Below are 72,089 nucleotides of genomic sequence, written 5' to 3' on the forward strand. Positions count from 1 at the left end.
TGCAGATCCTAATACAATATTTGAGAAGAGTGAGTGGCGAAAGTTTGGTGATGAACTATTTGACTCAGTGCTTAATGATGATAAAACGGCAAAGAAATTCGGTAAACCACGGAGGGAAGTAATGAACTGTAAAAAAGATACAAGGCAGAAAAGAAAACTGCCGCGGTAGCAACGGAGAAACTAGGAACAGACGTCCTCGGTCGGTTGAAACCGGGGGAAGATTACAACTCGTTCCCCCCCCCAACTCGCGGGACCACCGGGTTTCCCACCCCCCCCTTCCTTTTCTCCCCCTCCATCAGAAGGTGCCGCGGAGGAGGTGTAACCCCCTGCTCCCCCACCACCCCAGTTCCGAAAGTAGGGACTTTGAAAAGGACAGAGAAAGTATATTAGAAAGGATACGCATGATAAATGTCGAGAAATCCGAAAGAAAAAAGGCGGTGCCTCGGCGCCGGATCGATTGCGGCGCCACTGTGAAGCACGCAGTAGAAAATAGGGATCATGCGCGAGCGGGAGATTTAAAGGAACCGCGAGCCTCTCCAACCCACTACGCCGTAGAGTGAAAAAATTTTTAACTCAGTCACGGAGGAGCCAGGTCTGCAGATGGCTACATACCGAACGAGATACACCTGATAAGAAAGACACAGCTGCGAGCAACGGAGACCCCGAGTTCGGCGCAGGATCAGCCCCCGAATCCCCTGAATCCGAGCCAGATTTATATCCTCTGCTTCCAGACCCTGACTCTTCGTCTCCCGGGTGGGTCTGCTCAGACTTACTGGCCCTGGAGACGCTCAGTTGTAACAATGGGTAACCAAAGAGGTGAACGTTACTGGTGAATTTTCTGCAATGGGCATCTTTGCATATCCTGTGTTTACTACACAGCAGGGGGCTAAAGAGTGGGAAGCTCTTGATCTCAAAATAGTTAAGGAGGCCTGACAAACAGTGACCACGTATGCGTTAAAATCCTCTTATACTCAAGCTGTATATGTTATGAGTTTTTCTTGCAATTGACAGGGGGAGCCCATACAGTTTCTCTGTGATACTCATGTATTAGAAGTTGGTAAAAATAAGTATGTCCAGGTTTCTATCAACCCTTGGAGACCTCTGTAGATACTGCTGGCCACTTCTTCCAGCACAGGCTGGCCACCTGTGTTGGAATGAGTGTGCATTTTGGTCAGTATAAAAGCCCAAGCCTCATACGATGTGGGTGAGGCAGAGCCTCTGCGGGGATGCCCGCTAAGGTTGAGCCTGCCACCTCGCACTGCAATGATGCTTCTCGGAGCTGGTTTGCTGTTAGTCTCCACAGGGTCCTTGTGCCACGTTCTGTACGTGGAACTGTAGTGGGAATAATGATAGGTTTTGCAGGGACAAAAAAAAAAAAAAAAAGAGGGGGGGGAGAGAGAGAGTAATGATGTTACCTTTAACTTTAACCTGTCTACTTCTGAAGAACTGATAACCTGGGGGAGGGGGTATATTTGTGCCCTCCTGCCTACAGGTCCATGGTGACTGTCTGCAAAGTTTGTGAAGCCTTGCCATGAGCTGGACAGACAGACGAATGGATAAACCTGATGCCTCAGCTACAGGAGCTGACCATGAATACCCCAAGCAGAATAAGATGGAGGAAGAGAAGGAAGGATTAACTGCAAAACATCACTTGGGGGCAACTGAAAAGTATCACCCTGAATATGTGTGCTTGTAAAGTAGCTATTATTAGAAGTTGTAATTTTGTGTATAAAACCACCTGTATTTACTAGCTAGTTGCTAATAAGAAACTGCACCTTGTATTGTATAGATTTGTCACTTGTAAAAGAGATGTTAGAGTATGGAAATTTGCAGTAGCTGCTAGAAAATGCTAAGGCAAAAGCTAGAAAAATTTTAAAACAATGGTAGTGTTATAAAGCAGGTGATGGAACAAATTAAGAGGGGGGGAGAATTCCACTGGTAAGAAATTTCTTTGGCTAGTTGTTTACTGCCATCAGCATCTTCAACATGCTGCTGCTGCACCCTGTAATAGTTACTCTGCTAATGTAAATGTGTGTGTGCCTTGCTGTAGTAGCGACTTGTCACTGGATAAAACAAAAGGGGGTACATGTGGAGACAGTGTTCTCACAGGAGAATGCATAATTGGTACATAAACTTTGAATAGTCCTGAAAGATACAGCAAGGCCATGAGAGGCCTGAAGAAGCTTAAGCAAGCAAGATAAGAGGCTGGAATTCACCAAGTTAATGAGGCCTGTGGACTGTTGGCAAGCTTTCAAGGTTGAGTTCTCACACCTGTGTTTAACCAATTATATGTTAGTCACTAAGGGTCTTCAAAACATGTATCCAATCATAATATGCCAAATCACTGTAAGTGCTTCAGCTGGGGCCTTGGCTCAACTAAGCAGACTGGGTTGCTGAGTTGCTAAGCAGACAATTCTACATTGAAGGCAATTTCTGGTTTGTTTTAATGTTGACTCTGTAAGACATGCAACACTGCAGAACCTTTTGTTGTTGGAACAGGGACATGGATGTGAAGAGTTTGATGGAATGTGTTGTATGAGTCTCTCTGATTATGCTAATTCGATGCACGCACAGCTGAGAACCCTGGCTCAGCTTACCCAGCAGTAGTAAATGAGCAATATCCTAAGAATAACTAGATGGTTGTCTTCACGGGGCATTACAGGTTGAGTCAAACACTGCTGTTTGAAGTATTGCACTTATGTATCATTGTTAGGTTAATCATCGTAGCTATTAGACTTGTTTATAGTTGTGTGATAAAACAGGTGAACAGAATAACCCATAATGCCTTGCTTGCACAAAGAAAAAGGGGGGAATTGCTGCAGAATGACTCTAAGAGCAGGACCATAGAGTTCTGGAGGACTGTGCAAGCAAGGCAGGGGGTGGCCCCCACAGGTGGCCGGAGACCGGACCTGGGAGGAGAATGTGAAGGAAGCTGTGGGGGCTAACCAATACTGTTGTGCCAAGAAGGAGTGGCTGAATACCACTCCTATATATGTGTGAACTGCGTCACAAATAAACTTGAAGTTGCTTATCACCCATATTGGGTTGGCCTGTCTGCTTCTCCTCGCCGCTTACACGATCTCGTCTGATCTCGGAAGCTAAGCAGGGTCAGGCTCGGTTAGTACTTGGATGGGAGACCGCCTGGGAATCCCGGGTGCTGTACGCTTTTTTTTTTTCTCCCACTGAGTGGTGCCGAGCTGACAACAATCAGTACCCGCGGGTGCATCCCATCTGGATCCATGGATTTATGGATGCCCAGATTGCTCAACTGGTCTCTAACCCATTCCTCATCGACTAAGGCAAACCGCTCCGTTGACCTGACTTCATCTAAGGTCTCAGGGGTACAGGGCTCTTCAGGACTGCCTGCAGCAGAGTAGACAGAGACAAAGAAGGCATTCAGTAACTCTGCCATCACTGCTGAGCAACTCTGATTTCATCAAAGTTCATTCTTTGTCGGAATGATGGTTGGAGGGAAGTCAGGGCCATTCACTGGTGACCTGAAGACATCTAGTTGGTGGGCTATAAAAGTGCTACATAGCAGGCAACAGCATACAATTGAGTTCATTGGCTGTTTTCCCCTAACATCAAATCCCCTTGAGGTACACATCGGACTTCCCCATCTTCCCGCATTACCCACCAAGTATATCCAGGTCCCTGAGCAAAAGCAATCCCACGAGTGGGTTTGCCTTTACCTGAAGCAGGAATAACCCAGACTGTCTTCCCCAGCAAATTCTTTATGTGCACCACACCAACTTTATCCCCTTCTACAGTATGTAAAAGTTCTGACTGGGTTGGGCCAGCCCTGTTGGCATATCCTCTGGTGTTGACCAACCAGGTGGCTTTTGGTAAATGTGTATCCCAATGTTTGAAAGTTCCACAACCCATTGCTCTCAGTGTAGTTTTTAGCAGCCCACTGTACTGTTCAGTTTTCCCAGAGGCTGGTGCATGGTAGGAGATGTGATATACCCACTCAATGCCATTCTCTTTGGCCCGAGTGTCTATAATGTTATTCCGGAAATGAGTCCCATTGTCTGACTCAGTTCTCTCTGAGCTGCTGTGGTGCCACAAGATTTGTTTCTCAAGGCCCAGGATAGTGTTCTTGGCACTGGCGATGGGCACAGTTTATGTTTCCATCCATCTGGTGGTTGCTTCCACCATGGTTGTTGGGAGTGTGATATAGTCAAACTGCCAGGCCTACCCATATGAGTACCTCAGCCTTTGTCCTCCATACCAGAGTGGCTTTAACCGCTTTGCTTGCTTAATTGCAGCACATGTTTCACACTCATGAATAACCTGGGCAATAGTGTCCATTGTTAAGTCCATCCCTCAATCACGAACCCGTTTCTATGTTACGTGTCTGCCTTGAGGCCCTAAGGTGTCATGGGCCCACCGGGCTAACAATAATTCACCCTTTGTTGCATTAAAAGGCAGAAAATAAGCCCCTTGTGTTCCAGCTAGTCCTCAGATATTAGATGTGCTGGGTGTGGCTGGGCTTAGATTCTGAGTGATGCCCAGTTTACCACGATCAGTCCAGTCACGTTTGATATATTGAACAATCACAATTCCAGATGCACTAATAGCCTTCAGCCTAAGCATGCTCGTGAACTAACACGGCCACAATGAAAGCATTTGGTCACGTTCAATGAGAAAACTATTACGATTAGCTACTTAAACAATGCAGCTTATTGAAGCAACGGATACAGGTTCTTATGGATTGCCAGTGATAAATACACTGTCTGAAAATGCACATGCAAATAATAGGTTATGCAAATGTGTGATAAAGTTATGAATAACACAGACTGGCTGTAAAATATAAAAGTAAAGGTGAAAAGTAACACTATATAGAAATTCCTAATTTTCCCGGGGAAGCACTTAATACAGTGCCAGTCTTACCCAAAGGCATTCCTATGGGGAGGAAGAAAGGTCCAGCCCGTCCACTGATCCCACGAGTCAAAGATAATCTGCTGATGGAATCTTCCTCGACTCATCCATGATGATTTCTTCCTTAATATTCCCCCTTTGTTGGGCCATTTTATACAATTTTTCACATCCAAGGTGGAACTTGAGTGACTCTAGTTATACATACCTTTATTATTACTGGTGTAAAATTCTCTCACTTCTCTTTTAAGGTTATATGCAACAAAGAATTCAAAGCTCGAAGAGGGGTGGTCTCACTTTGGTGGCTGGTAGCATTGGTGATGGAGGTGTGTTTTTGTATTAAAATGCATTATAATAAAGCAAAGTTCACACAAAGGACAATATTTTGTCAAAAGATGAGACTGTTTACTCAGGGTAGCAAGTATGCAACTTATCAGTTTTTAATACCACCTAGTTCCCATCTCTGCTTGTCTTATGACAGAGCTTGGCCGCAGAATCTCCACTCTGCTCCCTCCCCCGTCAATGTTGCCACAGGAACCGTTGTGGAGTGCACATTCCTGGCATACCAGGTGTAGTCACATCTTCACAGTATGCTAGAGATTGGAAGGGACCTCGAAAGATCATCTAGTCCAATCCCCCTGCCGGAGCAGGAACACCTAGATAATGTTACACAGGAATGTGTCCAGGCGGGTTTTGAATGTCTCCAGGGAAGGAGACTCCACAACCTCCCTGGGCAGCCTGTTCCAGTGTTCCGTCACCCTCACTGAGAAGAAGTTTCTTCTCAAGTTTAAGTGGAACCTCTTGTGTTCCAGTTTGTACCCATTACCCCTTGTCCTATCATTGTTTGCCACTGAGTAGAGCCTGGCTCCATCCTCGTGACACTCCTCCTTTATATATTTATAGACACTTATAAGGTCACCCCTCAGTCTCCTCTTCTCCAAACTATAGAGACCCAGCTGCCTCAGTCTTTCCTCATAAGGGAGATGCTCCGCTCCCTTAATCATCTTCGTTGCCCTGCGCTGGACTCTCTCCAGCAGCTCCCTGTCCTTCTTGAACTGAGGGGCCCAGAACTGGACACAATATTCCAGATGCGGTCTCACCAGGGCAGAGTAGAGGGGAAGGAGGACCTCTCTCGACCTACTAACCATCCCCCTTCTAATACACCCCAGGATGCCATTGGCCTTCTTAGCCACAAGGGCACAGTGTTGGCTCATGGTCATCCTTTCGTCCACTATGACCCCCAGGTCCCTCTCCCCTACACTGCTCTCTAACAGGTCATTTCCCAACCTATACTGGAAGCTGGGGTTGTTCCTGCCCAGATGCAGGACTCTACACTTTCCCTTGTTATATTTCATCAAGTTATTCCCTGCCCAACTCTCCAGCCTGTCCAGGTCTCGCTGGATGGCAGAACAGCCTTCTGGCGTGTCAGCCACTCCTCCCAGCTTAGTGTCATCAGCAAACCTGCTGATAGTACACTCAATTCCCTCATCTAAATCGTTGATGAATATATTAAATAATACCGGTCCCAGTACTGACCCTTGAGGCACTCCACTAGTTACAGGCCTCCAACTAGACTCCGCCCCATAGACTACAACTCTCTGGCTTCTCTCTTTCAGCCAGTTCGCAGTCCACCTCACTACCTGATCATCCAGTCCACACTTCCTCAATTTAGCTGTGAGGATGCTGTGGGAGACTGTGTCAAATGCTTTGCTGAAGTCAAGGTAGACCACATCCACCGCTCTGCCATCATCCGTCCACTGTGTTATTTCCTCATAAAAGGCTAAGAGATTGGTCAAACATGATTTCCCCCTCGTGAAGCCATGTTGACTGCTCCTCATAACCCTCTTATCCTTGATATGCCTTAAGATGGCACCAAGGATAAGGTGTTCCATCACTTTCTCAGGGATGGAGGTGAGGCTGACCGGTCTATAGTTACCCGGGTCCTCCTTCTTGCCCTTTTTGAAGACCGGAGTGACATTTGCTTTCCTCCAGTCCTCAGGCACCTCTCCCGTTTCCCAAGACTTGGTAAAGATGATGGAGAGTGGTCTAGCAATGACTTCCGCCAGTTCCCTCAGCACCCGCGGGTGCATCCCATCTGGACCCATGGATTTATGGATGTCCAGATTGCTCATCTGGTCTCTAACCCATTCCTCATCGACTAAGGCAAACTGCTCCGTCGACCTGACTTCATCTAAGGTCTCAGGGGTACAGGGCTCTTCAGGACTGCCTGCAGCAGAGTAGACAGAGACAAAGAAGGCATTCAGTAACTCTGCCATCTCTGTATCTTCTGTCACCAGGGCACCCATCCCGTTCATCAGTGGGCCTACATTGCCTCTGGTGTTAGTTTTATCTGCCATGTATTTGAAAAAGCTCTTTTTGCTGTCCTTGACCCTTCTCGCCAGGTTTAATTCTAAGGAGGCCTTAGTCCTCCTAGCTGCCTTCCTACATCCTCTAGCAGCAGCCTTATATTCCTCCCAAGTGGCCAGCCCCTCCTTCCATGACCTGTAAACTCTCCTCTTCCACTTGAGCATACCCAGCAATTCCCTATTTAGCCACGCAGGTCTCCTGGCCCTCTTCCTTGACTTCCTACGTGTCAGGATGCTCCGAACTTGAGCTCGGAAATAGCAATCCTTGAATGTCAACCAACTATCTTGGGCCCCTTTACCTTCAAGCAGCCTTGCCCATGGGATTTCCCCGAGCAATTGCTTGAAAAGGCCAAAGTTTGCCCTGCTAAAGTCCAGGGTTGCAATTCTACTTGGTATTCTACTAGTCCTACCACACAAGATCCTGAATTCCACCATCTCGTGGTCGCTGCAACCAAGGCAGTCCTCAACCCTTACTGCTTCGACCAGATCCTCCTTGTTAGTGAGGATGAGATCCAGCAGCGCTCCTCTCCTGGTTGGCTCATCCACCATTTGCAGGAGGAAGTTATCATCCATACACTGGAGGAACCTCCTGGACTGTGTCTGGGTTGTCCAGTGGTCCTTCCAGCAAACATCAGGGAAGTTAAAATCCCCCACGACCACCACGGCCTGTGACTGTGAGGCCACTCTCAGCTGCCTGTAGAAGGCCTCGTCAACTTCCTCACCCTGATCTGGTGGTCTGTAACAGACACCTACAAGAGTATCCCCCCTGCCAGCCTGCCCCTTAATTCTCACCCACAGACTCTCAGCTCGCTCGTCATCTGTTGCAGAATGACTCTAAGAGCAGAACCATAGAGTTATGGAGGACTGTGCAAGCAAGGCAGGGGGTGGCCCCCACAGGTAGCCAGAGACCGGACCTGGGAGGAGAATGTGGAGGAAGCTGGGGGCGGGGCTAACCAATACTGTTGTGCCAAGAAGGAGTGGCTGAATACCACTCCTATATATGTGTGAACTGCATCACAAATAAAGTAGAAGTTGCTTATCACCCATATTGGGTTGGCCTGTCTGCTTCTCCTTGCCGCTTACAAATGGCGCCCGAACAGGGACGCAGACTACAGGGCCCTGGTCACTGGGGACCCCGATTACAGGGCTCCGACTAGCGGGGACCCGGATTACAGGGCCCCGACTAGCGGGGACCCGGATTACAGGGCTCCGACTAGCGGGGACCCAGATACAGGGCTCCGGTCGACGGGGACCCGGATACAGGGCCCCGACTAGTGGGGACCCGGGATACGGGGACCCGGGATACAGGGCCCCGACTAGCGGGGACCCGGGATACAGGGCCCCGACTAGCGGGGACCCGGATACAGGGCCCCGGTCGACGGGGACCCGGATACAGGGCCCCGGTTTAACGGGGACCCGGATACAGGGCCCCGACTAGCGGGGATCCAGATATAGGGCCCCGACTAGCAGGGACCCGGGATACAGGGCCCCGGTTTAACAGGGACCCGGATACAGGGCCCTGGTCGACGGGGACCCGGAACGGCAAGTGAGCGGCGCCGGTGGCAGCGGCCAGGAAGCGCGGGCAATGCTGCTGCGGTGGCGTGACGGACCCGGGTGCTTGGACTAACCGAAAGGAGTCTGCCGCTGGGGCGAACCAGACACTGCTGCGTCGGGAGGCCGATCCGGAGGCCGATCCGGAGACCGAGGTTACAGGACGACCCAGAAGAAGACGATCCGGAAAAGGCTGGCCATGAAAATGGACCGAGAGGTAGCCCTGGACTTATTACAATGCTTTTTATAAAAGCGGGGAACTGAGCCCTGAACTTTTACAGTGCTTTTTATAAAAGTGGGGAATTGAGCCTGAGACTCTAAAGCAGCTAGCAGGTCTAGTGGCTAGGAAAGGCTAAGAGATTTTTTTTGCAGATCCTAATACAATATTTGAGGAGAGTGAGTGGCGAAAGTTTGGTGATGAACTATTTGACTCAGTGCTTAATGATTATAAAAAGGCAAAGAAACTCGGTAAACCACGGAGGGAAGTAATGAACTGTAAAAAAGATACAAGGCAGAAAAGAAAACTGCCGCGGTAGCAACGGAGAAACTAGGAACAGACGTCCCCGGTCGGTTGAAACCGGGGGAAGATTACAACTCGTTCCCCCAACTCGCGGGAGCCCAGGGTTTCCCACTCCCCCCCCACCCCCCCCCGTCCTTTTCTCCCCCTCCATCAGAAGGTGACGCGGAGGAGGTGTAACCCCCTGCTCCCCCACCACCTCAGTTCCGAAAGTAGGGACTTCAAAAAGGACAGAGAAAGTATATTAGAAGGTATACGCATGATAAATGTCGAGGAATCTGAAAGAAAGAGGGCGGTGCCTCGGCGCCGGATCGATTGCGGCGCCACTTTGAAGCACGCAGTAGAAAATAGGGATCATGCGCTAGTGGGAGATTTAAAGGAACCGCGAGCCTCTCCAACCCACTATGCCCTAGAGTGAAAAAATTTTTAACTCAGTCACGGAGGAGCCAGGTCTGCAGATGGCTACATACCGAACGAGATACATCTGATAAGAAAGACACAGCTGCAAGCAACGGAGACCCCGAGTTCGGCGCAGGATCAGCCCCCGAATCCCCTGAATCCGAGCCAGATTTATATCCTCTGCTTCCAGACCCTGACTCTTCGTCTCCCGGGTGGGTCTGCTCAGACTTACTGGCCCTGGAGACGCTCAGTTGTAACAATGGGTAACTAAAGATGTGATCATTACTGGGGAATTTTCTGCAATGGGCATCTCTGCATATCCTGTGTTTACTACACAGCAGGGGGCTAAAGAGTGGGAAGCTCTTGATCTCAAAATAGTTAAGGAGGCCTGACAAACAGTGACCACGTATGCGTTAAAATCCTCTTATACTCAAGCTGTATATGTTATGATTTTTTCTTGCAGTTGACAGCGGGAGCCCATACAGTTTCTCTGTGATACTCATGTACTAGAAGTTGGTAAATATAAGTATGTCCAGGTTTCTATCAACCCTTGGAGACCTCTGTAGATACTTCTGGCCACTTCTTCCAGCACAGACTGGCCACCTGTGTTGGAATGAGTGTGCATTTTGGTCAGTATAAAAGCCCAAGCCTCATACGATATGGGGGAGGCAGAGCCTCTGCGGAGACGCCCGCTAAGGTTGAGCCTGCCACCTCGCACTGCAGTGATGCTTCTCGGAGCTGGTTTGCTGTTAGTCTCCACAGGGTCCTTGTGCCACGTTCTGTACGTGGGACTGTAGTGGGAGTAATGATGGCTTTTGCAGGGCCTAAAAAAAAAAAAAAAAAAAAGAGGGGGGGGGAGTGAGAGAGTAATGATGTTACATTTAACTTTAACCTGTCTAACCTGTCTACTTCTGAAGAACTGATAACCTGGGGGAGGGGGTATATTTGTGTCCTCCTGCCTACAGGTCCATGGTTTACAGGTCTGCAAAGTTTGTCAAGCCTTGCCATGAGCTGGACAGACGAATGGATAAACCTGATGCCTCAGCTACAGGAGCTGAGCGTGATTACCCCAAGCAGAATGAGATAGAGGATGAGAAAGAACAAATAACTGCAAAACATCACTTGGGGGCAACTGAAAATTAACATCCTGAATATGTGTGCTTGTAAAATAGCTATTATCAGAGGTTGTGATTTTGTGTATAAAACCACCTGTATTTACTAGCTAGTTGCTAATAAGAAACTGCACCTTGTATTGTATAGATTTGTCACTTGTAAAAGAGATGTTAGAGTATGGAAATTTGCAGTAGCTGCTAGAAAATGCTAAGGCAAAAGCTAGAAAAATTTTAATACAATGGTAGTGTTATAAAGCAGGTGATGGAACAAATTTAAGAGGGGGGGAGAATTCCACTGGTAAGAAATTTTTTTGGCTAGTCCTTCACTGCCATCAGCATCCTCAACATGCTGCTGCACCCTGTAATAGTTACTCTGCTAATGTAAATGTGTGTGTGCCTTGCTGTAGTAGCGACTTGTTACTGGATGAAGCAGGTGAAACTGTGCATTTGATACAGAGGGTTGACCATTGTACAGGGGGCTAGTACAGGGGGGTTGTACAAGGGGATTGTACAGGGGGGTTGTACAAGGGGGTTAGAGGAATTTGTTTAAACAAAAGGACTATCTGTTGTAAATGCCTGCTAAGCAGAACAGAGACCTCCGGTCCTGTTAATAAGCAGACGCCTGAATCTACTGATAAAGGGGAGAAGCAGAGGATTTACGGCTGGGACACTGATCAAACTCTACTGATAAAGGGGAGAAGTAGAGGATTTACGGCTGGGACACTGACCAAACTCTAAGGCCACACATAAAGACTAAAAAGGTGAAAAGTGCAAGAAGAGGAAGACTCATTTACTTCATCTTGAAGACCCCTGCCCAGAGGAGGAAGACTCATTTACTTCATCTTGAGACCCCTGCCCATGACCAGAGAGGGCACTGCGCAGGCGCAGAGGACCTTCTGGCTCATTATAATACGAAGCGGGGATAGGACATGAATATGTATAGGCGTATTGTGCAACCTTATGAATATATATAACTTTAGAGAATAAATGTACAGGGAAACAACAGTGAGGCACGCATGACTTTGAGGAATTATCCCCGTGCGTCTCAGTGCTGAATAAAAAGCATACCTACTTTACAACTTTTAACGAGTTGTGGAGTCAATCCGCGCATCACATTGACAACAAGGTGCAAGGACTGAGGCTGACCAAATGCCTGCTACCACAATCAAGGGCAAGACTAGGTTGGCTTCTGTGTTTGCCACCAAGAAGAACCTTTAGCTCCACTGTTGGCTGCAACCCAGCAGGCGTGGAGCGGTGGGGACACATGCCATGCCAGACCTTGATGTGAAGGAACAGAGAGCTATACAGCCTGTTACCAGAGAGACATACAGCAGAAAAAAGGGGCAGGCCCAGCAGCCTGTAGTTGGCATATGTTGGAGATATAATCTAGCCCGGACCCCCTGCTCAAGTAGAGCCACCCAAACCATATATAAAACATAAAGGGGGAAGATGTGGAGACAGTGTTCTCACGGGAGAATGCATAATTGGTACATAAACTTTTAATAGTCCTGAAAGATACAGCAAGGCCATGAGAGGCCTGAAGAAGCTTAAGTAAGCAAGATAAGAGGCTGGAATTCACCAAGTTAATGAGAACTGTGGACTGTTGGCAAGCTTTCAAGGTTGAGTTCTCACACCTGTGTTTAACCAATTATATGTTAGTCACTAAGGGTCTTCAAAACATGTATCCAATCATAATATGCCAAATCACTGTAAGTGCTTCAGCTCAACTAAGCAGACTGGGTTGCTGAGTTGCTAAGCAGACAATTCTACATCGAAGGCAATTCCTGATTTTTTTTAATGTTGACTCTGTAAGACATGCAACACTGCAGAACCTTTTGTTGTTGGAACAGGGACATGGATGTGAAGAGTTTGATGGAATGTGTTGTATGAGTCTCTCTGATTATGCTAATTCGATGCACGCACAGCTGAGAACCCTGGCTCAGCTTACCCAGCAGTAGTAAATGAGCAATATCCTAAGAATAACTAGATGGTTGTCTTCACGGGGCATTACAGGTTGAGTCAAACACTGCTGTTTGAAGTATTGCACTTATGTATCATTGTTAGGTTAATCATTGTAGCTATTAGACTTGCTTATAGTTGTGTGATAAAACAGGTGAACAGAATAACCCATAATGCCTTGCTTGCACAAAGAAAAAGGGGGGAATTGCTGCAGAATGACTCTAAGAGCAGAACCATAGAGTTCTGGAGGACTGTGCAAGCAAGGCAGGGGGTGGCCCCCACAGGTAGCCGGAGACCGGACATGGGAGGAGAATGTGGAGGAAGCTGTGTGGGGCTAACCAATACTGTTGTGCCAAGAAGGAGTGGCTGAATACCACTCCTATATATGTGTGAACTGCGTCACAAATAAACTTGAAGTTGCTTATCACCCATATTAGGTTGGCCTGTCTGCTTCTCCTCGCCGCTTACAGTCATCTGTCCCTGGACAGAACTCGGTGCATTGTAGTTGCTCCCGCACATAAAGAGCAACCCCACCACCCCTCCTGGCTGGCCTGTCTTTCCTGAAAAGGACATAGGCCTCCATGACTATATTCCAGTCATGTGAGCTGTCCCACCACGTCTCTGTAATTGCCACCAGATCATAATCTCCTGACTTAACACAGGTTTCCAACTCCTCCTGCTTATTTCCCATGCTGCGCGCATTGGTGTACAGACATTCCAGGGAGCGAGCTGAGCACACCGATTTCACCCTAGGATTATTGGAGGCCTCCCAGTCTTCATTAATTCTGGAGTGCTGCCCCACTGGGGCAAGCCCAGCTACAACCCCATCCCCCTTCGAATCTAGTTTAAAGCTCTCCAAATGAGCCCTGCTAATTCATGCCCCAGCATCCTTTTGCATCTGTGAGACAAACCTTTCTCACTTGTCATTGTCCAGATTGGTGCCCTATAAAACCAGCTGTTATCAAAGAATCCAAAGCCCTGCCTGTAGCACCAGTCTCGAAGCCAATTGTTTATGAACTGAATCTTCCCATTCCTTCCCACATCATCAGTGGAAGATGGAAGGAGTGAGGAGAAGATCACTTGAGCCCCAGACTCTTTCACCATCTGCCCCAAGGCCCTGTAGTCTTTCTTCATCCCCCTCAGACTGCGGGAAGCAGCTTCCTCCCCACCTGTCTGGAAGACCAGCAGCGGGTAGTAGTCTGTCGGGTGCACCAGGTTGGGGAGCGCCCTAGTGATATCCCTGATCCGGGCTCCAGGCAGACTACACACTTCCCTATGATGAGGGTCAACTCTGCATATCGGGCCCTCTGTTCCTCTCAGAAGGGACTTCCCCTGAAAGTCCATATTTCCTTTATGTATGATCAATGCTACATTTTAAATATCAGTTTAATTTCTAATTATTCCACACCCTTATGTTGCCAATCTAAGCCCATCTGAGCCACTTCAATCTTAACAGCTTTATCCATGTGTTGGTTGTTCTGGTTTTCCTCAGTGGCCCAACTCTGGGGTACATGAGCATCTACACTTGCTTCGTCCTTAATTGGACGTCACACAGGCACACTCCGGGATACCCAACCCCAACCTAACGGGTAACCGGCCTATACTTACGCACCCCTGCGTCTTCGTTCAGAGCTTCGTGCACAAAGATTACGGGGTTACCGGCTTTCTTTTGCTTGCTGTCGAATTTAGGATTTGTTGGTAGAGGGTATGGTGAGATAGCACCCAAGCAAGGGCCAATATACAGCGGGGTGCCTCCCCTGTGTGGGGCTTCGCACCAGATTGCCTCTATCCGAGTCATGGCACCAAAATTGTTATAAATGTGGCTCAGATAAATTGACAAGTGCCAGACCAATGAATCAAATCGGTTTATCGAGCAAGTGACAGCAAGCAAAACAGCGCTGGGCGGCCGGGGAGTCTCTGCTCCGCCAACGGCACGCAACGCACTTCCCCAAAGTCACTGGTTTTATACTCTTCTTTATCCGATATACGTGTCACTTCCTGGAGTACTCTGCGTCTATGTGACCTGTTGATAAGGGGTCTCATTCTGTCTCCCGGTGGGTGTGGGGAGGAAGGCTCTAGCCTGTTGATAAGGAGTCTCATTCTGCCTCCCGGTGGGTGTGGGGAGGAAGGCTCCTTATCTCCTTCCCCCATACATCGTTTACTTTACTGGACGCCTGCGGTCTATAAGCAAAATGTTGAAGTGTCGTAATTTTCCAGTAACTCTTAAGCAAGCAAGATTTGATTAACAAACAGGAATTTACTCATTACATCAACATAAAAAGGACATGGAACTGTTGGAACAAGTCTAGAGAAGGGCCACAAGGATGATCAGGGGACTGGAGCACCTCCTGTATGAAAATAGGCTGAGACAGTTGGGGCTGTTCAGCCTGGAGAAGGCTGTATGGAGACCTCATAGCAGCCTTCCAGTATCTGAAGGGGGCCTATAAGGGTGCTGGGGAGGGACTCTTCATTAGGGATTGTAGTGACAGGACAAGGGGTAACGGGTTAAAACGTAAACAGGGGAAGTTTAGATTGGATATAAGGAGGAAATTCTTTTCTGTTAGGGTGGTGAGGCACTGGAATGAGCTGCCCAAGGAAGTTGTGAATTCTCCATCCCTGGCAGTGTTCAAGACCAGGTTGGACGAAGCCTTGGGTGAGATAGTTTAGTGTGAGGTGTCCCTGCCCATGGCAGGGGGGTTGGAACTAGATGGTCTTAAGGTCCTTTCCAGCCCTAACTATTCTATGATTCTAAGAGGACAATTAAAAGCAAGGGGCTTCCTCCTAAATCTGTTGTCCCCACCCAGTACCACTTTGCAGTTCTGCAGGGGGCTAATGAGGAAACACACTCACACCATGAACAACCAGCTGATGCACTGGTAAAGAAGATCACTACTGGTGCTGCCAGGAAAATTCGATGGGTCATAGTTGTAGGGGACTCTACTTAGAAAGACATACAGGCACCCATCTGTCTGCCTGACCCAGTCTCAAGGGATGTGTGTTGCCTACCAGGGGCTTGGATCAGGGATGTTGCAGAGAGGCTGCCTGGTCTAGTAAGTCCCACTGACTTACTTCATGTCCATGTGGGTGGTAGTGATATTGACAGCAGTAGCTCATAGAACATAAGGAAGGACTACAGTGTGGGTGACATATAGAAAAAGTTAACAAAATGGATCCAGGCGTTATCGCCCTGGTCAGGCTTAAGCCTTGGGAACAGTAAAGAAAATACCAGGTGCTGTTGCCCTGGACATACTCAAGCCTTGGGAACCAGGAAGAAAACACCAGGTGTTAGTGCCTTGCTGGGGCCTAAGCCTTGGGAACTGTAAAGAGAACAGTGAAGGGTAAAGATCGGTTGGCAAAACAAAACAGGCAGTTTGCAAGATAAAGCAGTATGTGCATCTCAAAGACAGACCAAACAGTGTGAATATTGTAACCCTTAATAGTTTCACTAAATCAGGATGATAAGGGAGTAAAAGAGTGGAAAGTTACTGCTTAGCACCTAGTAGACTATAAAAGGGATGCGAGATGAGAATTAAAGGATTTAAGATTTCACCAGAACTGGAGTCCATGCCTGATATACCACAAATGGCGCCCGAATAGGAGGAACTCGGGCTAATCTGTCGGAGTCGGCGGCTGGTGGCATAGCTCGGCTGAACTCAGAGGAGTCCAGTGGGGAAGCAGCGAAGTCGTCCAGACATGAACCTATCACCTGGGAGAGGTGAGGAGGCCGTTGGGGGAGCAGCGAAGTCTTCCAGACATGAACCTATCACCTGGGAGAGGTGAGGAGGCCGGTGGGGGAGCACCGAAGAGGTCCGGACATACAGTCACCTGGAAAAGGTGAGCAGCCTGGAACGGGACTATGGGGGGGAATATTACTAAGGAAGAAGCCTCCGTTTTATGGATGTTTTCAGTCCTTCTTAAGGTGAATGGAACAACCTTTAAAGAGACAGACTTAAATTTAATTTTGAAATGGTTGAAGACGCATTATCCAGAGATTGATGAGTCTACCGTATTTGAGGTCTCTTTGTGAAATGGGGCAGGAATTAAATTGTGGGACGCAGCCACAAAAGGCAATGACACTGTGAAAAAATTGTTAGTCATTTGGAGATCTATTTTAGAGACCTTAAAGTAAAAAAATGAGATCGTGGAGCCCAGTGCCGCCCCTGCCCCCCCGAACTTCCGCCGGTTGCCGCCGCAGCTGCAAAGACTGAGGATAGAGATGAAGATGATCCTTTTGACCCAGGCCTTATTGACCCCGAGAAGGAGCCTGTGCACATTCATCTGACTGCTGTTGTTGCTGCTCCTGAGGTTCTGATGCCTGATAATTCTGAGGCTGACCTGGATGGTCCTTTTGACCTGGAGCCTATTGACCCAGAAAAGGAGCCTGATTTATGTCCCCCAGATCCTCATGATAAATGGTCAGCTGTAGAGGGAGAACCGAGATGGGTGGGGGATGCAGAGGTATTGTGTGCTTTCCTGGTAGTGTATGTGCTGGATCAAGACCCGCGGTGGGAAGGTCTCTCGTATGCTCTTATTTGGGATATTGGACAGACTGGCGGACCATGGACTTGGGACCCCATATACAACTCATTTGATACAGTCTCTCTGTGATACTCATGTACTAGAAGTTGGCAAATATATGTCCATGTTTCTATCGACCCTTGGAGACCTTTATAGATATTGCTGGCTACGTCTTTCGAAGTAGGCTGGCACCTGTGTCGGAATGAGTGTGCATTTTGGTCAGTATAAAAGCCCAAGCCTCATGCAATGTGGGGGAGGCAGAGCCTCCGCGGGAACACCTGCTAAGGTTGGGCCTGCCACCTTGCACTGGGATGATGATTCTTGGAGCTGGTTTCCTGATAGTCTTCACAGGGTCCTTGTGCCACATTCTGTACGTGGGACTGTGTAGTGGGAGTAATGATTGTCTGGATTTTGTGTTTCAAATATTGTAGTTGTGTGGAGCGTGCTTGTGGGATCGCATGTGTGTGTGTGTGTGTGATGAGGGCAGACGGTGTTCTGTGTATTTTTTGTTGTCGGGCTCATGTAAAAGTTTTTAACGGGTAGCAGTTTAACATTTTGGTCAAGAAAGGGTTAATGCAGAAGTGCGGTTGCTGGCAGGTATTTATGGCTGCTGCTGAGCAGGCAGGCAGCTGTAGCTGCTGCTGAGCAGGCAGGCATTTATAGTGGATGCTGAGAAGGCCAGCGTTTGAAGCTGCGCAAAGCAGGGTGAGTTATTTGATAGAGTTCGATCCCCATGTTCAACAGAAGCTGCCCTCCGATTCGGCTCCCAGTGCTCCACCGGTGTAACGGCCAGGAGGGACACTGGAGCCGAGGAGTGAAGAAGAAAGAAAAAAAAACCACAAAAAAATCAAACCTCTCGATCTATTGAATTATTGGGGCAGTCTGTAAAGATACCGCAAGCAAAGCTGGGCGCATGGTAGGAGCCTTGCTTAGTGTGTTTAAAGTAACCTGGGGTAAATCCAAGACTTGGAGGAACAGATCGGTTGAAACAAGAACTGCTAATGAAAAAGCAAGAGGGGTAGTGCAACCACAAGCTTTATGAACTGTCACCCCAGCAGCATCAGGGTGACAGAGAAAGAAAAAAAAAGAAAAAAAGGGTAATGACACACCAAACTCGACTGTTAACACTTTGCAGTTTACTTCTGCAGCTGCTTCACATTCCTTTTTCATCAGAATGCTTCTGCTTTAAGGAATCACTTTAATCTGTCTATTTCTTAAGAACTGATAACCTGGGGAGGGGGTATATTTGTGTCCTACCTACAGGTCCATGGCGGCTGCCTGCAAAGTTTGTCAAGCCTTGCCATGAGCTGGACAGACGAGTGGAAGAACCCGATGCCTCAGCTACAGGAGCTGACTGTGAATACCCCAAGCAAAATGAGATAGAGGAAGAGAAAAATTAATGATTGCAAAATATCACCTGGGGGCAACTGAGAAGTAACAACTTGAATATGTGTGCTTGTAAAGTAGCTATTATTAGAGGCTGTGATTTTGTGTATAAAAGCACCTGTATTCACTAGCCAATTGCTAATAAGAAACTACACCTTGTATCGTAGTATAACCCCAACCCCTATAGGTATGGATTTGTCACTTGTCAAAAATATGTTAGAGCATGCAAATTTGCAGCAGCTGCTAGAAAATGCTACAGCAAAAGCTAGAAAGATTCTAAATTGATACGCAGATAGACACCACAACTTGTTAAAAGTTGTAAAGTAGGTATGCTTTTATTCAGCACTGAGACGCATGGGGGATAGCTCCTCAAAAGGCATGCGTACCTCAGTGTTGTTTCCCTCTTCATTTATTCTCTAAAGTTATATATATATTCATAAGGTTGCACAATATGCCTATACATATTCATGTCCTATCCCCTATAATGAGCTAGAAAGTCCTTTGTGCCTGGGCATGGATGAGAGTCTCAAGATGAAGTAAATGAGTCTTCCTCTTGTGAGTAGGGGTCTTCAAGATGAAGTAAATGAGTCTTCCTCGAGCCTGAACTTTTCACCTCTAGCCATCACGCATGTCCTTTAGGAGTCTAGTCAAAGTCCAAACCACAAAGCTGGTCTTCACTGGAACTAAGTAACTGTTCCTCCCCCTTATCAGACTGTTTCTCCCCCTTATCAATAGCCTATTGTCCTGGTACTGAATGGCAAGCTTGACAGGTATTTGCAAATAATGCTTTCTGTTAAACAGGCAAAATTCCTTTATCCCCTCTTGCACAACCCCCTTGTACGACCCCCTTGTACAACCCCCCTGTACATTGGTCAACCCTCTGCATCAGTTCCCCTTTTCTACAAAGTAAGTAAATTCTTTTCAGACAAATTCCTCTTTTGACCAACTCCTGCGGAAGGTATCTCTCAGAGCCTTACCATGCGCATTTGAGAGAGAGGTCAAAATCATTATGTGTTGTAACATTCGCCAGTTCCAAACAAAAAATCCAATAGACAATGTGAAACTAGTGCTAACATTAGAAGGACAAGAATGGGGTGACACAATGTATTCAGTATGCCAGTTGCAGTTGTTGACCGTCTGAAAAGTACATCCCAGCAGTGGCAGCTTGTATCTTGTCCTACCCTTAATAGAACTCTGCTTATTTCTTCTGCATCATGATGGACGGTAATTAAAGTTTTCTTTCCGTTTTCCTGGACCCCTCTTATTATATTTATCAGGTCTGGATGTTCTATTAATTGTCTTACCAACGTACGGTCCATTCCAAAGGGGGTAGGTAATAGCTCGTGGTAATTGTATGTTATCAGTTGGTGGTATACAACTGGTGCTGAATATGTAAAGTCACACCCAGTAATCTTAGTAAAATTACAAATACAAAAATTAGAATGATTCTTAATAGTCACAATTTCATTATCATTATCTATCCTTACAAAAGCACAAGCAGTTCTTAAGCACACACATATATACAATATATACAAGCACAATATATATACAAGCACAGTCCTTTGAGTAATGTCTAGATGGATTTCAAAATGACAAATGCCTTGTTCTGTCGTTTTTTTTAACTGAAGGCACAAGTGGCTTCCTTTGTCCACTGAAGATTCTTGTTGTAGTGCATATAGAGGGTTAACAATTAGTCCATGATGGTAGATCCACAATCTACACCATCCTGTCATACCGTCCAGGCCACACAGGCCTCTTCTGTCTGTGTAGCTATTAGAATGTCATCTATGCACTTCAATAACTTCCCTTCTTCTGGTGGGGCTTCCCAGAACTCTAAGTATTTTGAAGGTTGTTCTCCAAACAGGGTGGGACTGTTCTTAAATCCCTGAGGCAGCACCTTCCACGTGAGCTGGGTTTTGCACCCACTCTTAGGGCTTTCCCATTCAAATGCAAAGATTTTCTGTCTGGCTTCATGGAGAGGGAAGCAAAAGAAAGCATCTTTCAAATCTAGAATGGTAAACCAAGTTAGCTCTGATGTTAAGCATGTTAGCAAAGTGTATGAATTTGCTACTACAGAGTAAGGATCCTCAGTTATTTTATTAACAGCCCATAAGTCCTGTACCACCTGGTATGGCCCATCAGGTTCAGGAACAGGTAAAATAGGGATGTTAAAATCAGATTGGCACTCTTAGCAGTCCTAGCTGTAGGAAATTCTTAATCATTGGGCAAATTCCTTCCCTATCTTCCCTTTTCAAGGGGTACTGTTTAATCCTGGCTGTTTTCCCTCCTTGAGCTTAATCTGTATTGGAGTGCATTTTTGGCCAATCCAGGTATGTTTGTAGCCCATACCCCTGGGAATACCTGATCCAGTATATCTTCCTTGACTTCTCCCTCGATGTGATTAGTGATCAAAAATAAGCTTTAACATCTCTATATACTGTTGGTTGTTTACTTTTAAAGTGATCTCGCCTCCTTTGAAAGTAATGATCGCTCCCAAGTGTTCTAACAAATCTCTCCCCAAAAGCTCTTTTGGGGAGTTAGGCATATATAAAAACTTATAGATTATCCACTCTTTTCCCAATTGAGATTTTAATGGTTTACAAAAATAAGCCTTTTCACTTTGGCCAGTAGCCCCTTTTACCATTATATAATTGTCCACAAAGGCATTAAAGTTTGTTTAATACTGAATACGTTACGCCCGTATCAACCAAAAATTGCACAACACTCTTATACATATTCATGTCCTATCCCCGCTTTATATTATAATCAGCTAAGAAGTCCTTTGCACCTGCGCAGTGCCACCTAGTGGTCGTGGGCAAGGGTCTCATGATGAAGTAAACGAGTCTTCCTCGAGCCTGAACTTTTCACCTCTAGTCTTTACGCATGCTCCCTGGAGGCTTGGTCATTGTCCAAACCGCATAGTCAATTTCAGCCAGCCTTGGCGTCAAAAGGACAGGAATCAAGTCACGGCCCCTACCTCTTAACAATAGCCATGTCCTTATATCTTGTTCTAGCATATATGGCGAGTACTATAAGCAAGCAAGCAGTAACATTTAAGCAAGCAGCTTGACCTACCCCCGTACATCGGTTAACCCTTTACATCAGTCCCCACTTTTCTACTGACACACGGATTGACTCCACAACTTGTTAAAATTGTAAAGTAGGTATGCTTTTTATTCAGCGCTGAGGTGCATGGGGATAGTTCCTCCAAAGTATGCACACCCAGGGTCGTTTTACCCTCTACATTTATTCTCTTAAGGTATTCATATGCATTAGATTACTCGATACGCCTATGCATATTTAGTATCTATCCCCGCTTCGTATTATGATGAACTAGAAGGTCCTTTGTACCTGCGCAGTGCCCCCTCTGGTCATGGGCAGGGGTCTCAAGATGAAGTAAATGAGTCTTCCTCCTGTGAGTAGGGGTTTTCAAGATTGTCGTGGTTTAAACCCAGTCAGGTAACTTGTTCACTCACTCCCAGTGAGTGGTGCCGAGCTGACAACAATCAAGGTCCGTGTCCGTCTCCCCCCCCCCTGCACCGGGGCTCTCCCCTTCCCCGCTCCCGGAGGAACGGGGAGGAGGATCGAGAGAGTGCAACTCCTACGGGTTGAGACAAGAACAGTCCAGCAACAAATCACCACCGCTACTATCAGCTAAAACAATGATAAGGGAAAATAACAAGGGAAGAGAATACGATACCACCGGCCAAGAAAACGAGTTCCACCCGGAAGCTCCTGTCCTTCCGGGTAACTCCCAGTTACCCCCCACCCCGGGCATGACGTGCTGTGGTATGGAATACCTCCCCGGCTAGCCCGGGTCAGGCGCCCCGTCTCTGCTTCCTCACAGCTTCCCCTCCTCCCTGGCAGAGCATGAGCCTCACAGAGTCCTTGGTCAGGGTAAACATCACTTAGCAACAACCGAAAACATCGGCTTCACCAACACTGTTCTCAAACTAGAAGTCAAAACACAGCACTGCACCAGTTAACACAAAGGAAAAAACATGACTGCTACTGCTGAACCCAGGACATTATCCACCCCTTATTCCATACCATTCACGTTGTGCTCAGATCCCACATTTTCAATACAGCATCGCTCTCCCACATATATACATCCATATACATACAGACCAAGAGGAAAAAATCATTTTCTTAGTGCATGGACCAATCCCTATAATGCTGCCGAGTCCATTCGGTCCATGATGTTCCAAGTTCATTCTCTGTTGGGATGATGGCTGGAGGGAAGTCAGGGCCAGTCGCTGGTGACCTGGAGACATCTAGTTGATGGGCTATAAAAGCATTACACAGCAGGCAACAGCATACAATTGAGTTCACTGGCTGTTTTCCCCTAAAATCAAATCCCCTTGAGGTATACATCGGACTTCCCCATCTTCCCGCATTACCCACCAAGTATATCCAGGTCCCTGAGCAAAAGCAATCCCACGAGTGGGTTTGCCTTTACCTGAAGCAGGAATAACCCAGACTGTCTTCCCCAGCAAATTCTTCATATGCACCACGGGAACTTTGTCCCCCTCTACAATATGTAAAAGTTCTGGCTGGGCTGGGCCAGCCCTGTTGGCAGATCCTCTGGTGTTGACCAACCAGGTGGCCTTTGGTAAATGTGTATCCCAATGCTTGAAAGTTCCCCCACCCATCGCTCTCAGTGTAGTTTTTAACAGCCCATTGTACCGTTCGATTTTCCCAGAGGCTGGTGCATGGTAGGGGATGTGATATACCCACTCAATGCCATGCTCTTTGGCCCAAATATCTATAAGGTTATTCCAGAAATGAGTCCCATTGTCTGACTCAATTCTCTCTGGGGTGCCGTGTCGCCACAAAATCTGTTTCTCAAGGCCCAGGATAGTGTTCCGGGCAGTGGCATGGGGCACAGCGTATGTTTCCAGCCACCCGGTGGTTGCTTCCACCATGGTAAGCACATGGCGCTTGCCTTGGCGGGTTGGTGGCAGTGTGATATAGTCAATCTGCCAGGCCTCCCCATATTTATACTTCAACCATCGTCCTCCATACCAAAGAGGCTTTAACCGCTTGGCTTGTTTAATTGCAGCACATGTTTCACACTCATGAATAACCTGGGCAATAGTGTCCATTGTTAAGTCCACCCCTCGATCACGGGCCCATCTATATGTTGCATCTCTGCCCTGATGGCCTGAAGTGTCATGGGCCCACCGGGCCAAAAATAATTCACCTTTATGTTGCCAATCTAAGTCCATCTGAGCCACTTCAATCTTAGCCGCTTTATCCACTTGTTGGTTGTTCTGGTGTTCCTCAGTGGCCCGACTCTTGGGTACATGGGCATCTACATGACGTACCTTCACCACCAGGTTCTGCACCCGGGCAGCAATATCTTTCCACAGTGCAGCAGCCCAGATGGGTTTACCTCTGCGTTGCCAGTTGCTCTGCTTCCATTGCTTCAACCACCCCCACAGGGCATTTGCCACCATCCATGAGTCAGTATAGAGATAAAGTACTGGCCACTTTTCTCGTTCAGCAATGTCCAGGGCCAGCTGGATGGCTTTCACCTCGGCAAATTGACTCGATTCACCCTCTCCTTCAGCAGTTTCTGCAACTTGTCGTCCAGGACTCCATACAGCTGCCTTCCATCTCCGATGCTTTCCCACAATACGGCAAGAGCCATCAGTAAACAAGGCATACTGCTTTTCACTTTCTGACAGTTTATTATATGGTGGGGCCTCTTCAGCACGCACCACCTCCTCCTCTGGTGACATTCCGAAATCTTTGCCCTCTGGCCAGTCCATGATGACTTCTAGAATGCCTGGACGACTGGGATTTCCTATTCGAGTTCGTTGTGTAATTAGTGCAGCCCATTTACTCCATGTAGCATCAGTTGCATGATGTGTAGAGGAGACCCTGCCTTTGAACATCCAGCCCAGCACGGGCAGCTGGGGTGCCAGGAGGAGCTGTGCTTCAGTGCCAATCACTTCTGAAGCAGCTCGAACCCCTTCATATGCTGCCAGTATCTCTTTCTCAGTTGGGGTATAGCTGGCCTCAGATCCTTTGTATCTCCGACTCCAAAAGCCAAGGGGTCGACCTCGAGTCTCCCCTGGAGCTTTCTGCCAGAGGCTCCAGGTAGGACCGTTCTCCCCAGCTGCAGTGTACAGCACATTTTTTACATCTGGCCCGGTCCGGACTGGTCCAAGGGCTACTGCATGAACTATCTCACGTTTAATTTGCTCAAAGGCTTGTTGCTGCTCAGGACCCCAGTTAAAATCATTCTTCTTCGGGGTCACATGATAGAGAGGGCTTACAATCGAACTGTAATTTGGGATGTGCATTCTCCAGAACCCCACAGCACCCAAGAAAGCTTGCGTTTCTTTCTTATTAGTTGGTGGAGACATTGCTGTTATCTTGTTGATCACATCTGTGGGGATCTGTCTACGTCCATCTTGCCATTTTATTCCCAAAAATTGAATCTCCTGTGCAGGTCCCTTGACCTTACTCCGTTTTATGGCAAAACCGGCTTTCAGCAGGATTTGGATTATTTTCCTCCCTTTCTCAAAGACTTCTTCCGCTGTATCGCCCCACACAATAATGTCATCAATGTATTGCAGGTGTTCTGGAGCTTGCCCCTGTTCCAGTGCAGTCTGGATCAGTCCATGGCAAATGGTAGGGCTGTGTTTCCAGCCCTGGGGCAGTCGGTTCCAAGTGAACTGGACACCCCTCCAAGTAAAAGCAAACTGTGGCCTGCACTCTGCTGCCAAAGGAATGGAGAAAAATGCATTGGCAATATCAATCGTGGCATACCACTTGGCTGCCTTTGACTCTAGTTCATACTGAAGTTCTAGCATGTCCGGTACGGCAGCACTCAATGGTGGTGTGACTTCATTCAGGCCACGATAGTCTACTGTTAGTCTCCATTCTCCATTAGACTTTCGCACTGGCCATATGGGGCTATTGGAGGGTGAGCGGGTCCTGCTGATCACCCCCTGACTCTCCAGTCTACGGATCAGCTGATGGATGGGAATCAGGGAGTCTCGGTTGGTGCGATATTGCCGCCGGTGCACTGTTGTGGTCGCAATTGGCACTTGTTGTTCTTCAACTTTCAGCAACCCCACAGCAGAGGGATCTTCTGAGAGACCAGGCAAGGTGGACAGCTGCTCAATTTCCTCAGTCTCCAAAGCAGCAATACCAAAAGCCCACCGGTACCCTTTTGGGTCTTTGAAGTACCCTCTCTTGAGGTAGTCTATGCCGAGGATGCATGGAGCCTCTGGACCAGTCACAATAGGGTGCTTTTGCCACTCCCTCCCAGTCAGGCTGATTTCAGCCTCCAGCACAGTCAACTCTTGGGATCCTCCTGTTACTCCAGAAATATAGATGGGTTCCACCCCTTGACAGCTTGATGGCATCAGGGTACACTGTGCACCGGTATCTACTAGAGCCTTATACTTCTGTGGGACTGATGTGCCAGGCCATCTGATCCACACAGTCCAGTAAATCCGATTGTCCCCTACCTCCACCTGGCTGGAGGCAGGGCCCCTCTAATGGTCGTCACAGCATTGGACACTTAAGTCGTGTTGAAAGGGATTATTCTTCGTTATCACAGGAGCTGGAGTAAATCAGCTCTTCCAGTCCATCTGGGAAACTGCTCACCAGAGACTGAAGCCGTAGCTCTCATGGGACGATCAGTCTTGGCCCTTGCTCCCCTCTTCAGTCCACTCACCCGTTCCTCCAAAGCTGAAGTAGGTTTTCCATCCCACTTTGTCATGTCTTCTCCGTGATCCAGCAGGTAAAACCATAGGGTACCCCGTGGCGTATACCTTCTGTATCTCCTCTCTTGAACAATAGGACGTCTTTTGTTAATAGCTGAGACGTGTGTTGGTACACGTGAGGAGCTGGATAAATCAGATACATCGTCCCTCAATTTGTCGAGGTCCTGGGACAGTTTTTTCACAGCTGAGATGATGGAAGGAGTGAGATTGTCTTCGAACTCTCGGAGTTTATGAACCATTTCATCCACTGTTAGTGGTACTATGTCATTCCAGGTCACTGTTGCCAATGAATGGGCATATGATGACGGTGCATTCCGTGTAAGTTTTCGCCACATGGGTCGTGTACATTCAACTTCATCTGGATCTATAGGTGTATCCCCGTTATTCGGCTTGATGTGATAGATCATCTCTACGATGGCCGATTCCCTCAGAGACTGGATGCCTTTGTCTATAGTAGTCCACTTGGCCGAACGACTCGTAACATCGTCCTTGTACGGAAACCTTTCTTTCACAGCTGCCAAGAGCCGCCTCCAAAGGCTGAGGGACTTTTTCTCTCTTGCAATTGCTTTGTCAATTCCCCTTTCTCTAGCAAGTGATCCCAGCTGCTTGGCTTCTGTACCTTCTAGTTCGTGACCATCGGCCCCATTGTCCCAGCATCGGAGTAACCAGGTGATGACGTGCTCCCCTGGTTGACGGGTAAAATCTTTTCGCATATTCCGCAGCTCGGTTGAGGTCCGAGGTCGAGAAGTTACCTCTTCTTCTTCTTCTTCGTCATGTGATGATGACTCCTGATCAGATTCTGGACCGGGTGGTGAATTCATTGGTTCTTCATCTCGCTTCACCCTTTTTGCCTCCTTTTTGCTTGTTCTCTTGCGTACAGGGGCAACTGATATTGGTACGAATTGGTCCTCTGGTTTGGCTGCAGTGATTATCACTGTGGTTTGAGTAGCGACTGTACTTGTTGCTGGGGGTGGTGTAGCTACCGTGCTTGGAGCTGGGGTAACCGCGCTGTCTGTTGCAGTTGAAGTTTGAGCAGCTGCTGTACTTGCCACTGGGGTAGCTGCGCAGTTCACTGCAGCCAAAGTTTGAGTAGCGACTGTCGCTTTGCCCTCAAATCCGCCGATATTCTTTTCCTTTTGAAGGTGCTGGATAGTGTTGAACAAGGCCCTGTAAGCATAGGCCAAGCCCCAGCACGTTGCCGTGATTTGTCCATCTCTGGTATGGCCAGAATGACCACACACCTCATTTAAGTGTTTTACTAATTCTTCTGGATTTTGCAGTTGTTCGGTAGTGAAATTCCAAAATACTGGAGGGGCCCACTGACCTAGATACTTGCCCATACTATCCCACACACCCTGCCACTCATGGCTGTCCAGCCTCTGGGAAAATCTCTCGGTCCTCCTACATCGTCTTTTGACCCCAGACAAGACCCAAACCTGACTCTGCTTAACTCTTGAAATCAGTAGTGGGCAAAACACACTCTGTATGCGTGTTAGCATGGTGATTCCCATCACCATCAGCAAACAAGTCTCAACAGCATTAAAAGGCCATTCAAAAAATTCAAAACTCTCAAATGTAAATGGTCTGGGGGGACGACTAGGAGGGTAAAAGGATGTCTCCTTCACAGGTTGAGCACCTGAGAAGGAGAAAAAAGATGTGTAATTGCTAAGCACCTCCATCATATACCTCCCAAAGTATAAAGGTGGTGACCACACTGGGAACATAAACCAGATCAATTTCATGATCAATGATTCTATTGTATTACAAGTCATTACCATAAAGTACAATGGGATAAAAACCTTAGCCCAAGCCCCACACTTGAAAAACACTAATACAGCCAATACCGGATGGACGTAAGATATGGTATACTGAAACTGTGAGATCAAGAGGAAAAACCTTGAGAGCCAATAAATCAGCATTGTGACGAGTGACTATCAATCCAGTCAGATCTGTTCTTATCTCAACCCCTCGTGCCCCACGTTGGGCGCCAAAAATAATTGTCGTGGTTTAAACCCAGTCAGGTAACTTGTTCACTCACTCCCAGTGAGTGGTGCCGAGCTGACAACAATCAAGGTCCGTGTCCGTCTCCCCCCCCCCTGCACCGGGGCTCTCCCCTTCCCCGCTCCCGGAGGAACGGGGAGGAGGATCGAGAGAGTGCAACTCCTACGGGTTGAGACAAGAACAGTCCAGCAACAAATCACCACCTCTACTATCAGCTAAAACAATGATAAGGGAAAATAACAAGGGAAGAGAATACGATACCACCGGCCAAGAAAACGAGTTCCACCCGGAAGCTCCTGTCCTTCCGGGTAACTCCCAGTTACCCCCCACCCCGGGCATGACGTGCTGTGGTATGGAATACCTCCCCGGCTAGCCCGGGTCAGGCGCCCCGTCTCTGCTTCCTCACAGCTTCCCCTCCTCCCTGGCAGAGCATGAGCCTCACAGAGTCCTTGGTCAGGGTAAACATCACTTAGCAACAACCGACAACATCGGCTTCACCAACACTGTTCTCAAACTAGAAGTCAAAACACAGCACTGCACCAGTTAACACAAAGGAAAAAACATGACTGCTACTGCTGAACCCAGGACAAAGATGAAGTAAAATGAGTCTTCCTCTTCTTAAACCTTTCACCTTTTAGTCTTCACGTATGGCCTTAGGGTTTGGTTGGTGTCCCAGCTATAAACCATCTGCTTCTCCCCCTTATCAGGCATCTGCTTTTCCTTATCAATAGCTGCTTATCAGTAGAGTCAGGTGTCTACTTTTCCTTATCAATAGAACCAGGTGTCTGCTTTTCCTCATCAATAGTTAGTGCCTTTGTTCTGCTTAGTACGCATGATAGGTACAGACAATACTGTTGTTTAAGCAAGGGAATTCCTCTAAACCCCCGTGTACATTGGTTAACCCTGTATCACTACAAAGTTAGTAAATTCTTTTACTAATACATAGGTTCTTTTCCTAGTGAGCTTCTACAAAAGGTATTTCTTAGCGCTTTATCATGTGTCTTTGACAAAGAAGTTAGAGCTGCTATTCGTTGCAGCCTTCTTCAACTCAAAACTAATAGCACAATAGAGAATATAAAATTTATTCCTACTAATATTAAAAGAACAACTATAGGTTGAAGAAGTATATTTAGAATACCAGTTGTAGTAGGTGACCACCCAAAAAGTATATCCCACTAGTGATGACTTGTATATTGTCTTACTTTTTGTAAGACCCTGTTTATTTATAGTTTTTAAGTATTGTCTGGATGGACTTCAAACTGACAGATGCCTTGTTCTGTATTGAGGCATATGTCTTTAGCATCGATTGTGTTTTTTTTCTTGAGTTTTTACAGTTCTAGTTGGAAAGGTTTTTGGCCAACCTGAAAAGGTATCCGTTAATATCAACAAATATCTATACCCCCCTTTTCCTGGCAGTTTCGTGAAGTCAATTTGTCATTGTTGTCCTGCCCTGTTACCCCTCCCGATTTGGCCTATCTTTGGCCTAGGGTTGTTTTTGGAATTCGTTTGGAGGCAGAGATTGCATTATTGAGTTATACAGGTTTCTAGCCATAATTTTGCTTATTAAATATCTATGCAAGCCATTCACTCTCCAGTGCGTTTTTGATGTTCTCTCCTTACTAGGGACCACAACAGGGAAGAGGGGACTATTATTTTTTCCTGTGCTGTGCTAGCCCACCCTTTCTCACTGAATGTTCTGCCTTGGTCTGTGATTAATTTTAGATCTTTCTTATTATAATTTGGCTTATCTTTCAGGGAAATTTGCCTGTCCGGAATTAGGGCTCCTTCAGTTGTTATCTCACCTTTTGCCACTTCTTTTACCTCTCTGTCTGCCATTTATTTTTCTCCTCCAATTCTGAGTTCACCTTTTGGTGTGCTGTGATGTGCATAATTGCTACCTTCTCAGGCAGTTGGACCGCTTCCAACAGTCTCACTATTTTTTGTGCATGTTTCATATTTTTCCCTTGCGAGTTCAATAGTCCTCTTTCTTTCCAAATGGCTCCATGTGCGTGCACAACCCCAGATGTATATCTTAGTCTGTATAGATGTTTATATTCTTTCTTTTTGCTATTTTTAACGCTCTACTCAGAGCAATCAGTTCCGCTTTTTGTGCAGAGGTGTTTATTGGTAGATTTTATTACCTCTCTGCAGGTGGTAACTGTATATTCAGCATGTAGTTTTCCACTGACGACACAGTTGCTCCCATCAGTAAACCAGGTTTCTGCGTCACCCAAAGGGGTGTCCTTCAGGTCTGGATGGCTGGAGTATGTGGCCTCAATGGTTTCTAGGCAATTGTGGTGTACCAGTTCTTCATTTCCACTGAGGAAAGAAACTGGGTTGACAATGTTAGTCACCGCTATCTCTATATTATTTTGTTCCACCAAGATGCCTTGCTATTTCAGGAACCTCTGAGGGGAAAGCCAGTGTCCGTCTTTCACTTCCAGCACTGCAGACACTGTATGGGACACTAGCACTGTCATTTTCTGGCGTAAGGTAAATTTGCATGCTTCTTGGATATTCAGCACTACTGCTGCGACGTCTTTAAGGCATCCGGGGCATCCTTCAGCTGCTGTGTCTGTTAACTGCTCCTTGGTGTTGTGGTTTAAACCCTAGCTGGACAGCTTGTTCACTCACTCCCAGTGAGTGGTGCTGGGCTGAGAGCAATCGAGGACCTCCCCGCGGCTCTCCCCTTCCCCGCTCCCAGAGGGATGGGGAGGAGGATCAAAAGAGTGCAACTCCCACGGGTTGAGACAAGAACAGTCCAGCAACCAATGTACAACACAAATCACCACCGCTACCACCAACGACAACAATGACAAGAGAAAATAACAAGGGAAGAGAACACAATACCACTCACCAAGAAATGAGTCCGACCCAGAAGCCCGTGTCCCTCCGGGTAACTCCCAGTTACCCCCCCCACCCCGGGCATGACGTGCTGTGGTATGGAATACCTCTTTGGCTAGCCTGGGTCTCTGCTTCCTCCCGGCTTCCCCTCCTCCCTGGCAGAGCATGAGCCTCACAAAGTCCTTGGTCAGGGTAAACATCACTTAGCAACAACCGAAAACATCGGTATCACCAGCATTGTTCCCAGGCTGGAAGTCAAAACACAGCACTGCACCAGCTACCAAGAAGGAGAAAAATGACTGCTACTGCTGAACCCAGGACACTTGGTATGGACCCAAGTTCTGTGCCAGTATCCCCAGGGCAATCCCCTGTTTCTCATGGGAGAAGAGCTGGAGCTGACATGAGAGCATTCTTCAGCTGGTGGAAGGCTTGAGTGGCTTCTTTTGTTCACTGAAGATTCTTCCTGTCTTTTATGATTAGTGCATATAGAGGCTTAACAATTAGTCTATTCACTGTCTGGGGTTTTGGTGCTTGACATATTGTCTCTTTTTGGTCTTGTCCAAGTGTTCGCTGTCCAGCACTAATCTCATATTCCAGGTAAATTATTTTTGCTTTACTATCTGGGCTTTTTTCTTGGATACCCTAGGAGTCCCAGAAAATTTAAGAGGCTGACCATCCAGGCAACACAGGCATCTTCTGTCTGGGTGGCTATTAAGATGTTGTCTACATATTGCAATAGCTTCCCTTCTTCCGGTGGAGTCTCTCAGGGCTCTAAGTCTTTGGAAGCTGTTCTCCAAACAGGGTGGGACTGTTCTTAAATCCCTGAGGCAGCACCTTCCACGTGAGCTGGGTTTTGCACCCACTCTTAGGGCTTTCCCATTCAAATGCAAAGATTTTCTGGCTGGCTTCATGGAGAGGGAAGCAAAAGAAAGCATCTTTCAAATCTAGAATGGTAAACCAAGTTAGCTCTGATGTTAAGCATGTTAGCAAAGTGTATGAATTTGCTACTACAGAGTAAGGATCCTCAGTTATTTTATTAACAGCCCATAAATCCTGTACCACCTGGTATGGCCCATCAGGTTTAGGAACAGGTAAAATAGGGATGTTAAAATCAGACTGGTACTCCTTTAGCAGTCTTAATTGTCTGCAATTACTGTGCGAATTCCTTCCCTATCTTCTTTATTCAGGGGGTATTGTTTAATCCTGACTGGCTGTTTTCCCTCCTTGAGCTTAATCTGTATTGGAGTGCATTTTTGGCCAATCCAGGTATGTTTGTATCCCATACCCTTGGGAATACATGGTCCAGTATATCTTCCCTGACTTCTTCCTCGATGTGGTTAGTAACCAGAACAAAGCTTAACATTTCTATATACTGTTGGTTGTTTACTTTTAAAGTGATTTCGCCTCCTTTGAAAGTAATGGTCTCTCCCAGGTGTTCTAATAAATCTCTCCCTAGGAGAGCTTTTGGGGAGTTAGGCATATATATAAGAATTTATGAATGTCCCATTGCTTTTCCAATTGATATTTCAATTGCTTATAAAAATAGGCCTTTTCGCTTTGGCCAGTCGCCCCTTTTACCATAATATAATCATCCACCAAAGGCATTAAAGCTTTTTTTAAAACTGAATACGGTGTGCCCGTAACAGCTAAAAATTCTACTTTCTTTTTTGTTCCCTAGCATCGTTACAATCAGTGGATCTGCTAGGGAAGAATCCCCAGGTCCCTGTCAGTCTAGTTCCAATTCAGTCACCGGAGCCACCCCATGGCACTCCCCCCACCAGGTCAGTCTCACTTCCAGCATCCAAACTCCCCATAGCACGCACACCAATCTGGTTTCACAGAAGAAGAGCCCACTCCCCCCACCTCTGCCCGATATTCCTCCTCCTTCAGTTTTAAAGCAACCATCACACCTGTGGCTATAGCACAATCCATTCTTTTTTTTTTCTACCTGTTTCCCTGCTCTGCCGGGGCTACAGATGCCTTCCTCTGCAGCAGCATTTCTGTTTTAACCCTTTTTAACTCTGAATGTGAATCTGCTGCTTGTTGCCAGTGACAGCAATCTCCTCCTCCTTATCAATATCTGATAGGACAGATACAGGGGGTGCTCCTCTCAGAGGTATTTGTGATATATAATTTTCCTTTCTATCTTCCTGATTACTGTTTTTTAACTTTAAACGTCGTTCCCCAATATCACAGGCTGAACAACATTTCTCCATCTTAACTTTCAGGTTTTTTCCCTGTCCTTCTCCAAAGCAAAAAATAAGGGATCTGGCAGAGCTATATTAATTTTACATCCAGTCTGCCACTCCGGCTGGTTTCTTAAAGTGAAAAACATATCTGCATACAGTATTTCATCCCATTTTCCTTGTTTCCTCAAAACAACATTAATTGTCAGAGCTCTTTTTTTTGACCATTTTTTTTGATCTTCTGAAGTATATAAAATCTACCATTGCTTATAATTTCTTACCAATGTTTTCTTGTTTTCCAAGCCCCCAGGAGTCCCTCACAGTTCTTTCCAATGTGCCAAAATGCAATCCAATGGGATTTTCTTTCAGAATTTTCTTGCTTTGACTGGTTCCCATTTCAAAGAATCTTTTAAAAATCTCTATAGCCTCTCTTCCAGTGTTCTGCAAATGCACTTATAAAAATATGAGAGTACCTACACACAAGTTTTATGATTTTCTGAGGGAGTTCAGTAAAATAATACTTCTGGGTTCTGCAGATCAACTCCTCTGCTGTTAGATAATAGTTTTAGTTCTAATAAAATTCATATTGTCCTAGTATCCACGGTAGGTTCCACTGTTCAAAAGTTATTATGCTATACTTTTCTTATACAGCCACTGGGGCGCAGAGAGGGAACTTTTCTTAATCTTCCAATTAGTCACAGTTTGCTTCCATCTACTTCTCCCCCAACATTTAAATCAGAACAAATACGCTTCGTCCGTCTTTGGCCGCTCCCCTTGCGGTGAACACGGAACCGCGGATCAGGACTCCACACTTGCTTCGTAGCTATGTCACGTCTCAGTCACACAAAACACTTGCACACGGGATCCCACAGACACAGAATGGTTCCACTTACCCTTCTCCTTCCTCTGACACAGTCATTAGCAGGTCCATACTGGCTCCCAAAATCTGAGATGCGGCAAAAACCCGGACTCACCTGATCCGCTCTCAGGGTTGCTAGCAGGCGCTGTGTTGGTCGGCAAGTCCCCTGCTTGCAAGCCCTACCTGCCAAGGTGCCAAACATCTCTGCACGCCTTACCAGCAGCCCCGGGCCACGCGTACGCCTTATAGGACCCCTATAAGTCCCAGAACAATTACAAACCCAAATTCCAAGCATACTGTTTTTCCGCAGCTGGCACAGGTTGTTGTCTGCTCCTGCAGTGAGCGGATGAGAAGCAGAGCTCCTGCAGGCAAGCAGCCTGGGGTGCCTGGGATGTCCACCCCTCAGCCGATCCTGCAGCTGAACAGAGCTCTCCTGTCTGGCTCACCAAATTGATGCACAGATAGACTCCACAACTCGTTACAGTTGTAAAGTAGGTATGCTTTTCATTCAGCGCTGAGGTGCATGGGGGATAGCTCCTTCAAAAGCATGCGCACCTCAGCATCGTTTTCCCTTTACATTTATCCTCTAAAGTTATACATATGCATGAGGTTGCACGACATGCTTATACATATTCATGTTCTATCCCCGCTTCGTATTATAATGAGCTAAGAAGTCCTTTGCGCCTGTGCAGTGCCTCCTAGTGGTTGTGGGCAAGGGTCTCAAGATGAAGTAAGCGAGTCTTCCTCGAGCCTGAACTTTTCACCTCTAGTCTTTACGCATGCTCCCTGGAGGCTTGGTCATTGTCTGAACCACATAGTCAATTTCAGCCAGCCTTGGCATCGAAAGGACTGTAATCAAGTCACGGTCCCCATCTCTTAACAGTAGCCATGTCCTTATATCTTGTTCTAGCATATATGGCGAGTACTATAAGCAAGCAAGCAGTAACATTTAAGCAAGCAGCTTGACCTACCCCCCTGTACATTGGTTAACCCTTTGCATCACGCCATCACTTAAACACTGTAATTTTTAACACTAACGACAGACATATACACACACAAAACACTTAGACACAACACAAAACAAATGCACTTCATCTGTCTCCAGCCGCTTTCCTCGCAGGGAACACGGACCCGCGGATCAGGACTCCACACTTGCTTCGTAGCTATGCCATGTCTCAGCCACACAAAACACTTTTGCAACCACACGGGATCCCACAGACACACTCCACACAGTGGCTCCGCTTACCCTTCTCCTGCTTCCTACACTGTGTTTAGCAGGTCATTCCTGGCTCCCAAAACCTGGGATGCGGCAAAAACCTGGACTCACCTGATCCACTCTCAGGATCACTAGAGGCCGCTCTACCGGTAGGCGAGTCCTCTGCTTGCAAACCCTACCTGCCAAGGGGAACTACGCAGTGCACCAGACTTCTCTGCCTGCCTTACCAGCAGCCCCATGTCAAGCGTACGACTTATAGACCCCCAGAATTACCAACAAATTTCAAGCATACGGTTTTTGTGCAGTCAGCACAGATTGTTGTCTGTCCTTGCAGTGAACGAACGAGAAGTGGAGCTCCTCCAGGCAAACGGCCTGGTGCGCCTAGGATATTCGCCCCTTGCCGATCCTGCAGTTGAAAGAGAACTCCTGCCTGGCTTGCCAAATTGCCAGATAGACTCCAAAACTCGTTAAAGTTGTAAAGTAGTTATGCTTTTATGCAGACACATGGGGGATAGCTCCTCCAAAGGCATGAGCACCTCATTGTTGTTTCCCTCTGCATTTATTCTCGAAAGTTATATATATACATAAGGTTGCACAGCATGCCTATACTTATTCATGTCCTTTCCCCGCTTCATATTATAATGAGCTAGACAGTCCTTTGTGCCTGGGCAGTGCCCCCCACGTCATGGGCAAGGGTCTTCAAGATGAAGTAAATGAGTCTTCCTCAAGCCTGAGCTTTTCACCTCTAGCCATCACGCATGTCCTTTAGGAGTCTGGTCAAAGTCCAAACCACAAAGCTGGTCTTCACTGGAACTAAGTAACTGTTCCTCCCCCTTATCAGACTGTTTCTCCCCCTTACCAATAGCCTATTGACCTGGTACTGAATGGCAAGCTTGACAGGTATTTGCAAACAATGCTTTCTGTTAAACAGGCAAAATTCCTTTATCCCCTCTTGCACAACCCCCTTGTACGACCCCCTTGTACAACCCCCCTGTACATTGGTCAACCCTCTGCATCAGTCCCCCTTTTCTACAAAGTAAGTAAATTCTTTTACTCTTCAGACAAATTCCTCTTTTGACCAACTCCTGCGGAAGGTATCTCTCAGTGACTTAGCTCCACGGCTGGCTGCAACCCAGCAAGCGTTGAGCGGTGGGGACACATGCCATGCCAGACCTTGATGTGAGGGATGGCCTCCCCTGTTATCAGAGAGCCATCCAGGAGAAAAAGGGCAGGCCCAGCAGCCTGTGTTTGGCATATATTGGAGATACGATCTAGTCCAAATCCCCTGCTCAAGTAGGATCATCTAAAAGCTATATAACAAAAAAGGGGAATGCAAGGATTTTCTCCACGTGACGAACGATTCCTTGCCCAAACCACTGGTTCTATATAAAGATGTACATGATAACGAGCGGAATGGGCCAGTACCATTGCTGACATGGGGTTAAGGATACGTCTGTGTGTAGCTATCGACAGGACCATACTGACTGCCAGCAAAATGCATAAAGCCCCAGAACTCAACAACATAAAGAAACGACAATGACAGAAATCTTTGTAGTATCTGTTCTATTATGTGTGGCTATGGGTAATGGACAAGTATATTGGGCACATTTGTCAAATCCCCCATTATTCCGACCTGTTACATGGTGTGTAGGATTCACTGGTATGCCACATGTTATAAAGGTTCAAGTGACTTTAAATCAGACTAATCTTACTGAAATATTGCTGCCTGGAGTGGTGAGTGCTTATGGTAGTTACACAGGTCAAGCAGTGATAAAGTGGGCACACCAAATTGTTAGGAAGAAAAAACCAAACTAAACCAAACCAAACCAAAACCACAAAAAAAACCCCTACAAAAAACCACAAGCAAACAAACAAAAAAACCTTTTAGTGAAACAAAAAAGGGGGAATGATAGGGGAGACCCCAAATGCACAAATCAATAAATCATTGTTTGTCTTAAATTTTTTAACATTACCCAGATCTGATTTACACACGGGCACGAATGTCCCCCCCAAAGATTAGGCATTTTTCTACACTAACCCATGTAGGCCCAGATCAGATAACAGGGCAAGAACCCATAATGGTAATGCTAAAGTCTTTGGAAAGTCATAACTGGGAAGGTCCTTTTAGGTTAATAACTTGGGGAAGAGGCTATGCTTGTGTCTCCACAGAATGAGGACCCTGGTGGATCCCCACACAATGCACCCGTCCGTTTATACAAGCAGCAGCTGCCAATGAAGATTGATGCCAATTCACCGCTGGTTTGAAGTTAACCCCTGGGAACTGTGCCAAGTGAGGCAAGGAGGCACAAAAGCACAAAATGTAATCAGTTCTAAGCAATGTTAAGTGTGATGGCTTTGTAATCGAAAATAACTGTGGTGCTTGAAGGTAGTTGACATAGTTTCAGGTCCTTAGGACCTTAGTACAAAAGGTGTAAGAAAAGCAGAATAGAAAAAGAGGACCTGGGGATGGGGAGTATCTGGGACTAGCATGCATCCAGGGTGGGCACAGATAAACTGATAAGTAGAAGGACAGGATGATTGCTATGTTTGTGGTGTTAATAAAGCCATTAAGCTGGTGTAAACATCTACTGGGGAGTATCCTGGACTACCTGATGTCCAGGATGGAAGCAGTTAAACTAACTGATAAGTAGAAGGACAGGAAGATTGCTATGTCTGTAATGTTAATTAAGCTGGTTATGAATATTGTTGGGAAAAGTAAATGATGCTTAAATACCACCACATTTCTGTATGCATGCTGGAAACTTTCTGGAAAATGATGCAATATGCCCAGTGATCATATAAGGATGGCCTGCATGGCAATACAGATACACATGTTAGGAGGAGATATCCTCCGTGTCTCCCGGCGCCGCAAAAAGAATACCTGCTTGTCAACTTGAAACTCTGGTGGCGAGTTTGTTCCTGGAGTTTTCTCTGAATCACAAGTTAACTGGTCTCTTTTTGAAGGACCACTCAACAGAAAGTGTATCCATGTGGGAGCGTCTTGCAACAGGACTTTCCAGCCACTGATAACAAATTGGGAATATTTAAGCCTGGAAAGGGCACCACTTGCCAACAGGGTTGCTTTTAGGTGTTGATTCTGTGAGGCACGCCTCACTACAGAGCAGAAAGACTGTTGATTTTTATTGTTAGCTCAAGACCATGGGTGTGAAGATTTTGATGGTATGTGCTGCACAAATTTATCAGATCATCCATAAAAGCATTCCAGACTTAATAACAAGGACAGAACATCTTCAGGAAGATGAGGTACGGAACTGATTAAACAAAGTATTTTCTGGCTTGAGCATTACAGGATAGCTTTACTTTATTTTAACCATTTTGTTAGTTGTCTTGGTTTAAACCCATCCAGAAAGCTTGTTCATTAACTTTCCCCCTTCTCCTTCTGTCCGTCTCCTCTCTTGAACAATACGGCTCCTTTTGTTAATAGCTGAGACATGTGTTGGTACACGTGAGGAGCTGGATAAATCAGATAGATCGTCCCTCAATTGTTTGAGATCCTGGGACAGTTTTTCCACAGCTGAGATGATGGAAGGGGTAAGATTGTGTTCAAACTCTCGGAGCTTATGAATCATTTCATCCACTGTTAGTGGTACTATGTCATTCCAGGTTACTGTTGCCAATGAATGGGCATATGATGACGGTGCATTCCGTATAGCTGTTGAAGCTATTCCGGGCAGCAATATCTTGCCACAGTGCAGCAGCCCAGATGGGTTTACCTCTGCGTTGCCAGTTGCTCTGCTTCCATTGCTGCAACTACCCCCACAGGGCCTTTGTCACCATCCATGAGTCAGTATAGAGATAAAGTACTGGCCACTTTTCTTGTTCAGCAATGTCCAAGGCCAGCTGGATGGCTTTCACCTCTGCAAACTGACTCGATTCACCCTTCCTTCAGCAGTTTCTGCAGCTTGTCCTAGGGGACTCCACACAGCTGCCTTCCATCTCCGACACTTCCAAAACAATGGAGGGACCCAATGGACAAGATACTTGCCCATTCTGTCCCACACATCCTGCCACTCATGGCTGTGAATCCTCGGGGAAAATCTCTTGGTGGTCCTCCTATATCATCGTCTAATCCTAGAGAAGACTTGAGCCGGACCCCGCTTAGCTTCCACGATCGGACAAGATCGGTCATTCTCAGGGTGGTCACGCCATAGACAAAACATAGAGAGCATATGCAGCAACAATCTAGTTCCCAGCAGAAGGAGCAGTGTGCTTTGAAGGGCATAGAGAGGATATTCAGGATCTTTAAATCTTCCAGAATCGTCTCCTACTGTAAATAGTCTCGTGGGGGAGCAGATGGTGGAGGGAATGTCTCTTTCATAGGTTGACCCTCCGAGGAGGAAAAAAAAGATTTGTAATTGCTGAAAACTTCCATTATATACCCCCCAAAGTATAGAGGTGATGACCACACTGGGAACAAATACCAGCCCAGATTCATGATCAATGAGTCTATTCTATTTCAAGCCATTGCCATGAAGTACATCAAAACAAGAACCTTAGCCCAGGCCCCCCAGCCGATAAACACTAAAACAGCAAATACTAGCTGTAAGTAAGGTATGACATGCTGAAACTCTGAGATCAAGAGCAACAACTATGAGAGCCGATAAATCAGCATTGTGACAAGTGACTATTAATCCAAAGAAATGAATGCTTATCACAAATACAATTACACACACTCCGGTCAGATTTGTGGTTATCTCGAACCTTCCTGCCCCACTTTGGATGCCACAATGAACTGTCGTGGTTTAAGCCCAGGTGGCAACCCACAACCACACAGATGCTCGCTCACTCCCCCCACCTTCTTCCCCCCCCCGCTCCCGGAGGGATAGGGAGGAGAATGGAAAGAATGCAACTCCTACGGGTTGAGATAAGAAGAGGCCAGTAACTAAGGTATACCACAAAACCACTACTGCTACCACCAATAATAATAATGATAAGGGAAATAACAAGGGGAGAGAATACAACCGCTGACTACCCGCTGACTGATACCCAGCCCGACCTGAGCAGTGATCTCACCCTTCCGGGTAACTGCCCCCAGTTTATATAGTGGGCCTGATGTGCTGTGGTATGGAATACCTCTTTGGCTAGTTTGGGTCAGGTGTCCTGTCTCTGCTTCCTGCTGGCTTCTCCTCCTCCCTGGCAGAGCATGAGACTCAGAAAGTCCTTGGGCAGAGTAAACATTAGTGAGCAGCAGCTAAAAACACTGGTGTTATCAGCACTGTTCCCAGGCTGAAAGTCAAAAACACAGCACTGCACCAGTTACTAAGATGGAGAAAAAATGACTGCTACTGCTGAACCCAGGACAGTGACTTTTGCAAGATATGCGTGCAATTAATAATGTAATATGACCCGTGGGGACTTTACAACCAGGTTTGCCTAATTCTATTGTGTTTCCTGCTGACTAGTGTCTTTGCATTATTGATTTGAAGAATTGTTTTTTTACAATTCCTTTGCATCCTGCAGGTTTTGATCATTTTCCTTTTTCTGTGCCTTCAGTCAACTGTGCTGCTCCCTTGCAAAGATACCAATGGACTGTTTTGCCACAAGGAATGATGAACAATTGTCCTGGGTTGGAGGGGGGGGGAGTTATAGGTCGGCTGGTGCTGAGGTGTTGTATTCTCTTCCCTTGTTATTTCCTTTATCATTGTTATTATTGGTGGTAGCAGTAGTAATTTGTGTTATACCTTAGTTACTAAACTGTTCTTATCTCAACCTGTGGGAGTTGCATTCTTTTGATTCTTCCCTCCATCCCTCCGGGAGTAGGGGGAGGGAAAGAAGGGGGGGGGGGAGTGCGTGAACGAGTTTCCTGACTGGGTTTAAACCACGACAGTTCTTTTTGGCACCCAACGTGGGGCAAGAAGGGTTGAGATAACAACAGATCTGACCGGATTAATAGTCACTCGTCACAATGCTGATTTATTGGCTCTCAGAGTTGTTTCTCTTGATCTCACAGTTTCAGAATGTAGTACATTACTTAGAGCCGGTATTTGCTGTGTTAGTGTTTATCAAGTGTGGGGCTTGGGCTAAGGTTCTTGTCTCACTGTGCTTTATGGCAATGACTTGTAATACGGGTGGGCTCCACCAGCAGGGCGGGACGGACGTGGCCGTGGACTTGTACTTGGCCGTCCGGCTGCTCTTCACCGTCCTGGCCCTCGCCCTCGCCTCCATCTTTGTGAGTTCGCAGGGAGCCGAGGGGGAGCGGCCCCGGGAGCCGGCGAGTGCTGAAGCGGCCCGGGAGAGCGGCCCCGGGGAGCAACCGGCGGCGGGAGCTGGGCCGGAGGCCGTGAGGGGACGGCTGCCGGTGGAGGAGGTCGGGGCAGTCGAGGAGCGGAAGGAGGCGGCTGCCGAGAAGCGGGAGAAGGGGGCGGAGGAGCCTCGCCCCGCGGAGGAGCCTCGCCTCGCGGAGGAGCCGAGCCTCGCGGAGAAGCCGAGCCCTGCGGCCGAGCCCAGCCCCGCGACGGCCGAGAGCATTCCCCGGAAGACGCCCGACGAGCCCCAGGAGGATGCAGGAGACCACGCAGCATTTCCCAGCAAGGCAGAGGAGGAAGAGATGGACTCAGAAAAAGAGAAGCTGGTGGTGGGAGAGCCGGCAAGCACAGCAGCTACACCAGCCCCAGTGACAAGTACAGCAGCATCGTTTGAGAGTTCTGAAGGTTTTGAATGGCCTTTGGGTATCCTTGGGACCTGCCTGCTGATTGTGATGGGGATCAGCATGTTGGCACATATACAGGGTGTGTTTTACCCACCACCATTTTGTCTGATCTCAAAAGTTAAGCAGAGTCAGGTTTGGGTCTTGTCTGGGGTTAGACGACAATATAGGAGGGCCAGGAGATTTTCCCCAAGGCTGGACAGTCATGAGTGGCAGGGTGTGTGGGACAGTATGGGCAAGTATCTAGTCCACTGGGCCCCTCCAGTGCTTTGGAAGCGTCGGAGATGGAAGGCAGCTGTATGGAGTCCCCAGCAGCAAGCTGCAGAAACTGCTTAAGGGGACAGTGAATTATTTTAAGCCTGGTGGGCTCATGGCACTTCAGGCCATCAGAGCAGAGATGCAACATAGAAATGGACTCATGATCGAGGGGTGGACTTAGCAATGGACACTATTGCCCAGATTGTTCACGAGTGTGAACACTGCACACAGTCTCTCCTGCTCTGGAAGACTGTTACAAGAGATGGAGCCTGACATCATGGACCAGATGGACGCAACAGCTTTATAGCTACTGGTCCATGCACTTAGATAAGAGTGATGGTATATTGAAAATGTGGGATCTTAGCATGACGTGAATGGTATGGAATAAGGGGTGGATAATGTCCTGGGTTCAGCAGTAGCAGTCATGTTTCTCCTTCTTGGTAGCTGGTGCAGTGCAGTGTTTTGACTTTCGGCCTGGGAACAGAGCTGATAACTATGATGTTTTGGTTTGGCCAAGGACTTTGTGAGCCTCATGCTCTGCCAGGGAGGAGGGGAAGCCGGTTGGAAGCAGAGACAGGACACCTGACCCAAGCTAGGCAAAGAGGTATTCCATACCACAGCACGTCATGCCCAGGAGGTAACTGGGAGTTAGCTGGAAGGGCTGGTAGACTGCTGGGTTGGAGGAGGTATCGGTCGGTGCTTGGTCGGGTTGGGGGGGGGGGCGAGTTATAGGTCGGCTGGTGCTGAGGTGTTGTATTCCCTTGTTATTTCCTTTATCATTGTTATTATTGGTGGTAGCAGTAGTGATCTGTGTTATACCTTGGTTACTAAACTGTTCTTATCTCAACCTGTGGGAGTTGCATTCTTTTGATTCTTCTCTCCATCCCGCCGGGAGTAGGGGGTGGGAAAGAGGGGGGGGGAGGAGTGAGTGAACGAGTTTCCTGACTGGGTTTAAACCACAACAACAGTGCAATAATCTGTCAGTAGTTTCCACAGCTATATCACCACCTAGGAGCCAAGAAGTTGAGATGCTGCAGGCAGATAGAGTGCATTTACACTTGTCAATTTCTCTGCTAGTTGTTAATATGCAACGAAAGCCATTAGGAGTTATTTGTCAAACCGACAGTAACTCTGTTTACTTTTTGGAATTTTTTTTTTTTACCACATAGGGAAACGTAATTTGTTAAAATTTTTTTCAGATTTTGATCTACAGGAGCAAATTGCAACCCATTCAGGATGATAAAATCATTTTTTTGTTGATGGCTCTGTTAGCGTAAGTACTGACACATAACCACCGGAATGGTTATATGAGGTGCTTTCTTGAGGCGCCGGGAACCAGGGGTACGCACCCAAATCTGGTTCCGATTCCCGTCACATCGCGTTTGCAATTTATACACTAAAAATTTCGTAACTAATACATATTCAACACAGATTACATCATTTACTAATACATATGCATCAAAGATTGCTACATCAATCTATTACGACATCAGCCTTTTCTGCGCTTGCGCAGCCCCCTCTGGTGGTCGCCCTGATGAAGTAAGGAGTCTTCCTCAGATGAAGTAAGAAGTCTTCCTCAGGTTGTCCTCTTCACCTTTTCTCTACTTGGCTAGGTCCCAATCGTCTTGTGGACGTTAGCATTCTCTTATCTTCACCAGGATGTTTCTGGTATGCAGTTTTTGGCTATCTTAAACTTAGGTTCTGCTTGGGTAGAGTTTTACAATACATACACCCATACTCCCCTCACCATATACAGTTATGTTAGCTCTTGCTACCAAGGCTACCATTGTATTATTTAGTTACAGAGTAACTATGATACAAAACAGCAAAGTTACAACGTCTTCTAATATACAAAGCCTCACTATTGATTTATAAATTTCTCAAATATAATCATTTTACTATTTTATATGATTATTTTATTGTAAAAACTTCACCCTCTCTAACATTTTCCCCCTTTGAAAATACTTCATTTAACTTAAGCAAGTATTTTCATTCTCTTAGGTAGCTGTCTCCTGATAGGTAGGTGGAGGTGTGGGGTACTTTGGATGTTCCCTAGTTACTGCTCCTATGATTCGATGAGTCCAGGCACTGTTGCGAGTTATTTCCCTTCGGATACAAAAATACATCAGATATGTTATCAAAAATACAATTAATATTACAATTGCGGTTTGTGTGAGGGAACGAATCCATCCAGTAAGGTGAAGGCCCAGACTGTTAAATATTGTCCCTAGCCAATCTTGTTCAGCATTTTCTTTTTCTTTTCCTATTTCTCGTTCAGTGTTGGTTAGTTGGGAAATGTCGTGTTCTATATCTGCAGTCACATTAGGAATGTGCATACAGCAATGATCCACTCTGTCCTTTAAATATCCAGAGACACCATGTTCCTTAAGTAACAACATGTCTAATGCCATTCTGTTCTGCAAAGTCATTTTAGTTGTTGCCTGTAATTGCAAATTTAAATCTTTGAATCCTTTCTTTGTTATTCTGGCTAACCTTTTTGTTTGGCCAATCAGACTGTCAATCATCTCTATATTTTGATATGCCACTACTTGGGCAAATAGGGATTCAAAAGCCCATCCTATTTTGACTCCTGTGGAGGGCTCCTGCCAAGTGTTTTCATCATCACTGTTGTTATCACCTATATCTCTTTTTGTTTGAATCTGCAGGGTTTCTAATCTGCCTTTGAATGGTGACCTCTTCCAAATTGGACAAAGAGTTGGTAATCCTAAGGTGATTTCTTTAGCTTGACCGTCCACGGATAAGTGGGTAGTCCAAGTTCTATCACTTTCTGCCCAAACAAAACGTCCTATGCTACACACCGTAGAATATTTACAGTCTACATTGTCAATTGGAATCTGTATCACTTTTCCTCCAATTCTCAGTCCTCGACATGCACATCCTGCCATTAAAGCAACTTTAACTGGAGGTATTGTGATTTCTTCGGGGTCAGAGTCACAATCTAAAATTTTGGTACAATTCCACCAAGGAACATTTTTGATAACATCTCGACTAACTCTGTTTATGGACAACAAATTATTGATGTTTATGTTTTCTGTCACATTTTGCTTTCCTGTCCATTTAAGGCACCAAAATGTATTTCCAATATATTGAAATTTCTGCAAAATGCTCATTGACCAAGCTGTGTCCCAGTTTTGTTTTAAACCATTTGTTTTTTCACATTCCCATACTTTTTCTTGTTTGTTTATCTTCTTCCCTTTATTATAGACACACTTTCCCCACTCGTCTCTTATAGAGGTAAACTGAGCATTTTGGTACCTTTCACATACTGATTTTAATATCAAAATTGCAGGATCCCCAAAGACACCTTCTTCCTGATATTCTATCACTGTTATATTTCTCGTTACCTCTTTTTCCTGACAAGTGATTGTTCCGTTAATTTCTGAAAGTGAAAACGGTATTACTCCCCATTCAATTGGTTCTCCAGCTGCTTTGGGTATCGGCAAACATGCTGTTATTCTACTTGTGTTTTTCATTTTTGTGAAATCCTTAATCAGACCTATCATTAGGTTTTCCTCAGGATTTCGGCGATATGATTGGATTATCTGTGTGGAATTCACTGATCTTTTAGTTCTTTTTCCCATAACTTCGATTTCGCTGTGGCTAACTGCAGATTCAGTCCTATAGAACCGTTTACCTTTATAAGTGTTGGTCCCATCAGAATGGTTTCCGTGAACTTGCAGGTCAGAATGGCATCTTGTTTTAAGTTTTGTCAAACCATTTTTCTGAGAAATTCCTATGATAGGACTAAATGTCAATTGTGTTAATGACCAAATGGCAATGAAAATTTTGTAACAAAACCCAGACATCTTATTTACATTTCAGCTTCAGTTTCGTAGGGTCTAGTATCTGTGTTTCCCAGACTTTTGGAACTCTTTTTACCCGCGTATAATGTATCCAAGAATCCACCCCTTCTACCTTTACTGCAGTGAAGGTTGTTAATAGTACTTGATGAGGTCCGTCCCACCGTTCTTTTAATGGTTCCTCATTCCAATTTCGGATGTATACTTGATCTCCTGGCTGAATGTCATGCACTGGATTTTCCAAGGACAATGGCCTGTTCCACACCAGGGTGCTTCTCAGTCTGGTTAGGGTTTTACCTAGAGATAGCACATAATTGTAAACATCCTGATTTCTTTTAATGTGGGTATTGGGATTAGGTTCTGGTGCCTCATATGGTTTTCCATAGAGGATTTCATAGGGGCTTATTGACATTCCACTTCTAGGTTTTATTCTGATTCGCAACAAGGCTATGGGCAGTGCCTGTGGCCACTTTATTTTGGCCTCTTGGCATATTTTATTGATTTGCCTTTTTATTGTCTGATTCATCTTTTCCACCTGCCCACTAGATTGAGGTCTCCAGGGAGTATGTAGATTCCATGATATTCCTAGCAGTTTACTTATCTCCTGTACTATTGTTGCGATAAAGTGTGGGCCTCTGTCTGATGATATTCCTAAAGGAACACCAAATCGTGGAATAATTTCTCTGAGCAACCACTTTACTGTCTCTTTTGCCTGATTGGTGCGATAGGGAAGGGCCTCCGGCCATCCAGAAAAGGTGTCAACCCCTACTAATATTTGTACCCTTGTGTCTTTGGTAATTCTACAAAATCAGTTTGCCAATAATCTCCTGGTTCCATCCCTACTCTGATCTTTCCCATTTCAACCTGTTTCCTTACTATTGGGTTATTTTTCAAACAAATTTCACATTTTGACCCTACTGATTTTGCCATGGTTAACATCTGTGTGGAAATTATTCCTCGCTTTAAATAAGTCACCAATGCTTCTGCACCCCAATGACATTTCTGATGTTCGTTCTGTAGAATTTTTCGCATTATAGCTGGTGGCACTATTATTTGTCCGGTTACTGTTGTATACCATCCTTCAGAATTCTTTTGAGCCTTTAAAAGTCCTGCCAATTTCTCATCTTCCTTTGAATAGTTTGGCTCTTGTGAGAGATAGGTATGGAGTGGGCTTACCTTGAGAGGTATCAGTGCCATTATATTCCGTACCTTCCAGGCCACCTGTCGAGCTGTCCGGTCTGCCAATGTATTTCCTTCAGATATCTTTGAAGTTCCTCCTTGATACGCTTTGCAATGCATGATGGCCACCTGTTTAGGCTTTTGCACAGCAATTATTAATTCCAAAATTTCTTTTTGGTATTTGATATTCGTCCCTTGAGAAGATAGAAGCCCTCGTTCTTTCCATAATGCTCCATGTATATGTACTACACCGAACGCGTACTTTGAATCTGTCCAGATATTTACCTTTTTGTTGTTACTCAGTTCCAGTGCTCTCATAAGAGCTATGAGTTCAGCCCGTTGTGCTGATGTTCCAGGGGGTAGCACTTTTGCTTCAATTATCTTTTGCTGTGTTGTTACAGCATATCCTTCATACCGTGTTCCATTCTCCACAAAGCTGCTACCATCTGTGAAAAGTTCCCAGTCAGGTTGTTCAAGAGGCTCATCCTTTAAATCTGTTCTAGTTGCATATGTATGCTCGATGACCTCTGTACAGCTGTGTTCAAGCGTCCCTCCTTCTAGGTCCGTTCCTAGAAAGGATGCTGGATTTAACAGGTTAGTAGTCTTTAAGCTTACATCATCTTGTTCTGTTAAAATTGCTTGATATTTCATCATCCTGCTAGGGGATAACCAGTACCCCCCTTTTTGTTCCAAGACGATTGTCACCATATGTGGCACAAACACTTCCATGTGTTTTCCCAAAGTCAGTTTTCTGGCCTCCTGTATTAGAACAATAGTCGCTGCTACTGCTCTCAAACATATAGGCCATCCCACACTTACCGGGTCCAGTTGTTTTGAGAAATATCCTACTGGTCTCTTCCAGCTTCCAAGTTTCTGAGTTAACACTCCCAGCGCTAATCTCTGTCTCTCATGGACGAATAACTGAAAGTCCTTTGTCAGATCTGGAAGTCCCAAAGCCGGAGATTTCATTAATGCCTCTTTCAGTTTCTTAAAGGCCTCTTTCTGTGGTTTATTCCAAACAAAAACAGGTGATTTTTGGGCCTCATACAGGGGTTTAGCAATGAGTCCATAGTCCATTATCCATAATCTGCACCACCCTGCCATACCCAAAAATGTTCCTAACTCATGTAGGTTCCGCGGTTCTGGAATGGCACAAATTGCCTCTATGCGATTTATTCCCAGCTTTCGCTGCCCTTGTGAAATTTCACATCCTAAGTACAACACAGTCATGCACGCAATTTGCGCCTTTTCTTTTGAGACCTTATACCCGTTCAGGCCTAGTTGGTTTAAGATTTCAATAGTCACCTTTATGCATAACGATTTTTGTTCTGTTGCAATAAAGATGTCATCTATGTATTGCAATAAGAGATATTGTGATCTCGGTACCTGTACCTTTCCTTGAGTGGTCCATGCCTCCAGTTCCTTAGCCAATGGGTTTCCAAATAGGGTCGCACTGTTCTTGAATCCTTGTGGAAGTCTGGTCCATGTCAATTGTGTTTTCCGTCCATTCTGTGGATTTTCCCATTCAAATGCAAGCAGTTTCCTGCTACTTTTTTGTCAAGGGGAATGCAGAAGAAGGCATCCTTTAAATCAATTACTGTAAACTATTTATATTTTTCCTTCACAGATGTTAGCAATGTATAAGGGTTTGCCACCACCGGGTGGATGTCTGTCCTGGGTTCAGCAGTAGCAGTCATGTTTTTCCTTTGTGTTAACTGGTGCAGTGCTGTGTTTTGACTTCTAGCTTGAGAACAGTGTTGGTGAAGCCGATGTTGTCGGTTGTTGCTAGAAGTCAAAACACAGCACTGCACCAGTTAACACAAAGGAAAAACATGACTGCTACTGCTGAACCCAGGACAATGTCTTTTGTTATTTCATTTATTGCCCTCAGATCCTGTACTAACCTATATTCACCATTTGGTTTTCTTACTAAAAAGAAAAAAAGGAGGGTTATATTCTGATTCACATTCTTCCAAAATTCAATATTTTAAAAATTTCTCAATTGTTTTTAAAATCCCATATCTTGCTTCTAGCTTCAGTGGATATTGTTTAATTCTTACTGGCCTAACCCCATCCTTTAGCTCCACTATTACTGGTTGAGTTGCTTTTGATTTTCCCAGGATTTCTGTTTCCCAAACTACCGGTATTACAGCCTCTTCTACCTCCTTTGGGATTTGAGCAATAGTCTTTTCTTTAAGAACCAAAATCTGTCCTGCTTTTGATTCAGGGATTTGCATTATTAATTCACCATTCTCAAAAATGATCATTGCATCCAATTTGGCCAATAAGTCCCATCCTAAAAGGGGAATGGGGCATTCAGCTACATATAGAAATTCATGTGTTAATTCCTTCCCTCTAAATCGCAGATCTAGGGGCTGCAAGAATGGCTGTATTTCCTCCTTCCCTGTGGCTCCCACAATTGTTGTAGTTCTTTCCCCTAACCTCCCATGTAAATCATTTAAAACTGAATAGGTAGCCCCTGTGTCTATTAAAAACTTCACTTCTTTTTCTCCCAATTGGATTTTGAGTTTTCATAATCATTTTCATTACACGGGCTACTTTATCAGGGTTTTCTCTATATGTTCCTGCTGATTGTTTCCAGATGATTAAATCTCCAGGCAAGAAAGGTACCTTAACATACACCAGGCCCTCAGCTCCCACCCCCTGTCTTAAAGGCGCCAGCACTGCTTTAGGTAGCTGGATTCACAGTTTTCCTTCCCGATTTCCCCTCCAGCGAGTTCTGTGTGAAACCAGAGTAGCGGGGAGGGTTGCCCTCTGATCTTCCCTACGCTGGCAACTTCCCATGCTTTCAAGATCACTATCACTCTCTTCCTCACTGTCATCTTCTCCCCCCCCCCTCCTCCATTTGAAGCCGGTGGGGCTGATGGGGTCACTACTAAATCCAGACTTTCAATGTCCCTCTGGTGTTGTAAACTGTTGTCTACAGCAAGGCATTGCATATACATTTTTGGTAACACATCCCTTATACTGTTGATTAGCATTTACCTTCACATCCATTATTCCACAGGATTTTTTTTTTTTTTTTTTTTTTTTTTTTGCCACTCATCATTATTTCTTAAAGCAAAGAATAGATAAACATATGGTACCTCATCCCATTTTCCTTCCCTTTTACAAAACAACATCAGCTGCAATATAGTATTGTACTGCAGAGTCCCATTTTCAGGCCACTTTTCCTGATCCCCTAGTTCATACTGTGTCCACCAAACGTTACAATAATCAATCAATTTACTTTTCCGCATACTTTTCCCAAATCCCCCTTCCTTCCAATGGCTTAGCAGACAGCCTAGTGGAGAGGACTTGGGAATTGGCAGCATCTTGTGAGTACAAAGGAGTTTCCTTTTGTACCACAGATCCTAAGGAAAACTGTTTTCCTTTACACCACTAAGTTACAACACTTATTTACACTGATGCTGTTCCTGCAGCATAAATACCAATACCGAACCACGTTTGCTGAACCTGCAGAGCTTTCGCTACTGTCTAACGGATGGCGCCTAGGCTTTTACCCCGAGAGCTCTCTAGCCCCAACCAAGCGCAGCTTTCGCCACGTCTAACAGGCAGGCTTTACTACTAGCCCAGCCAAACACAGCTTTTTGCTGCGTGTAACAGGCAGGCTTTTACCAGACCTTTACCAAAGGTCAATACCATACACTTACTAGAAATCAGTACCGTAACCCAGATCAAAAGCACCTTTCTTACCGTATCAGACGTCCGTCGTGAGCAGCGGAGGTCGATCGCGGTCGATGGCTCCCCGAGAATTTCTCGGTGCCGGCTGGAGCAGGATCGAAACGCGATCCGCCTCAGCACTGCCCGCGAGGTCCCACCTGGGTCGCCAAAATGTTAGCGTAAGAACTGACACATAACCACTGGAATGGTTATATGAGGTGCTTTCTTGAGGCGCCGGGAACCAGGGGTACGCACCCAAATCTGGTTCCGATTCCCGTCACATCGTGTTTGCAATTTATACACTAAAAATTTCGTAACTAATACATATTCAACACAGATTACATCATTTACTAATACATATGCATCAAAGATTGCTACATCAATTACGACATCAGCCTCTTCTGCGCTTGCGCAGCCCTCTCTGGTGGTCGCCCTGATGAAGTAAGGAGTCTTCCTCAGATGAAGTAAGAAGTCTTCCTCAGGTTGTCCTCTTCACCTTTTCTCTACTTGGCTAGGTCCCAATTGTCTTGTGGACGTTAGCATTCTCTTATCTTCACCAGGATGTTTCTGGTATGCCCTTTTTGGCTATCTTAAACTTAGGTTCTGCTTGGGTAGAGTTTTACAATGCATACACCCATACTCCCCTCACCATATACAGTTATGTTAGCTCTTGCTACCAAGGCTACCATTGTATTATTTAGTTACAGAGTAACTATGATACAAAACAGCAAAGTTACAATGTCTTCTAATATACAAAGCCTCACTATTGATTTATAAATTTCTCAAATATAAACATTTTACTATTTTATATGATTATTTTATTGTAAAAACTTCACCCTCTCTAACAGCTCTGGAAAACCTAGCAAAGCTGCTGTAGTTTGGTTTGAAAATTATTCCTGTCAACCCTCTGTTATACATGCAGATGGCTCTATGCATCTAGTTGAAATTGCTGTAGTCTTACATGAGCTACAGCTGTTCCCTGAAGAATCCTCAAATAGTGTTTGTGTCTCAGAGTATGCTGTTAGATTGTTATCACACCTTCCTCAAAGTATGTTAAAATAAATCGATAACTGTGCACTTTTTGACATTTTGCTGAAGCTAAAACATTGTTTGGAAACTAGGAATTATTCTGTTTTCACTGGACATATTAGATAGCATTCCAACCTGCCTGGCCCTTTAACTGCAGGTAATGACATCGCAGACTCCTTCACTGTTAACACTGTGCAGTTTACTTCTGCAGCTGCTTCACATTCCTTTTTTTATCATAATGCCTCTGCTTTAAAGAAACAGTTTAACCTGTCTTTTTCTCAAGCAAAGCAAATTGTCAGGTCTTGCTCTGACTGTCAGTCAACAGCTCAATCCTCATTTGCGATGGGTGTAAATCCTCGTGGCTTAAAGGTGAATGAGATTTGGCAAACAGATGTTACATGCATTGCTTCCTTTTGTGTCGTGCCTTTAAATATGTGCATGTGTCTGTTGACTCATTTTCACATATGATTTCAGCTTCTGCCCATAAAGGAGAGAAGACTTGTGATGTTATCTGATATTTAACACGTGCATCTTCTACTTTAGGAATTCGTTCCCAGTTGAAAAAGGATAATGGCCGTGTATATAATTCATTAGCGTTATCAGGATTTTTATAGCAATGGGGTGTCACGCATGTCACTGGTATTCCCCACTCCCTTACAGGCCAGGGGATTGCAGAATGATCTCACGCTGTTCTGAAATCCATGCTACAAAAACAGAAAAGGGGGGATATGGTCACTCAAGAACAATTAGACAATGCCATCTATACGCAGTATTTTTTAAATTGCTTTCAGTCTTCCATGAATACTCCTGTCACTGCAGTACAATGATGTTTTGGCTCTGATAGTCCACCTTCAGAATGTGCTAAAGTGAGGTATCATGACCCTTTGGGACCGCAAAAATGGGAAGGGCCTGTGGAACTGATAACCTGGGGGAGGTGGTATGCTTGTGTCCTCCTACCTACAGGTCCACAGTGGCTGTCTGTGGCGTACAAAAGACGGACTCCAGTTATGTGTGCCTGCAATGTAGCTATTATGTGTAGCTATTATTAGAGGCTGTGATATTGTGTATAAACCACCTGTATTTAATAGCCATTTGCTAATAAGAAACTACACCTTGTATCCTTTGGATTTGTCACTTGTAAAAGAGATGTTAGAGCATGCAAATTTGCAGCAGCTGCTAGAAAATGCTAAGGCAGAAGCCAGAAAAATCCTAATAACTGGTAGTGTTATAAAATAGGCAATGGAATGAATTAAGAGGGTGGGAGAACCCCACTGGTAGGAAATTTATTTGGCTGGTCCTACTGATGAGAAGGGTTAACCGATGTACAGGGGGGTTAGGGGTTAAGCCTCTTGCTTAACAATGTTACTGCTTATTCATGCTTTCTCAACAAATGCATGCTCAACACTTATCATGCTTGCTGGAACAGGGTGAGAGGACCAAGGCTATTGATAAGAGGAAGGAACAGTAACTCCTGTTCTCTGGACCCCTAAACCAGCTGAAATCATCTTTGCGGTTTGGACAGTGGCTAAATCACCAGGGAACATGTGCAACGACTAGAGATGAAAAGTTCAGGTAAGACTCGTTTACTTCATCTTGAGACCCTCACCCATGACCACCAGGAGACACTACGCAAGCAAGGACCTTTTACTTCATTATAATATGAAGCGAGATAGGTCATGAATATGTATAGGTGTGTTGTGTAACCTCATGAATATGTAATAATTTAGAGGATAAATATGAAGGAGAACAATGCTGAGGTGTGCATGCCTTTGGAGGAGCAATCCCCCATGCGCCTCAGTGCTGAATAAAGCATACCTACTTTACAACCTTAACTAGTTGTGGAGTCTACCAGTGTATCGCTTCACTGCCACCAGCATCTTTAAAGCGCTGCTGCATCCTGTAGTAGCTAATATAAATCTGTGTGTGCTTTGCCATGATAGCGACTTGTTACTGTATGAAGCAGGTGAAACTCTGCACTGATAACAAGGTGCAAGCCCTGAAGTTGGCCAAATGCCTCCTACCATAGTCAAGGGCAAGACTGGGTTGGCCTCTGTGATTGCCACCAAGAAGAACCTTTAGCTCCGCTGTTGGCTGCAACCTAGTAGGCACTGAGAAGTGGGGACACATGCCATGGCAGACCTTGATGTGAGGGATAGCCTCATCTGTTATAAGAGGGCCATCCAAGAGGGAAGGGCAGGACAAGCAGCCTGCGGTTGGCACTAGAGATGAGTTAGTCCAAATCCCCTGCTCAAGCAGGGTCACCTAAACAGGTTTCATCATCCTCACAGTAAAAAAAAAAAAAAAAGCAAAAGTTAGCATAAGTAACTATTATAAGTAATAATAATATAATAAGTAACTATTGTATTTGAACTTTCCATCTTTAAAGGCTAATGTCAAGAAACTTCTTGTGTGATTTAAGACTCCTCAAGCAGTGAAGAGGATAAGGAAAGCCAAGGACTGTGTTTTTAGAAGCAACAGTGTGGAAGATCAATGGACAGCACACCGATTAATGTAATCAAGAGCTGACCTTTATTCGTACAAAATCCATGCCTTTTATAGAATTTCTTACATGCACTTACAGTGATTTGGCATATTATGATTGGATACATGTCTTGAAGACCCTTAGTGACTAACATATAATTGGTTAAGCACAGGTGTGAGAACTTGACCTCAAAAGCTTGCCAACAGTCCACAGTTGTCATAACTCAATGAATTCCAGCTTCTTCTTATCTTGCTTGCTTAAGCTTCCTTGGGCCTCTCATGGCCTTGCTGTATCTTTCAGGATTATTCAGAGTTTATGTACCAATTATCCATTCTCCTGTGAGAACACTGCCTCCACACAACAGCATCTACCTCCAGGTTCCCAAGATTCCCAGTACATCTGGCCAATGCATTGGTGAGATCTTGTCTTTGGAGCATGGCCATCACTGCTTTGCTTTGCTTTTCCTCCATGTCACCTAGAGACTTGTTGCCAACTTGTGAAGAACCAAAGCCAAAGTATTGTTCAAAACAAAAAAGGGGGAGATGTGGGAACTGCAAGCCATCCTGTTCGCACTATGTGGATAATTAAAGAAGAAGAAGAATTGCTGATAGTGCACCTGGGTCTTGAATAAGCCAGGGAGTATTTGGGTGCAAGTTCGGGCTGGGAAGCAGCCTGAGGAGTGATTGTTTATAGAATGGAATTTATAGTGATTGAAAACAGTCACTGGGAATGATGTACTTGCTGTTTGGCTTCATGGCTCGTACCCGTATCTGTATGCTATATATTACCATGCTTGAGTGAATAAAGTAGACCTCGTTGTGAAAGCAGTGTATGTGTGTGTTTAGCCTCTTTCTTTACAGATGAACACAAATAGTTCAAGGAAAGTGATCTTCCCCATTATCTGTGGAAGAAACTGAAAATTACAAAAGGTAATTTTAGGAATAAATAAAGGAATAAATAATAGGAATAAATAAAGGAATAAGTAATTTTCTTTTGATCAGTCCTTTCTTTCAATCACATATCATGAAATAGCATAACTTCTTGCTTAACTCAGCAAGATTAAGCACATTTGATTCAAAAAATTAAGATGGAGGTGATTTTAAGACAATTTAAACTAATATGTATTAGAAAAATTGCCAGAATTGAGGGCTAAATTGACTAAAAACTTGTGGCAGTCAGAAAATTACCTAAAATCTTAGTATTTTGAAAGGAAAAAGAGAGATAGTCCTAAAAGTTGAAGTTTGCCTATAATAATGTCCCAGCCTCTGCCACTGAGTCTTCATCTTCCATCTTTTAAGCCTTTTCAGTTCTTTGTTTCTCAGTTAATACTGCTGAAAGCCTGTTACTGTTAGTCCTGAAAGTGCCTGGATTACATTTTAAAAACGTCTCAAAAGACCTTGCTTTTCACTAACTCAAAAGACAAAAAAAAATAGTTTGTATTTGAATTCAGTGGTTTGCATGAAAATATAGATGTTCACTCAATTTTAAGCACAACATAAATCAGCAGAGAAAATATTGTAGGTTTTGGCACCTATCTCATGCTGCTTGTGTGAGCCCATTGGGATTTCCCACTAAGAAGAAGTAATCTTCCCTTGGGATTCATCTGCCCAGGAATGTACCATAAAATGATAAAAATGGACAGCTATAAAGAACAATGAGACATAGAATCACAGAATTGTTAGGGTTGAAAGGGACTTCCCGAGATCATCTAGTCCACCCCCCTTGCCAAGGCAGGGCCACCTAGAGCAGGTTACACAGGAACGCATCCAGAAAAGTTTTGAATGTCTCCAGAGAGGGAGACATCACAACCTCCCTGGCAGACTGTTCCAGTTCTCTGCTGATGAAAAGGGTTAACAAATGCACAGGGGGGTTAGGGTTGAGCCACTTGCTTAACAATGTTACTGCTTGCTCATGCTTATCGTACATGGCATTTGCAATGTACAAGAGGATAGATCAAACCGCTTACTTAACAATGTTACTGCTTGCTCATGCTTATAGTACTTGCAATGTACAAGGGGATAGATCAGAACGCTTGCTTAACAGTATCATTGCTCACTCATGATTATGCTAGGACAAGATATAAAGACATAGCTATTGTCAAGAAGTAGGGACTGTGTCTTGATTCCTGTCCTTTGGACGCCTCCGTGTATGCTAGAACTAGATATAAGGACATAGCTATTGTTAGAAGTAGGGACCATGACTTGATTCCAGTCCTTTGGACGCTTAGGCCAGCTGAAATTGGCTCTGCGCTTTGGACAAAGACCAAGCCTCCAGGGAGCATGCGTAACGACCAGAGATGAAAAGTTCAGGCTCAAGGAAGACTCTCTTACTTCATCTCTTTATATTTACCTAGAATATAAAATTACTGCTGGACAGCAAACACTGGGACAACACTGAAAAGAGACAATATGTCAAACACCAAAACGCCAGGCAGTGAAAGAATTATGGATAGTGTAGATTGTGAATCTACAATTATAGACTAATTGTTAAGCCTCTATATACACTAATCATAAAAAAAAAACAGTAAGAATCTTCACTGGACAAAAGAAGCCACTCAAGCCTTCCACCAGCTGAAGAATGCTCTCATGTCAGCTCCAGCTCTAGGACTTCTAGACGTGAGTAAACCATTCTTTCTATTCTCCCATGAGAAACAAGGAATTGCTTTGGGGATATTGACACAGAACCTGGGTCCATACCGATGAACAGTTGCTTATTTTTCTAATCAGTTAAACACAGCAGCCAAAGGGTGGCCCAGAAGCCTTAGAGCTGTTGCAGCAGTCCTGCTAAATATCCAAGAATCATGAAAATTCACCTTGGGCCAGAAAATAACTGTGATAGTATCCCATACATTGTCCGCAGTGCTGGAAATGAAAGGCAGACACTGGCTTTCCCCTCAGAGGTTCCTCAAATAACAAGCCGTCATAGTGGAACAAGATGACGTAGAGATTGTGGTAACTAACTTTGTCAACCCAGCTTCTTTCCTCAGTGGAAACGAAGGAGAACCGGTACACCATGATTGCCTAGAAACCATTGAGGCCACATACTCCAGCCATCCAGACCTGAAGGACACCCCTTTGGGTGACGCAGAAACCTGGTTCACTGATGGGAGCAACTGTGTCATCAGTAGAAAACGACATGCTGGATATGCAGTTACCACCTGCAGAGCGGTAATAAAATCTGGACCTTTGCCAATAAGCACCTCTGAACAAAAAGCGGAACTAAGTGCTCTAACTAGATCGTTAGAAATAGCAAGAGGAAAAAATATAAACATCTATAGAGGCTGAATAAAAAGCATACCTACTTTACAACTTTAATGAGTTGTGTAGTCTATCTGCACATCACTGCCACCCTCAATGTAAAGTTCATCCTCATACTGAGGAACTGCACTCCCGGCCTCAAAGATCATTAATATATCGCAATACCTAATTTCTGCAGCAGCACAAAAGGGCATCTCTGAAGTCATATCTGATTTGGAAAGTGAAAAATAATTTCCAGAACTCATTCCCTATATAATTCACCAGTTTGGGCAGTCAGGAATCCAGATGAAAGGTGGCAATTAACAATCGATTACTGGTGTTTAAGTGCTAATATAGCTCCCTTGGCAGCTTCTGTACCAAACACTGCAAACTTAACAGGTACTTTGCAAGCAACTGCACACCCATGGATGGCAGCACTAGATGTAAAGGATCTTTATGGTTCCTTTACAAGAGGAGGATAAAGAGAAATTTGCTGTTACTTGAGAAGGTACACAATATACCTTTAAAAGGCTTCCACAGGGAAGACTTTTCACAGCAAAAAGGATTTGAAAGGTTGTTGTAACACTAACGGGTCTGTATTTTTAGGGACCTATCTGTAGTTTGGAATACTTTAGTGTGTCCTTCAGTTAATTTCATTTCTTCTGCAACCCCAGTTAGGTAGGCATACTGTTTTCGGACAGTTGGTTTTTGTCCCATACTGCTGTTGCTGCTTGCCCTAAGTCATTGAGGGAATCTTTAGACATAATATATCTATATATTAGATATATAGATATATAGAGATATATCTATATATTAGATATAATTAAGAGATTATATCTATATTAGTACAGGGTAACAGGAAAAGCTTCTAAAGGTATACTTAAAAACAAAAGACAGACTAGGGACAATGTGTGCCCTCTCCAGAAAGAAATGGAAGAATTGACTAAACTGAATTTCCGAGCTCAAGATCGGAGCATCCCGACACGTAGGAAGTCAAGGAAGAGGGCCAGGAGACCTGCGTGGCTAAATAGGGAATTGCTGGGTATGCTCAAGTGGAAGAGGAGAGTTTACAGGTCATGGAAGGAGGGGCTGGCCACTTGGGAGGAATATAAGGCTGCTGCTAGAGGATGTAGGAAGGCAGCTAGGAGGACTAAGGCCTCCTTAGAATTAAAGCTGGCGAGAAGGGTCAAGGACAGCAAAAAGAGCTTTTTCAAATACATGGCAGATAAAATTAACACCAGAGGCAATGTAGGCCCACTGATGAACGGGATGGGTGCCCTGGTGACAGAAGATACAGAGATGGCAGAGTTACTGAATGCCTTCTTTGTCCCTGTCTACTCTGCTGCAGGCAGTCCTGAAGAGCCCTGTACCCCTGAGACCTTAGATGAAGTCAGGTCAACGGAGCGGTTTGCCTTAGTCGATGAGGAATGGGTTAGAGACCAGTTGAGCAATCTGGACATCCATAAATCCATGGGTCCAGATGGGATGCACCCGCGGGTGCTGAGGGAACTGGCGGAAGTCATTGCTAGACCACTCTCCATCATCTTTACCAAGTCTTGGGAAACGGGAGAGGTGCCTGAGGACTGGAGGAAAGCAAATGTCACTCCAGTCTTCAAAAAGGGCAAGAAGGAGGACCCGGGTAACTATAGACCGGTCAGCCTCACCTCCATCCCTGGGAAAGTGATGGAACACCTTATCCTTGGTGCCATCTTAAGGCATATCAAGGATAAGAGGGTTATGAGGGGCAGTCAACATGGCTTCACCAAGGGGAAATCATGTTTGACCAATCTCTTAGCCTTTTATGAGGACATAACATGGTGGATGGATGATGGCAGAGCGGTGGATGTGGTCTACCTTGACTTCAGCAAAGCATTTGACACAGTCTCCCACAGCATCCTCACAGCTAAATTGAGGAAGTGTGGACTGTATGACCAGGTAGTGAGGTGGACTGTGAACTGGCTGAAGGAGAGAAGCCAGAGAGTTGTAGTCTATGGGGCAGAGTCTAGTTGGAGGCCTGTAACTAGTGGAGTGCCTCAAGGGTCAGTACTGGGACCGGTATTATTTAATATATTCATCAACGATTTAGATGAGGGAATTGAGTGTACTATCAGCAGGTTTGCTGATGACACTAAGCTGGGAGGAGTGGCTGACACGCCAGAAGGCTGTTCTGCCATCCAGCGAGACCTGGACAGGCTGGAGAGTTGGGCAGGGAATAACTTGATGAAATATAACAAGGGAAAGTGTAGAGTCCTGCATCTGGGCAGGAACAACCCCAGGTTCCAGTATAGGTTGGGGAATGACCTGTTAGAGAGCAGTGTAGGGGAGAGGGACCTGGGGGTCATAGTGGACGAAAGGATGACCATGAGCCAACACTGTGCCCTTGTGGCTAAGAAGGCCAATGGCATCCTGGGGTGTATTAGAAGGGGGATGGTTAGTAGGTCGAGAGAGGTCCTCCTTCCCCTCTACTCTGCCCTGGTGAGACCGCATCTGGAATATTGTGTCCAGTTCTGGGCCCCTCAGTTCAAGAAGGACAGGGAGCTGCTGGAGAGAGTCCAGCGCAGGGCAACAAAGTTGATTAAGGGAGCGGAGCATCTCCCTTATGAGGAAAGACTGAGGGAGCTGGGTCTCTATAGTTTGGAGAAGAGGAGACTGAGGGGTGACCTTATAAGTGTCTATAAATATATAAAGGAGGAGTGTCACGAGGATGGAGCCAGGCTCTACTCAGTGGCAAACAATGATAGGACAAGGGGTAATGGGTACAAACTGGAACACAAGAGGTTCCACTTAAACTTGAGAAGAAACTTCTTCTCAGTGAGGGTGACGGAACACTGGAACAGGCTGCCCAGGGAGGTTGTGGAGTCTCCTTCCCTGGAGACATTCAAAACCCGCCTGGACACATTCCTGTGTAACATTATCTAAGTGTTCCTGCTCCGGCAGAGGTATTGGACTAGATGATCTTTTGAGGTCCCTTCCAATCTCTAGCATACTGTGATACTGTGAATTTTGAGAAGGCTGAGGTACTTAATGACTTCTTTGTCTCAGTCTTCACTGGCAAATGCTCTGACCACACCACCCAAGTCTTGGAAGGCAGATGTGAGACTGTGAGAATGAAGACCTTAGGCCCACTGTAGGAGAGGATCAGGTTTGAGACCATCTTAAGAACCTGAATGTGCACAAGTCCATGGAACCTGATGAAATCCATCCATGGGTCCTGAAAGAGCTGGTGAATGAAGTTGCTAAGCCACTGGCCATCATATTTGAAATATCATGGCAGTCAGTTGAAGTTCCCAATGACTGGTAAAAAGGAAATATAACCTCCATCTTCAAGAAGGGAAAATGGATGACCCAGGGAACTACAGACCAGTCAGTCTCACCTCTGTGCCTGGCAAAATCTTGGAGCAGATTCTCCTGGAAGGCATGCTAAGGCACATGAAAAACAACAAGGTGCTTGGTGACAGCCAACATGGTTTCACCAAAGGCATATCCTGCCTGACCAACTTGGTGGCTTTTTATGGTGAGGCGACAGAACTGATGGATAGGGACAAAGCAGGTGAAATCATCTACCTGGACTTGTGCAAAGCATTTGACACTGTCCCACACGACATCCAGTTTGTAAACTGGAGAGACATAAATGTGATGGATGGACCACCCAGTGGATAAAGAATTGTCTGGGGGTTGCACGCAGAGTTGCAGTCAGTGGCTCAATGTCCAACTCGAGAAGGGCAACAAGTGGCGTCCCTCAGGGGTCGGTGTTGGGACCAATCCTGTTCAACATCTTTGTTGGTGACATGGACAGTGGGATTGAGTGCACAGTCAGCAAGTTTGCCAATGACACTAAGCTCTTTGTTTTGTTTGATACACTGGAGGGAAGGAATGCCATCCAGAGGGACCTTGACAAGCTGGAGAGATGGGCCGATGCCAAACTCATAAAGTTCAACAATAAAGTTCAACATGCAAGGTCATGATGAGAGGAATAGTAATGGACTAAGGAAAGGGTTAAGAGTTTTCTTCAAACTATGTATTGATTGTGTTAACTTAGTATAGGGAATGGATATGTTCTTGTTCTTGCTATTCTTGTAGTTAAACTATAACCCAGAATAGAATAGGTAACCAAAACACATTGTTTAAAATCAGGGACCCTTTTCCCCCAAGAAGAAGAATGTCTGACAGGAACCTGTTTCAGCTAGTCTCTACAAGACTTGAGGTTGCCAGCTGGGGAAACTGTGCCAAGGGTGAAAAGTGCATAGCTAGGAAGACCTCTTACTTCATCCAGAAGACCCCGGCCCGGGACCACCAGATGGCAGTGTGCAGGCGTAGAGGGGAGGGGAATGGTGTTAATAAGTTATTGGAACTAATTGTAATACTCTCCTCCTATGCTTGTGAAATTTGATGAATATGTATGTTTGTGCGTAATAAATATCAAGCTTGTTGAGCTCTCTGTGTGCAAGTTAGGTGGAATAATCCCCCTTGCAACCAGAGCCGCAATAAACATACCTGCTTTATAACTCTTTGAGAGTTATGAAGTTCTGTTACGTAAATCAGTCCTACACATGGGTCGGGGCAATCCCAGGCACAGCTACAGGTTGGGTGAAGAAGTGATTCTGGATCAAAGGGTTAACAAATGTACAGGGGAGTTAGGGTTGAGCCACTTGCTTAACAATGTTACTGTTTGCTCATGCTTATCGTACATGGCATTTGCAAAGGTCAAACCGCTTACTTAAGAATGTTACTGCTTGCCCATGCTTATCGTACTTGCACTGTAAAAGGGGATAGATCAGAATGCTTGCTTAACAGTATCATTGCTCACTCATGATTATGTTAGGAGAAGATATAAGGACACAGTTATTGTCAAGATTTAGGGACCGTGTCTTGATTCCTGTCCTTTGGACGCCTACGTGTATGCTAGAACTAGATATAAGGACATAGCTATTGTTAAGAAGTGGGGACCATGACTTGATTCCAGTCCTTTCGACGCCTAGGCCAGCTGAAATTGGCTCTGCGCTTTGGACAAAGACCAAGCCTCCAGGGAGCATGCGTAACGACCAGAGGTGAAAAGTTCAGGCTCTAGGAAGACTCATTTACATCATCTCGAGACCCTCACTCACGACCACTAGGAGGCACTGCGCAGGCACAAAGGACTTCTTAGCTCATTATAATATGAAGCGGGAATAGGACATGAATATGTATAGGCGTGTTGTGCAACCTCATACATATATATAACTTTAGAGGATAAATGTAAAGGGGAAATAACGCTGAGGTGTGCATGCTTTTGGAGGAGTTATCCCCCATGCGCTGAATAAAAAGCATACCTACTTTACAACTTTAACAAGTTGTGGAGTCTATCTGTGCATCAATTCAGAGTAGCCCTGCGGAGATGGGCTTGGGGGTGTTGCTTAATGAGAAAATGAACATGAGCCTGAAGCGTGCTCTCAGAGCCCAGAAAGCCAACTGTATACAGGGCTGCATCAAAAGGAGTGTGACCAGCAGGGCGAAGGAGGTGATCCTGACCCTCTGCTCTCCTGAGACCCCCTTTGGAGTACAGTTCTGATGTCCACAACGTAAAAAGGGCATGGAACTGTTGGAACAAGTCCAGAGGAGGGCCACAAGGATGATCAGGGGGCTGGAGCACAAAGGCTGAGAAAGTTGGGGCTGTTCAACCTGGAGAAGAGAAGGCTGTGTGGAGACCTCGTAGAAGCCTTCCAGTATCTGAAGGGGCCAATAAGAATGCTGGAGAGGGACTCTTCATCAGTGACTGTAGTGATAGGACAAGGGGTAATGGATTCAAACTAAAACCGGGGAAGTTCAGGTTAGATATAAGGAAGAAGTTCTTTACTGTGAGGGTGATGAGGCACTGGAACAGGTTACCCAAAGAAGTGGTAAATGCTCCATATTCCTGGAAGTGTTCAAGGCCAGGTTGGACAGAGTCTTGGGTGAGGTGTCCCTGCCCACGGCAGGGAGGTTGGAATTAGATGATCTTAAGGTCCTTTCCAACTCTAACTATTCTTATGTCTCCAGAGGGGGACTTCATAACCTCCCTGGCAGACTGTTCCAGTGCTCTCCCACCGTCAATGTAAAGTTCTTCCTCATACTGAGGAACTGCACTCCCAGCTTCGAAGTTCACTAATGTATCACAATACCCAATTTCTGCAGCAGCACAAAAGGGCATCTCTGAAGTCATATCTGATTTGGAAAGTGAAAAATAATTTCCAGAACTCATTCCCTATATAATTCACCAGTTTGGCCAGTCAGGAAACCAGATGGAAGGTGTCAATTAACAATTGATTACTGGTGTTTAAATGCAAATACAGCTCCTTTGACAAGGATCCATGTTATTATTTTCCTCCATTAAGTGCATAGGAGGGCATATTTTGAAAGCTACAGTGACAGAGCAGGTGGAAGTGAGAAGGCTATTAACATCCTGCTGTTAAAAAATTGCCATTAAAACCCACTCCTTTCTTAACCTGTAAAATTACCTGTGAAGTATTTGTCAATAGCTTGTTTGCTTCATTGATTACTTTTTCCTTCTGTTTTGGTCTTTTTTACTCAATAAATTGCAGTGTTTGAATTAGAAACTCATTTCCTTGGTGATATTTTCATTAAACATATGTGTCACTTGTAACCTTAGACCTTAAACTAACAAGAGTGTGCCTTTAACAGAGTAGAATAGACCAAATCATTCTAACTTACTAACACGTAGAGAGAAAGGAATGTTCAGCTAATGGGGGAAGGAACATCGTGGGACTGATAAGAACTAGGAAGACAGTAAATAAGACCAAGGATGTCAGCTTCCAAGATAACAGAGCAGTGACCAGCATGGAGCGAGACTGGAACAGAACAAAAGCAAGGACATACCAGCTGCTAACTCAGCACTAGGACCTTGCAAGCTTGCACAAGCACTGAGGTCATTCAGTGAGGAAGACTATCAACAAACATCAAAGACCCCCTCACTCAGCAGGAAAGTGCAAGCCTAATTTGGATGAAAATATTATAATTAGTTCCTAGAAAAGCTATGAATATGCATGAGTATGATAAATATATAGCTGCTGTTGGCAAGTATCAGGTGCGCTCACCTTTGCAAAATGATTCGTGTGTGCGCCTAGTGCTGCAATAAAGAATGCCTGCTTTCTTGAACTCCAAATTGAGTCTTAGAGAGTTTCTCCAACCAATTTTTGCGGTAGCAATTTGGCGCCCGAACAGGGACCCTCTGTCGTGTTTCCTGTGGATCCTGGGAGTTTCAGGGACCTTCACACTGGCATTGGGGGAGTTTCCTGAAAGGAACCACAGCTCCCTGGACTGAAACAGGACCTCGGTAAGACCCCTGATTTTATTTCTTTAAAAAGGCATTCTTTTTTGTCCCTTTCCACATAAGGTGCAGCTGGATGCCCTGTGTGGTGGGTAAAAGGTAGTTTGGTTTTGGCTGTCCAGACTTTTGTATTTGGTGGAGGTCAGGATCATGGGTACCACTGCCTCCAAAGGGGGATCCTGAAAAGGTCCCTATTGGGTTGCATTTGGTAACAATCTGGGTGGAGGTCAAGACCACTGCCTCCACAGGGGGTTTTGAAGAAATCCCCATTGGCTTGCAACAGTGGAAACAAATTGGTGAACCCCCAAGTGGCTTGGTCACTCGGGAGACTTTGAAACAAAGTGGTGGACCCCCAAGCGGTTCAGTTACTTGGGAGACTCTGGTAAAATACTGTAATCAGTGGTGGGTGTTATTCTTGAGGCGAGAAGAAAAGTGGGATGAAGTAGCTTATGCGGAAATGTTCTTCACTTTGAGATAATATCTGGAACAGCAAAAAAGATTGTAGTTTTAACTTTGCACCCCAGGACCTGTTAGTATTGTCCTTTGAGAAAGATAGTAAAATTCTCTTAAATGCTGTTGCTCTTTCTGCAGCATAGGACAGTTATGCACTAAACATCTGAGGAATGTGGAGGAGGATTTGGATTTGATAGTAGCCTCCTCCCCCCCCCCCGGCCGGAGAAGTGGTATTGTGAATAATGGGGCCGAAGCTGCTGACAATGACAATCAAGCACAGGCACAGACACCAGAAAGGGAGATATTGGAGGTGGGGGCTGAAGGATTTAGCCCTATAGCAGGGCAAACTGGGGAAAACCGAGGGGAAACTGTGGTTGTGCCTTTAAGACAAGCTGTGGGCAATGATGGTTTGGCCATAATAAAGATTCCTTTTACCATTATAGATCTGAATATTTGGAAACAGGTGGCTGGTAATTATAGAGAAAACCCAGATCAGGTTGCAAGTGCCTTTGAGATTATGATTAGGACTCAGGATCCTGACTGGCAGGGTATACAAGTTATGATGTATCATGTTTTTGAGAGTGTTGATTGGGATATGATCGTTTTTACTGTTCGGACCAGCAGGCATGTTGGCAGGTTCAGTGAATCTTCATGTACCTATCACCGATCCTAACTGGGACCTTAACTGGGACCAGGATAGGCAGGTTTTGAAGCAATATCAGAGGTGGATTTTATTCAGCATTAAGAATGCTGTTCCCAGGATGGTGAACTGGTCTAAGCTATATGAAATAGAGGAAGATATAAATGAATCACCTTCTGGATTCGTGGAAAGATTAAAAGAGGTGATGCTTAAATACACTACTATTGATTCTGAACTGGATGAAGGAAGGGATTGGTCAATTGCTGAGGTGATTGCTCCAGAGAGGACACCTTCAACACCTGATCAGAGGGAAGCTCAGCATCCAGGAGCCTCAACTCAGAGCAGCAAGAGCCACCAAAGGAGCCTCAAGTCCTCAACAGGACTTCCCCAGGAGCCGAAAACTCAGCTGACGCGAGCATCTGACTCACAGGGGGAAGCTCCAAGAGGAGTGAAACCAGCCCTGAGTGGGTAAAAACCCACCCCAGGGAACGCAAGTGAACAGGAGTGTGGCAAATAGGGTAGGTCGAGGCAGTTTATGCGGGCAGGAGAGCGGGATGGTGAGCACTCATCTTATGAACAGGGCCTGCTCTGGGAGCTCTGCTCTGGCTGCCCTGGCAGTGGACAGTGTGGGCACCCAGACAGAGTTGATGAGAGGGGAGGCTGCAGTGCAGAGCTCGGAGTGTAGAGATTGCCTGCACTGGTCTCCTGAGGCAAGGGTGCACAGTGGGCAGGGCTGCGCTAGGTTCTCCCTGGTGGAGGTCCTCCTGCAGCAGGTGGCTGAGCTGCAGGATGCTGTCAATAGGATGAAAGATGTCAGGGAAGCTGAGAGGAAGCAGGACTGCTTGCTAAAGGCCCAAACTGTGCAGGGGAAAGAAGGAGGCCATTAACCCAGGAAGCTGGGAGCTAGTAACAAACAAAACCAACAAAAAAAGGAGGAAGAGGACAATTAAAAGCAAGGGGCTTCCTCCTAAATCTGTTGTCCCCACCCAAAATTGCTTTGCAGTTCTGCAGGGGGCTAATGAGTAAACAAACTCACACCATGAACAAGCAGCTGATGCACTGGTAAAGAAGATCATTACTGCTGCTGCCAGAAAAAAAGCAGCAAGTCATAGTTGTAGTGGACTCTACTTTGAGAGGAACAGAGGCACTCATCTGTGGGCCTGACCCAGTCTCAAGGGAGGTGTGTTGCCTACCAGGGGCATGGATCAGGGATGATGCAGAGAGGCTACCTGCTCTAGTAAGTCCCACAGACTATTACCACTTCTAATGATCCACGTGGGTGCTAGGGATAATGATAGTAGTAGCCCGGGGATCATAAAGAAGGACTACAGAGCCCTAGGAGAGGTGGTTAGGGGCTCTGGAGCTCCGATAGTCTTTTTGTCAATTCTCCAGGATAAAGGGGAGGACCTTAAAATGCTAGGAGGATTTGCCAGGTTAATTAATGGTTAGAACAGTGGTGCCATAGTCAGGGGTTTGGTTATTTGGAACATGGGACCCTATTTGGGAGGCCAGGTCTATTGGAGGCTGGTGGAGCTGGTCTGACAAAGGGGAAGATCTGCACTGGTAGGAGGCTTGCCAGGCTGGTCAAGGAAGCTTTAAACTACATGTGTTGGGGGAGGGGGGAATCATTCAATCCCAGCACACCCAGTCATTTGCCAGCACCTATAATAAATGCTCAGAGCAATGTAGAGTTATTTCAGCCACTCCAACAAATGAGTTGGCTTCATTTGGAGCTCAGCTCAGATGCCTCTATACAAACAGCCAGGACAATGGGGAATAAATAAGAGGAATTAGAGATGTGTGCATGGCTACAGGGATATGATATCACTGGCATCACAGAAACATGGTGGGATGGCTCCTATGACTAGAGTGTTGGAACGGAAGGTTATAGGCTCTTCAGAAAAGACAGACCACACAGATGGGGAGGGGGAGTAACTATCTATGTCAGTGATAGACTGGAGAGTATAGAATTCTGGGGACAGGTGATCAGGCAACAGAGTTTGTGGGTCAGGGTCAAAGGGAGAACAGCGATGAGGAACATTACTGTGGGGATCTATTACAGGCCACCTGATCAGGAGGACTCTGTAGATGAAGCACTCTATAGACAGGGGCAGCCTCACACTCACAGGCCCTTATCCTGATGGGGGATTTCAACCATCATGATATCTTTTGGAGGGACAGTACAGCCAAGCACAAGAAGTCCAGGAGGTTCCTCGACTGTGTGGAAGACAACTTCCTCTTGCAAGTAACAGAGGAGCCAACAAGGAGAGGTGCCATGCTTGACCTTGTGCTCACCAACAGGGAGGGGCTGGATGGAAACATGATCCTCCTGGGAAGCCTTGGCTGTAGAAATCATGAGATGGCCAAGTTTGAGATCCTCAGGACAGTGAGAAGAGCATGCAGCAAGCTCACTGCCCTGGACTTCAAGAGAGCAGACTTTGGCCTCTTCAGGAACCTGCTTAGTAAGGTTCCATGGGATAAAGCCCTAGAGGGCAGGGAGGCCCAAGACTGTTGGTTGATATTCAAGGATCACCTGCTCCAAGTTCAGGGGTGTTGCATCCCAACTAGAAGGAAGTGAAGCAGGAGCACCAGGAGACCTCCTTGGATGGATAAGGAGCTGCTGAGGAAACCTTGAGGGGAAAAAAGAGGCTTATAAAAGGTGGAAGCAAGGATAGGCAGCCTGGGAAGAATACAGGGATATTTTCCAGGAAGCTAGGGGCCAATTTAGGAAAGGTAAGGCTCAGTTAGAATAAGAATTAAACTTGGCTAGGGATGTGAAAGATAACAGGAAGGGATTCTACAGGTGCATTGCAAATAAAAGACAGACTAGGGACAACGTGGGCCCTCTCAGGTGAAGTTCCCAATGACTGGAAAAAGGGTAATATAACCCCCATTTTCAAGAAGGGGAAAATGAATGACCTAGGGAATTACAGGACAGTCAGTCTCACCTCTGTGCCTGGCAAGATCTAGGAGCAGATTCTCCTGGGAAGCATGTTAAGGCACATGAAAAACAACAAGGTGTGGCATATCAAAGACGGACTCCAGTTCTGGTGAAATCTGAAGACCTTTACTTCACTTCTTGCATCCCTTTTATAGTCTATTAAGTGTTAAGCAGTAACTTTCCACTCTCTTGCTTCCTTATCCTCCTGATTTAGCAAAACTACTAAGGGTTACAAATATTCACATTGTGTGGTCTGTCTTTGAGATGCACATCCTGCTTTATCTTGCAAATTGTCTGCCTTGTTTTGCTAACTAATCTTTACCCTTCATTGTTCTCTTTAGGGTTCCCAAGGCTTAAGCCCTACCACGGCAATAGCACCTGTTTTTTTCTTTACTGTTCCCAAAGCTTAAACTGGACCAGGGCGATAAGGCCTGGATCCATTTCGTTAACTATTTCTGTCCCTTAACCCATGTCTTCCCCTTTTTGTTTTACTAAAAGACAGCTTTTATAGATTTATGATCAACTTTTGCCAAAGTTTCTATATTCTCCATTAACTACTGTAGCAAACAAGGCACACAAATTAGATTAACAAAATGATTAATCCAAACAAGGCACAAAGATTAGAATACCTAAAAGGACTAACAAAATGATTAAAATAAAGTAAAGCTGTCCTGTAATGCTCAAGCCAGAAAACACTTAGTTCAACCAATTCAGTCCCTCGTCATCCTGAGCGTGTGCTGTCCTTTTTATTAAGTCCGGAAAGCTTTTAAGGATGATCTGATAAATTCGTGTAGCAAATACCATCAAAATCTTCACACCCATAGTCTTGAGCTAACAATAAAAATCAACAGCTCTTCTGTTCTGTACTGAGGCATGCCTCACAGAATCAATGTCTAAAAGCAACCCAGTTGTCCATTGGTACCTGATTTGGAGAAAACTCCAGGAACAAACTTGCCAACAAAGTTTTCAAGTTCACAAGCAGGTATTCTTTATTGCGGCACCAGGAGACACAGGGGATAGCTCCTTCTAATGCGCATACCCATATTGCTACACAAGCTGTCCTTATATAACCACTGGGCATACATACATATTCATGAGGCTACTTATGGATTACATCATCTTCCAGAAAGTTTCCCGCATGCCTACAAAAATGCGGTGGTGGTCTCTGAGGGTTTACTTCTTCCAACAATCTTCATCACTTCTGGCAGCCTTTGAAGCAGGCCAGTTGATGTTCATACCAGCTTAATTGGTTCATTAACACCACAGGCATAACAATCATCCTGTCCTACTTATCAGCTAGTGTAACTGCAGCCCATCCTGGGCACCTGCCATTCCCAGATACTCCTTACCCTTATGTCCTGTTCTTCTAGCCTGTTTTTCTTACACTCATTTTGTACTAAGGTCATAAGGGCCTAAAACTACATCAACTACACTGGTTTATCTTATACAAGAATTCTCAGTATGTTCTCTAGCTGTACTCTACTTTTTTTTCTGTGAATCATTCTCCTCAGTAATTTTCCATTGCTACAGTTACAAAACCATCAAGCTTAACATTACTTAAAACTGATTCTAAAGGTTTATATATTTCATTTTGTGATTTTGTGCCCCCCCTTGTCTCATACCCTTTCCAGGCTTAAATGTTCCCAGTCTATCACTAGTGGCTTGAAAGTCCAGTTGCGACAGGCTCCCACACGGATACGCTCTCCTTTGACTGGTTCTCCAAAAAGAGACCGGTTAATTTTGTACAGTTCCTACGGGTTAACTTCAGCGATGAATCGGCATCAATCTTTGTTGGCAGCCACCGCTTGTATAAATGGACGGGTACATTGTGCGGGGGATCCATCGGGGTCCTCGTTCTGTAAAGACACAAGCATAGCCTCTTCCCCAAGTTATTAACCTAAAGGGACCTTCCCAGTTATGATTTTCCAAAGACTACCATTACTATAATAGGTTCTCTCCCTGGTATTGGATCTGGGCCTACATGGGTTAGTTCAGAAAAATGCCTAATCATTGGGGGGAAAATCATGCCTGTGCGTAAATCAGAACTGGATAATGTAAAAAAATTCAAGACAAACAATGCTTTATTGATTTCTGCATTTGCTTTTTGTTTTGCTAGCATGTTTTTACAATTTGGTGTGTCCACTTTATCACTGCTTGACCTGTGTAATTAACGTAACCACCCACTACTCCAGGCAGCATTATTTCAGTAAGATTAGTCTGATTTAAAGTCACTTGAACCTTTACAACATGTGAATCCTACACACCATGTAACAGGTCTGAATAATGAGGGATTTAAAAAATGTGCCCAGTATACTTACCCATTACCCATGGTCACACATAATAGAACAGATATTACAAAGATTTCTGTTGTTTCTTTATGTTGTTGAGTTCTGGGGCTTCATATGTTTTGCTGGCAGCCAGTATGGTCCTGTCGATAGCTGTACACAGCTGTATCCCTAACCCCATGTAAGCAATGACACTGGTCCTTTCCACTTGTTATCATATAGGTCACTATATATAACCGGTGGTTTGGGCAAGGAATCTGCTGTCAGATGTTGCAAGCCCTGTATTGTGGAAAGAGAATCAAAACTAGAAAAATTTAAACAATTTAGTGCAAATTGTGCTTTTGCTAACTGTCCATGTAGAGAAAATCCTTGCATTCCCCCTTTTTTTTTTTATATAGCTTTTAGATGATGCTACTTGAGCAGGGGATTTGGACTAGATCATATCTCCAACATATGCCAACCACAGGCTGCTGGGCCTGCCCTTTTTCTCCTGGATGGCTCTCTGATAACAGGGGAGGCCATCCCTCACATCAAGGTCTGGCATGGCATGTGTCCCCACCGCTCAACACCTGCT

At 45.4% G+C, this 72,089-nt stretch overlaps 1 long non-coding RNA gene across 1 annotated transcript; it reads left to right on the forward strand.

The window, feature by feature from the left end:
- The first annotated feature begins 1,113 nt into the window (after positions 1-1,113).
- On the forward strand, positions 1,114-17,897 carry LOC133281585 (uncharacterized). Its single transcript, XR_009747549.1, has 2 exons — positions 1,114-1,293; positions 17,643-17,897. It is a non-coding gene; the product is annotated as an uncharacterized LOC133281585 (long non-coding RNA).
- The last annotated feature ends 54,192 nt before the right edge of the window (positions 17,898-72,089 follow it).

Source organism: Pezoporus flaviventris, unplaced genomic scaffold (genome assembly GCF_033815535.1).
Source record: "Pezoporus flaviventris isolate CSIRO_AGI_PZ_B2104156 unplaced genomic scaffold, CSIRO_AGI_Pfla_v1 ptg000103l, whole genome shotgun sequence".
Classification (NCBI taxonomy): domain Eukaryota; kingdom Metazoa; phylum Chordata; class Aves; order Psittaciformes; family Psittacidae; genus Pezoporus; species Pezoporus flaviventris.